At 41.3% G+C, this 71,183-nt stretch overlaps 4 protein-coding genes across 8 annotated transcripts; 3 read left to right on the forward strand and 1 right to left on the reverse strand.

Annotated features, from left to right (window-relative positions):
* The first annotated feature begins 5,481 nt into the window (after nt 1-5,481).
* On the forward strand, nt 5,482-9,557 carry penka (proenkephalin a). The gene is made up of 3 exons (XM_062987861.1): nt 5,482-5,704; nt 6,873-7,016; nt 8,979-9,557. Exons 2-3 carry the CDS (start codon nt 6,876-6,878, stop codon nt 9,456-9,458), a joined length of 621 nt encoding a protein of 206 aa, XP_062843931.1. The 5' UTR covers nt 5,482-5,704; nt 6,873-6,875; the 3' UTR covers nt 9,459-9,557.
* Nucleotides 9,558-11,458: 1,901 nt separating this feature from the next.
* On the forward strand, nt 11,459-21,767 carry sdr16c5a (short chain dehydrogenase/reductase family 16C, member 5a). Of its 2 annotated transcripts, none has more exons than XM_062987967.1 (7): nt 11,459-11,487; nt 13,794-14,135; nt 14,588-14,719; nt 15,312-15,411; nt 16,966-17,110; nt 17,912-18,037; nt 19,875-21,767. In XM_062987967.1, the coding sequence occupies exons 2-7, from the start codon at nt 13,815-13,817 to the stop codon at nt 19,969-19,971; spliced, it is 921 nt and encodes a 306-aa protein (XP_062844037.1). In that variant the 5' UTR covers nt 11,459-11,487; nt 13,794-13,814; the 3' UTR covers nt 19,972-21,767. The 2 variants fall into 2 exon arrangements, with proteins under 2 accessions (XP_062844037.1, XP_062844036.1); XM_062987966.1 differs by lacking the exon at nt 11,459-11,487 and adding an exon at nt 12,473-12,725.
* A 1,019-nt stretch (nt 21,768-22,786) lies between these two features.
* slc44a5a (solute carrier family 44 member 5a) lies at nt 22,787-42,313 on the forward strand. 3 transcript variants are annotated; one of them, XM_062987318.1, is made up of 22 exons: nt 22,787-22,867; nt 27,909-27,957; nt 29,296-29,369; nt 30,100-30,184; nt 32,786-32,870; nt 32,948-33,076; nt 33,253-33,313; nt 33,392-33,515; nt 34,091-34,174; nt 34,288-34,400; nt 35,193-35,324; nt 35,911-36,010; nt 36,088-36,180; nt 36,785-36,872; nt 37,599-37,861; nt 38,297-38,391; nt 38,823-38,926; nt 39,313-39,386; nt 39,458-39,528; nt 39,845-39,933; nt 40,606-40,690; nt 41,291-42,313. In XM_062987318.1, exons 1-22 carry the CDS (start codon nt 22,831-22,833, stop codon nt 41,410-41,412), a joined length of 2,157 nt encoding a protein of 718 aa, XP_062843388.1. In that variant the 5' UTR covers nt 22,787-22,830; the 3' UTR covers nt 41,413-42,313. The 3 variants fall into 3 exon arrangements, with proteins under 3 accessions (XP_062843388.1, XP_062843389.1, XP_062843390.1); XM_062987319.1 differs by lacking the exon at nt 40,606-40,690; XM_062987320.1 differs by lacking the exons at nt 22,787-22,867; nt 27,909-27,957; nt 29,296-29,369; nt 30,100-30,184 and adding an exon at nt 31,549-31,581.
* A 4,815-nt stretch (nt 42,314-47,128) lies between these two features.
* On the reverse strand, nt 47,129-58,292 carry lhx8a (LIM homeobox 8a). 2 transcript variants are annotated; one of them, XM_062987843.1, is made up of 8 exons: nt 58,239-58,292; nt 54,234-54,380; nt 52,227-52,348; nt 50,101-50,321; nt 49,877-49,980; nt 49,681-49,776; nt 47,957-48,140; nt 47,129-47,456 (listed from the first exon to the last, which is right to left on the reverse strand). In XM_062987843.1, the coding sequence occupies exons 1-8, from the start codon at nt 58,290-58,292 to the stop codon at nt 47,380-47,382; spliced, it is 1,005 nt and encodes a 334-aa protein (XP_062843913.1). In that variant the 3' UTR covers nt 47,129-47,379. The 2 variants fall into 2 exon arrangements, with proteins under 2 accessions (XP_062843913.1, XP_062843912.1); XM_062987842.1 differs by having other exon boundaries at nt 58,221-58,292.
* Between the last annotated feature and the right edge of the window lie 12,891 nt (nt 58,293-71,183).

Here is a 71,183-nt window from a genome sequence, read left to right on the forward strand (position 1 = left end):
CAGTGGGTGCAATTCACTGGGCGAAAGGGAGGAAACACTTTGGACAGGTCGACAGTCCATTACAGGGCAAACACACACACACACACACACACATATCAATTAACCTGACTGCACATTTTTGGACTGTGAGGGAAACCGGAGCACCCGGAGGAAACCCACACAGACATGAGGAGAACATGCAAACTCCACACACTCCACCTGGGAATCGAACCCAGGACCTTCTTCCTGTGAGGCGACACCGTGAGCCACCGTGCCCAAAAGCTCAAAGTGTATATTTGCTCTTATATTATTGATTTATTACATTTATTATTACAAACTTTAAAGGGGCATCCTAATACTTTTGGTGTAGTTTCAGACCTCAGGTGACGATCCTCAGTGATTGTAGCGCGTGTGTTCTGCACATCGACCTTAATAAACATTCGCCGCTTCCTTTCATCATAAAACTTCGTCTTGTTTGTTTTTAACAGCCTCTCTGACGGGTGCACGTCATCACGGCTCGTTAAGCGTCGCGACCGAATCGCTCGTCCGAGGCGTTTTATGTAAATACACCGTAAATTAGACATTCAAATTAATTCCGGGATTAAAAGCGCAGGCTGGATGCTCGGTCCGGTGTAATTTGTTGTAATCACGGACGCGCTTGGTTCGAGGGGCGCTAAGGGGATCCGAACGTTCCGGAGACGCCGTGAAAAACACATCCAGCGTTCCTAAAAGCCATAACGGCGACGCCCGGCCAATAAATCTCGTTTAACTCTGATGACATTTACTGCGAAGGAATGGCTAATCAGGACGCGTAGAGCACTAGCATTATCTCCACTACAGTTTCATTAGGATGTTCTTTCTGTCCCTGGGTTTTCTGGGTAATTGATGGAAAGGGGCGCTCGTGCCCAAAGGCATGTCTCCTGCCTAATTTAAAGACTGGGGAGAAACAACACCCCTTCCACTCCCCACGATGCTTTAAATGGATCGATCAATTATAACGAGACTCTGTAGTGCAGATCGTAATGAACCCTGCACGCCCGCCTCCCATCTAAAACCTGATCGTACTCACAGAAGCAGCTTTTTTGTTTAGTCCATCCATCCAAATCATGTGTATGATCACCTTTCGGGTACTGAAAAGCGCGGTGGCTCACAGCAAGAAGGTCCTGGGGTCGATTCCCAGGTGGAGCGGTCCGGGTCCTTTCTGTGTGGAGTTTGCATGTTCTCCCCGTGTCTGTGTGGGTTTCCTCCGGGAGTTCCGGTTTCCTCCCACAGTACAAAGACGTGCAAGTGAGGTGAACAGGAGATCTAAAAACTATGGTAAAAAGTATTGGGACGCCCCGTCTAGTTTTTGAATTCATGTGTTTCAGCAACAGCAATTGCTATCAGATGTTGGGCTAGACTCTAGCCCACTACTGCTGAGATCTGAGGATCAGGGGTTCGAATCTCAGTGGTGCTATCAGCCAGATGGCATCTGCATGGACATGAAATGGTGACGTCCCCAAAGCCTTGCCACTGGAAGGCGCGCTCAGTTTGTCAGTGCACTGTTTTTCTCAGTGCAGGTCCCAAGCCCGGACAGAAACAAAGGGGTGGCATCAGGAAGGGCTTCTGAGGATCCAGGGTTCGAATCTCAGCGGTGCTATTGGCCAGATGGCGTCTGCATAGACACGAAAGGGTGACGTCTCAATAGCCTTGCTAATGGGATGCACCCTTAGTTTGTCAGTGCGCTCTTTCTCTCAGTGCAGGTCCCAAGCCCTGGTACAAACAGAAGGGTGGCATCAGGAAAGGCACCCGGCTCTAAAACTGTGCCAAGTCTGATATAAAGACCAGATCCGCTGTGCCTGGATTTAACGAGATGACGTTCTGGATCAGATCATCGGAAAATATTATTTCCGTGTGCGCACGAGCGCGTGGAACGTATCGACCACATCAAACAACCCGAGCGCGAGAGTAAAACAAAACCCCGGCGAGGCGTCCGTGTGTGATTAGGAGAATTTAATTAACCCTCCTCGTCGCTCCAGAGCCCGAGTTCCTCTGTAATAACCAGGCTGATGTATCTTCCTCCTCTCCGCAGGAAATTGAATATGAGAGCTGATTAAAGCTGTGCTTACTCAGAACGTGGACTCCGCTCCCGTTTAATTGCGTCCCGATTACGTCGGGGCGTTATCTCGAGATCTCGCGACCCGGACGCTCTTGTCTGATTGAGAAGTGATAGCTGTGACCCGTCAAAGCTGCAGTTTTAATGTGGAAAAGGGACGAGCGGCGGTGGTTTATTTCCTCCTGCTGTTGACATAAAGCTCATAAAATAAAAGCTTATAAAAAATAACAAATAAATAACAATAATCTCCATCTGCTGAGCAGTGAATGAAGCCAGACTACCACCGTAGACGATCCTGCTGCTGTGGAAGATGTAGAAATGTAACTCTATTGGTACAAGAAAGCAAAGTATCTAAAGATGTTAGCTACACTGTGTGGCCAAAATTATTTGGACGCCTGACCGTGAGTTTGTCGGACGTCCCAATAAAAAAAAAAAAAACTGTATTAAAACAGAACAACGCCTATAAGATCTTTCCAGCTATAACAGCAGACGCTCTTCTGAGAAGCTTCTCACAAGACTTTGAAGTGTGTCTGTGTATGGGAATTTGTGCCCATTCAGACTGATTTCCAGTTCATACCAAAGCTGTTCAGCTGTCTGTAAACTGAACTTGCATTATGCACAGGAACAGGAGAGGACCTTCCCTTCCCCATACCTGCTCTGGGGGGGTCCTGACCATTGAAGAACAGCATGAAAGGGGGCTAACAAAGCATGTAGAGAAACAGATGGACTACAGTCAGTAATTGTAGAACTACAAAGTGCTTCTATATGGTAAGTGGAGCTGATAACATGGACAGTGAGTGTAGAAACAAGGAGGTGGTTTTAATGTTATGGCTGATCGGTGTATATTAGGCAGTGAAAGAGATGCTGCCACTGTTGGGCCTCTCAATCACTTGCACTGTATACAGTCACAGTTGTAAGTCACTTTGGATAAAAGCGTCCGCTAAATGTTATAAATGTAAATGCAATAAATAAAAAAGTGTCCCAATACTTTTGACCATATAGTGTACACTGATTCCTGTGATTAATATCTCATTACCCATTTCTTTTTTTTGTCCTCACGCTCTACAGCTTTAATTCTCCCTCCTAAATAAATCAGACGTCTCGGTTATCATACCAGACGAGACCGAGGACGAGAGCGTCTCACATTTTGTCCGGATCGTGTTTTTTTATTCCGTACGCACCTCTGCGATTTGCTCCCCGGAACATTACGAGCCCGGATTTAATGAGATGATTTCTTCTCTGGTGTAATCGGGACACTTACGGGACTTCACTTACAATTTTGTGGCTGTTTAGAAATGGATCCAGATGTGCGCTGTGATAATGGAGCGTAAATAATGAATGAGCCACTCATGAGAAACCATCCCATAATGAAATGTACTTCACTGATGATGGACTGAAGGAAGGAGAGAACCTGGACGCTGCTTCTCAGTGGCCACGATGATGAACGATATCGGTCGTGCCCACAGACCGCTTCTTTTCACCTGTCAGGGGCGGGGTCGTGCGCTTTCGAATCATCCAGCTTCTGTTAAGCTTCAGGAACGTTCATTCCTTCATGCTTTATAGGAACTGTTGTGGCACATGGAACACAGTGCACAGTTCCCATAGCTCAGCGGTTAGGGTGCTGGATTAGCAATCAGAAGACTGCTGGTTCAAGCCCCATCACTGCCACCAAGTTGCCACTGTTGGACCCCTAAGCAAGGCCCTTAACCCTCAATTACACAAATTGTATTCAGTCACAAGTGTAAGTTGCTTCGAATAAAAATTAAAATGTCTTCTAAATGACACAAATGTAAATAGAAATCAGAAGGTTGCAGGTTCAAGCCCAAATCATGAGCAAGGCCTTTAACTTGGTCACAATTGTAAGTTGCTTTGGATAAAAATGTCCTTTAAATGACACAAATGTAAATGTGACATAAATTTATTAGGCAGTGGAAGCGATAGAAATTGAAAGGTTGCTGGTTCAAACCCCAAATCTGCCAGGCTGCCACTGCTGGGCCCTTAACTCTCAATCGCTTGCACTGTATACAGTCACAGTTCTAAGTTGGATAGATTCGTCCAACTTCTGTTAAGCTACAGGAACGTTCAATCCTTCATGCTGACCCTAATCATGATGCACTCTTCACCATGCTTCACAGCTAAAACATGCTGGTCAGGTTGGTGTGCAGATCCTTGTTTCTTTTTTGTAATATGCCTGAAAGTTTGCAGCAAAGTATTAGCTAAAGATCAGTGGGTTCCTTCCTATTCATTCTTGTTTTTGTTTACCCTAAATTAACACTAGTGTGGTGTTTGTGTATTTGACCCAATACCTGCTTTGATGGCCACCTCACCGCTGGCTCACTGTGTCGTGCTGAGTGTGTTTCAGCCCCCAGCTAAAGACATGACCATGAAGAAAAGCCAAAAAGGATGAAAGCTCAAGCACCACCCACGCCAGCTACTCGATCCACCAGCCAGTGGCAACCCAAGCTCTCTACAACGACCAAGCACAGGGAAGTCTATAAAAATAGTAGCAGCTAGAATAAGAAATAGGTGAACTGCCACTCCAACGCCTGGTGCTACCTACAGATGCACCTCCAGGATGGTTAGATAAAAGGATAAACGTCATCTTTTACTGACCTTACAGATTGTGAGGGTGGCGAAAACACAAATTGGGCAACTGCAGTGAGTAAATGCTTAATGAGGTGCAGAGACTGCCAGTTAAAGAAAGCAGCACCGTTAGTCATAGGTGGCTCCATGCTTCTAGTGCATAACGGCACGGCAGTTGAGCATAATACTGTGACCCGTACCCTCTGCCTATCTGTTACAGCTTGTTTCAGCATGTAGAAAGCCGCTGATGTTGCTTGCGAGGCGACACTTAAGGCCAAATTTGCATAAAAATACTACAAAAAAAGTATGTATGTATATATAATAGAATTTGTTTATTGTTTAATACTCTTTTTGCCCTCTACACTTCAGTTCCCCCCTCAGCCCTCGTACCAGGTATGTGTGTTTAAATTGTAAGCACAGTTAATCAGGGTTGAGTAACGTACCATCCTAAATGCCCCCTCTGTTATTGGTAACAGCTTTAATAAGACAGCCAGACGCCCCTGAGTTATTTTATATCATTAATTTTATGCCTGCTAGGAATGGGTGAATCATTTGAAGGGGTGTCCACATACTTTTGGTCATATAGTGTAACATGGTTAACATAAATTTATGTACAATTGATGGAAACCAAACCCAATTCTCACTGTGCAGCTAATTAGCTTCTGATGAAAATGCGTCATTATTTGAGCGTGGTCGGTGTGTGTGTGTGTGTGTGTGTGTGTGTGTGTGTGTGTGTGTGTACACGTTAGGTGGTGTGTGGTGTGTGTGTGTGTGTGTGGGGGGGTGGAGTTCCCATTTTAAAGCCTCTGTATCTGTGATGTTCTCTCAGACTGCTGCAGGAGTTCAGACCAGAACCTCGGCACTGCTGACCACACTGCACTGACTCTGTGTGTGTGTGTGAGTGGGTGAGTGTGTGTGTGTGTGTGTGAGCAGGTTCCTCGTTCAACCTCGACCCCTCGGACTTTTCTTCACTCCAGATCATCCTGGGAGCTGAAAATTCATCCATTCATCACGTCCAGGTTCGGAGGAGCTCTCGAACGACCCCAGGTAACCTGAAGAGAGGAGAGAGGAGACCGAAACCTGCTGCAGAAATTACTAAATTAGAAATAAAAACATAGTTAAGGGGTTTTGGGTTGTAATAGATATAATTATTACTTTTAAAATTAATCTTAGCTTTTCTAAAAGGTTCTTTAAAATGTTAAAGTGTTCTTACATAGAACCTTTAGTGTTAATAGGGTGGAAAAATGTTTTAGAGGGAAAAAATGTGTTTATTCATTTAGATTTGTTGCTTTTGTGCAGCGCTGTACAGTTATGATTCAAACAACAAAAAATTACTTTTATTTAAAAATAATTATATATTAGAGGACTTTAGAAGCAAAGTCCTCTAATTTCTTATTTCTTATTGTTTACCTTTATAATTTAATGATTCTTATTCAACAGGAAACTTTATTTGCTTTTGGTGCAGAGTTAGTCAATCACGATTCAAATAATAAAAATTCACATTTATCTTCTGTTTTAAAAATAATTATATATTAGAAGCAGCCAATTTAGAAACAACATTTTCTTATTTAACTTTATAATTTATTTATTTCAAATCAACAGAAAACTGATTTTTTTTGTTGTTTGTTTATTTTATTTTATTTATTTATTTATTTATTATAATTTTTTGCTTTTAGTGCAGCGCTGGACAATCACGATTCAAATAATAAAAATTTACATTAATATTATGTTTTTAAAATAATTTTATCATTAGAAGAAGCCAATTTAAAAGCAATATTTTCTTATTTAACTTTATAATTTAAAGATTCCTAATCAACAGGAAACTGATTTTTTTTTCCAGTTTTGTGTTGCGACTGAAATGAACGATTGTTTTTCAGAATGATTTTGTCAGCTTACGCTTTATTTGGCATTATAATTTTTAAATTGATTTAATACAGTTTGAATCACAGAAAGATTTGTAATGACCTAAATTATTAGTTTGATGTTTGAGGCCAAAAACAAAAGTTCAGTTCAAAAAATAAAAAGTGATTTTGCAAACTCACACATTAGGACGGTTTTAGTAGCTCCAGTTCTCCTGACTGCAGGTCTTTGGACTTCAAATGAATAGTGTTTGAATAAACTGCGATCAGAACTTGATCAGAATCGTGTAGTTAAAGTATAAAACTAAAAGATTTTTGGGTGGTGATCATGTGTCTGACCTGGTTTTGTCCTGTAGCTCATGGCGGTGATGATGGTGACCCTGTGGTGGGTGCTGGTCCTGGGCGGATGCTTGGCGGTGACGGTGCGAGCCGAGTGCACCAGAGAGTGCGCGTTCTGTCTGTATGGACTAGCGGGACAGCAAGCGGAGAGCAGCACCAGGGTACGAGTGCAATCACACACCCCTGATTTACCGACATTACACTTGCCCTTAAAACAGAGGGGCTGCTAATCCACCCTCCGCATGATTTGGGAAGGTGGGAGGGCATCAAAGTAAATAGGACTAAATTAACATCCCACAGTGTCTCTGTTACATTTATATATTTCCTGTATACCAAACATATCAAACCGTGTCTTTATGGACCTCAAATTGTGCACAGAGGCATTAGAGGAAAGGGCTTTGGCACAAATTTGGAAGCCATTAATTACTCCTGTTAGCGACGGGTATGGCTGGAACACCTGAACTCGATTATTTGAAGGCTCGTACAGTTCGTGTTAAAGCACTGTGTAAAATATGGAGGATTTAAAAGTGAAGCGTCGTACTAAAACAGGGCCGGATCGAGCAGACGGCAGCCACGAGCGCTCAGTTCTTTATTGTTAAGTGCTTTTCGAGGCAGTGGGGGTATTAGGCAGATGTTGTTTCCTGTGGGTGCCGTTCGCTACAAGTCCTTCACTTTGTCTTTATTATCCAAACTGTTAGTGCAGATGTTATTGCCTTCAGTAATGTTACTAATGCCTCGTCCTTCTGCTCCGCTCGTGTTGAGCCCCTGTTGGGTTACAGCGGGGTATCGGGAGCGGGCGGCTCTTATCTTTATGATGGGCGCTCGTGAGATATAAACCAAAATCTGTGAAGTTTATGGACCTTCGTGTGACTTCAGATTTACAAGTAATGAATTGATCGAGCATTCAGGCTCCATGTGGCATCTGGAGGAGAAACCACATCTTCAACAGGACTTCAACAAGTACAGAGGCCTTGCTTTAATCAGTGGGACTGACCAGTACAGAGGTGATTCCTTAAGTACTGGGACTGACCAGTAGAGAGGGAATTCCCCAATTACTGGGACTGACCAGTACAGAGGCCATTCTTCATTTACTGGGATTGACCAAAACAGAATCCACACCTTAAGTACCAGGAAGCCATGCTTATTTACTTGGACTGACCAGTACAGAGGCAAATCCTTATTTACTGGGATTGACAAGTAGAGGGGCCATTCCTCATTTACTGGGATTGACCAGTACAGAGGTGATTTCTCATTTACTGGGGTTGACCAGTACATAAGCCAAGCTTTATTTATTGGGACTGACTGGTACAGAGGCCATTCCTCATTTACTGGGATTGACAGGTAGAAAGGCCATTCCTCATTCACTGGGACTGACCAGTACAGAATCAGCATCTCATTTATTCAGACTGACCAGTACAGAGGCAAATCCTCATTTACTGGGACTGACAAAAGCAGAATCTGCTCTTCAAGTACTGGCACATTCCCCATTTACTCAGACTGACCAGGTCAGAATCCAAACCTCATGTAATGGGATTGACAAGTACAGAGGCCATTCCTCATTTACTGGGACTGACCAGCACAGAATCCACACTTTAAGTACCAGGACTGACAGGTATGGTGTCTGTGTCTCATTCAGTTAGCTTGAATCGCTAAAATTTAACTGGGATCAAGGTTGACTGGTCAGGGCGTCACCGCTGTAACCAAAACTGTCTGATAGGGCCAGTGATAGCTCAGTGGTTAAAGTACTGGACTAGTAAACAGAAGGTTGCCGGTTCAAGCCCCGCCACCACCTAGTTGCCACTGTTGGGTCCCTGAGCAAGGCCCTTAACCCTCAATTGCTCATTGTGTAAGTCGCTTTGGATAAAAACGTCTGCTAAATGCTGAAAATGTAAATGATACAAAGAGCCCCATTATTACTGTCCCCCTCCCCGTACAGACCACAGACCATTTCCAGTCGCTGTAGATATCTCAGCAGGTCGTCATGCCTACCGTGAATTCACTGCTATGATTGAAGCCCAAATCAATAATCTTTGCACCCTTAATACAAAGGTTTGAAGTCTTTTTGGAGGGGTGAATTTAGGAGTGGAAAATGCTCCTGATCAGCTTTTCTTGTTTCTCTTTAGCTCTGCACACTGGAGTGTGGAAGCGACGTGAACCTGAGGGATCTGGAGCTCTGCAAAAACGCTCTGTCATCCGAAGACAACCTGGTCGCCGTCGGTAATCCGGAAGCAGAACCTGTGAATCCTGAGCATCTCCTCGCTAAAAAATACGGCGGCTTTATGAAGCGCTATGGCGGGTTCATGATGAAAAAGTCTTCAGACGACCTGGAAGATGCAAGCAAGTATGACGCCTACTCCAAGAACAAGGAGGCTGACGGAGAGCTGGAGAAGCTGGACATCCTAAAGGAGATCCTAATGGTGGACGCAGGCCCCAGCGAGGTGGGTAGAGAACTCCAGAAGCGGTATGGCGGATTCATGCCAAGAGTGGGCAGGCCGCAGTGGGTCGAGGGACCTAAATCCTACGGCCTACACAAACGCTGGAGGGAGGGAACGGAGAGTGTGCTGCCCCAAACGCAAAAGAGATACGGCGGCTTCATGGATTAGAACTGGACGCTCATCCTCGTGAAACGATCCCGACTGTGTGCGCATCTTGTGACCTTCTTGATTTATTTGTTGTAAATGAATAAATACGTGCTGTTGCTTGTTCTGCCTGCTTTAATGATGGGAGATTCGCAAGTGATTCTTTGAACGACTCTTAAGTTAATCAAAAGCGGAATCGATTCACAGGCACAAACAAATTGAATCGTTTACAATCAAAAGTTTACATACACATGCATTTCAATCATAATTTTAATAATTCCCACAACTGCTTATTTTTCTGTGACTGAATTATTGCAACATTTACAAGTTCATGAATTTGAATCTGTGTGAGTTTGTTTTGGGTTTTCTGAAAATCTGATGGTTAAAAATATACAAACAGTAGAAGAGGAGGTTTGTGGATGTGGTGATAGAGAACATGCAGGTAAGTGGTGTAACAGAGGAGGAAGTTCAGACGAATAATTTGAATAACAATAAGAATCATTCCAAACCACACACTCCAGTCTAAACAGTACGTGTAATTAGTGCCAATCGATGTGATGATGTGTGAAACTCTTTGGGTCTTATTTATGGATGTAACTCAACACAAAACACATTAGCTAATTGTGAAGTCGTGCCAAGTGATGTGTGGAAAAAAACATGTTAAATGCAGTAAAAATTATATTTGCAAGGCATAAACTGTGTGTGTTTTTGCTGATCACTAATAGGATCACAGAGCAGAACTGGACATGTTGACAGTATGGTAACCATTACAGAAAGATCATTATAACTGTGCTGTCAACACTAATAATCTTAAATTGCTTAAGCAAAACTGATATATAAATATCATTTTAGAGAAATTAGTATTTTGGAGGAGAGAAATTTTAACAAACTTATAACAAACCAATAAAAATTAGCCTATAGGTCTAGAAAATCTCATTCATTTCCATGCAACCTTTTAAAATGCATCTTACAATGCATTACGCTAGCCCACTACCTCCAGGTTCCAGGGTTTGAATCCCCAGCATTGCTATCAATCGAGCGTCTACATGCAGACATGATTGGCTGCATCGTGTGGTGGGGCTGACGAGGCAGGCGATGGATTGGCATTGTGTACGGTTTAGAAATCCCAGCCGAATGCATTTTTAACTTCTAAAAAGAGAACATGTTGGACTAGTAGGCCTTGTTCGTGACTGATGTACCAATACATCCTTTTAGAACATCAAGTTCTTTTAAAGAAAAATCTTGCTGCTCAGATCTTCTACTCCAGTGTCATTTGCTGAGTATGAGAATAGAAGTCCTTCAAAACCCAAGTGCGCACTGGGGAGAACTCATTACACACAGTCAGAGTAAAACTTCCAATTTATTCTATGAAACGAGCTAGTATTTGTTGGTAGTTGGTGTAGTACATGAGAAATGTGAGCCTATTTCTAAACTTGGTTAAATTGTAATAGTAGGGCTTAAAGAAAACTATTTATGAGGATAGCCGAGAGCCAAATGGTTAGGGTACTGGGTTGGTGGGGACATAAAACCTGTTTACACAGGTGCTGTGGTTAACAGCTGCCACAGTAAAGACAAGTGACCAAAAGTTTATGAACATCTTCATATTCTATCTATCAATCTTCAACTAGTAGTCCTTGTTCATGACTGATGTTTCCATACATCCCAAATGTGTTCATTGGGATTGAGGTTTCTTTACACCAAACACGTCAAACCACTGTTAGCCACAAAGCCTAGAATTCATTTTATATAACTAATTTTGTATACGTTAGGTTAATTAATCTATTTAAATGGGACGTCCATATACTTTTGGCTATGTAGTATGCTTGAAAAGACCAAAACAAAGTCAAACGGTAAATCGACTGTACTGTTGAACGAGAACGATATCCGGGTACTGCCGAGCAGGCAACGCTGAGGTATCGGTGTAGTGCATAAGGTTATAACTTGAGATCGATTTGAGACTCACCCCGGCCGTAAAGTCATGTGACCTACAACCGTTGCGTGAGTGAGGTGAAGTTGCATATCGGCTCAGGACTGTGAGAACCAAAAGCAGCAGGTAAGAGCGAATCAATCAGATTTATTCTTATTTATAATGCTTAATGCGTCATTAAAATCTGAAAATAATTAAAATACAAATATTTTATTGTTAACTTAGAGGTAACTTTGTGTTTAAGAGGACATTCGACCCTACATTCGACTATATTGACAGCATGTTATTTAAAAACGTAACAAATTAAAAAATACTTTTAATAAAATAAAAAGTAATACAAAAAATAATCGTAATTAATTAGTCAATTTATATATATATATATATATATATATATATATATATATATATTTGATAAGGTGTTAAAATATCGCGAGACTTTGTATTGTTTACTGATCAAGTATCGCGATATTTCGGCTCACCTGTGTTTCGTGACTTGTCATGACTTGGGATTTGAACAACATGCTTCATCTCGCGTCAATGAGTTTACCTGGCCAGGTCAGTTGTAATCCAAACACCATTAAAGAAGCTGCAAGAACACAGGTGACACTGTCCACAGCCAAGCGAGTTTGACATTTTGGGCAAATAGGGTGCAGTGCAGAAATCAAACCCCTGCTTTTGCTTTTCTCTGTCCAAGTGTTAATAACATCATCATATTTACATCTGGTATAAATCAGCTGTAATGTTCCTGTGTGGTAGCTCTGCGGTTTATGTACTGGCCTGGTAATGAATGTAAATATTTTGGTGGTTTTAGGATCACGTCTGACTGGGTTTTTTAACAGCCTTGGCACAGAGACAACTGCTCCATGTACTTTCTGATAAGCACAGGGAATTAAAATGACATAGGGTTGTTTTTACTCCGGATATTTTTAGAAAATCTATGATAAAACTATGAAAGAGCACAAATTTGTAAATGTTTTACTGAAGTGTGTGCATTTAGTGATTATTAGGTTTGAATCCCCAGTGGTGCTATCAGCCATCTGTGAGTCTGTGTTTTGGGGGGGTGGTGACTGAAGCTCCCCCTATCTGGGGTGCGTTACTGCCTTGCAGTCAGTGATGGATCCACTGCGCCTCTGACCAGGATAAAACGGTGATAAAACATAAAAAATGAGATATGACATGACTAGATATGACTTGGCTAGTTTTGGGTAAGAGTACAGGTACGGCTGAATTTCGGTAGTGTGTTTAGCTGCGTGGAGAGGTGCAGTTATTGTTTAAAGCGACTGGAAGAACTGGATTTGTTTTGAAGCTAGCTCGTGAGATACAGCAGGTGGAAAGGAAGACACAGTCAGTACACAGTGGAGTCAGTAAGTATTCAGACCCCCTGACTTTCTGCACAATTTATTGTGTTGTGGATTTTATTTTGAACGGATATAGTTGCAGTCACAGGAAGGTTCAAGCTAGTGCTCGGGTTCTCATGTGTCAAAAGGTTTGCGGTAGGGATGTAACGATACACTTTACCCACGATGCAGTGCGATTCACGATACGATTTTTTCCAGATTTTTTAAACTGAAATTGAAGACAAATTATGACAAAGTTTCCTTTTATTATTTCTCTTTAAAAATAAGAAAATCAAATCCTGTTTTTGTGATGATCTTTTATTTATCTAAATAAATGTCCTTTTATTTCTGGGGTAGGTACAAACTATGCAAAACAATTCAGAATTTAGCCCAATTAGGCTGAAAAACCCCGAATCTGGCAACCAGGCGTGACGCCAACCAGGTGAGGTGTATAGCGCCAGCGCCCTCTGCTGTTTAAAGTGAATATCGATTCATTTTACATGTCAAATCGATTTTGTGGTGAATCGTTACATCCCTAATTTGAGGCCCTTGTGCAATTACATCTTAGAGAGCCACAGACTGATCCTTGACTTAAACGTATAGTAAGTTGTGAGTCTCAGGGATAATTAAAGCAAACGAGACGTACCCGACTACAATTTGGAGTTGCACAGCAAAGGTCTGAGGGATTTTGTTGATAATTGGATGGTAAAATGTCAATTATTACCATCAATTGTGCTTTGTGCTTTCAAATCCACACATTCAGGGCATGACTGTAATCTACTGCAGGGACTCGACCATACGCCCTTCAATCTTTGGCAATCATGACTGTATGTAGATGCTCGACCGACTGGGGATTTGAACCTGGATCTCAGCAGTAGTAGGCTAGAGTAATTTACCTCTGCACCACCTGAGTGCTACAGATAAACGTCTGCAAGAGAAATAGTGATTGTAAACATCTTTGATATGTTTTGTTTTGGCGTTGTGGCATCTGTGATGTTGTTTTCGATAACACTCTCACTCTCGTCCTCTGCTGCTTAAACATCAGAACCTTCTCACACTGGCATCAGCGTGTCTGACGTTATCTCCCTCCGCCAGGTCGCCCGGACGCCTCCCGCCATGAATTTCATCCTGGAGACTCTGCGCGTACTGGTCCTCTCTGTCTGCTGTATGCTGGAGGCGTTTGTTAAGTTCTTCTTACCCGCGGGGAGGAAGAGCGTGGCGGGAGAGACGGTGCTGATCACGGGCGCGGGGAGCGGGATCGGTCGCCTCATGGCTCTGGAGTTCGCCGGGATGGACGTCAGACTGGTGCTGTGGGACATTAACCCGGAGGGGGTGAAGGAGACGGCGCGCGCGGTTAAAGAGAGGGGCGCTCGGAGCGTCCACTGCTACCGGGCCGACTGCAGCGACAGGGACGAGGTCTACAGAGTGGCCGAGCAGGTACATCAGGTCCAGATGTGGTCAATGATTGTGATCCGGTCAGTTTTTACACATAACAGTGTCATTTAATCAATTCCCAATCCCCAATTTAGTGAGGCGAGCCCAGTGACAGCGGGTTAAGGACCTTGAACATTTAATTTTCATGTTTTGCCTCCACTTTATCCTGGTCGGGGACGCAGTGGGTCCGCTATGCAGTAACACACCCTGTACAGGACCAATTTCTCAGGCACATCCAATCACGTCTGTATGTAGATGCCTGATCGGCCAGTAGCACCTCTGGGGATTCGAACCCTGGACCCCAGTGCCACCTAAACACCAAACGTGGCTACATTAAAGCTTAATTATGCATTAATTTGTCTAAAATGAATTTTTGATCCATGTTAATTGAAGGTAGTGAGTCCTAAAAATGCTTATTTTTAGTTGATCTGTCTGATATTTATTGCTTTGTGCAGGTGAAACAGGAAGTCGGAGATGTCACAATCCTCATAAACAATGCCGGCATCGTCACCGGCAAGAAGTTCATGGATTCTTCAGATGCCCTTGTAGAAAAGACCCTCAGGGTCAACGCCATGGCTCATTTCTGGGTAATTAGCGCACTATTTAACACAGTGTGTGGTATTTAGGTCAGACAGGGTGTTAAACACAAGTGTAGCCTGTAACCGTTGTCTATAATGAGCGGCGAACACTTGTACCTGGGGGTCTGTGAGTCCAGCACCCTGTAGTTCACGATCACGACTGCTGTTGTTCTGTCGTGCTTCATGGACCTGAAACGAAGGATTTCTGATTTATTGCTCATGCACAGAGACTTAGAAGAAGGAAACTACAACCTTTCCCTTTTCTCTTTCTCAACCCAACTCAACACTTCTGGGATGAATTAAACTCTGACTGTGGGCTAGGTCTTCCCTTCTCTTCCAACATTATTGCCTGACCTCACTCACTCTATTGACTGAATGGGCACAAATTCCCACAGATACACTCCAAAGTATTGTATTGTAGAAAGGCTTCAATAGAAATGCAGATGGATTTAGAACGGGAAGTCTGACAAGCTCATGGTCCGGTGTCCACATACTTTTGGCCATATAGTGTATGTAGAATGGGATTCACCCTAGTAAAGGGGTTTGGAATGTATAATTCCTTACTTGTGTGTGTGTGTGTGTGTGTGTGTGTGTGTTTTAGATGTACAAGGCTTTCCTTCCGGCGATGACAGAGAAGAACCACGGTCACCTGGTGTGCATCGCCAGTTCTGCTGGTCTGATTGGTGTGAATGGACTCGCAGGTAACGCCCACAGCTCCCGTCCTCATATTTACCTGAAGTTTAAAAGGTGAAGTTTATCCTGAAGGCTCGGGGTGAGAGGTACAGACGGCAGAGCCGAAAACAACCTGTTACACAACCATCCTGACTGAGTACACACACACACACAGGTCAGGGAACAGTGGGGTGAAGGTTCAGGGTTCAAAGGTTTAGTGTCTCTACAGATCAGCTCTGACTTAAACAGTGTGATTGACTGGATTGTGTTTATAAATCTAAACCTTTGTATTAATTTTAAAATAGTAATAATAATAATGATGATAATAATATGATAATGATGATAAAAGCAAAAGGAATAATAATAATAAAAAAATATGTTATTATTATTATTATATAATGATACAATAATAATGATAATATAATAATGATGCTTATTATAATAATATAATAATAATAATAGCATGATAATAAGTATGATAATTATAATTATTAATAATAGTAATATTAAAAATAATGAAAATAATATAACAATGCTAATAGTAATACTATAAGTAATAATAATATTATAATATAATAATGATATAATAATAATGGTAATAATAATATAATGACAATAACAGTAATATTAACAATAATTATGATAGTAATAATAATAACAATATGATAATAATAGTAATAATAATAAGATAATCATTTTAATAATTATAATTATAGTTACAATAATAATAATAATAATGTTATTTATATAGCCCCTTTCATACAGCAGCAGCTTTACAGGACAGAAAATGGCACAAATACAACAATTAAAATAAAAGCATAAAACGGCAAGAATTAGATAAAATAAAAAGCATGATTTAAAAATGAATAAATGAATGAATAGACTGTAAATTATCGTGTCACTGACACCCCAGGATTTTAAGTCAGTCCTGCTGTCTGGGAAAATGTCTCGGTGAAAAGTAAGAAAACTTCATGCAGTCGTCTGGACCCCCTCAGGTTCACAGAGTGGGATTTGAACCTGTTCTGTTTCCTGTATTTATGTTATTATGGGGGATTTACCATACACAGAAATACCTGCGTGACACTCTGTGAGTCGTCGATAATGAACTTTTATAGACTGGTAACAGTGTGATCTCTCTGATTGAGCAATAATGGATTGTTGAGATGTTTTAAGGCTCCCCTCCGGTTCACCTCTTCACCTGTTAGAGAACTGGAGCATGATGGGATCACGTGCTGGTTTCATAACACGAAACAAAAATGAGACTTTGCTGCTAGCATGAATAGTTCGTACCTGCAGTTGGTTGCATTCCATAGTAAAGCCGTTTCTTTATGAAGATTTCAGTTTCTGTGTAATAATTGCTCCTATAACTCATCTTTTGACTGAACGGGCACAAATTCCCACAGCCATACTTCAAAGTCTTGTGAGAAGTCTCAAAAGAGCAGCTGTTGTTCTAGCTGAATAGATCACACACACGTCGCTCTGTTTTTGAAATGGGCGTCCGACCAGCTCTTAGTCAGGTGTCCGAATACTTTTGGCCATATAGCATATAGTTTCTCAGTCCCCCTGTGTTTCTCTGGTTCTAGATTACTGTTCGAGTAAATTCGCTGCCGTGGGTTTTGCTGAATCCATGGCTCTGGAGCTAATGGCTTCCGGAAAGGACGGCATCAGGACCACGATAGTGTGTCCGTACTTCATCAACACGGGCATGTTCGACGGCTGCAGCACCAAGTGAGTAATCAGTGAGGAAGAAATGATCCAATAATGATTAATTTTTTTATTTTATTTTTATATCTTCATCATCCTCTTTACGTTGGTCTGGGTCGTGGGCGTAAGACTGGGCGCCAATCCCCAGCCTCGCATGGTCGTCAGACATATCCAATCACGTCTGTGTGTGCGCCCAGTCGGCCGACAGCACTGCAGAGATTCGATCCCTACTAAAATCTCGATCAGACAAGTTTAAATCTCAGCTCTGCTATTGGTCGATCAGATGCCTACAAGCAGACACGATTGCCTGACGTCTGATTGACGTCTGATTTCTCATCGCTGCTGCAATAACGACCTCTGCTGGCAGGTCGATGGCGCTGCACAGACGGTGTACAATGAAGAACGGTGCATGACTCTCCGTGCGCAATACTGATCTCTGTGTGAACCCGCCACAGGCTGGCGAAAAGAAGCGATTGGCACCTGCATATGTGTCAGAGATATATAACCAGGGTAATTGGATATGACTAGATTGAGAGAAAAAGGGAAACATTATTTGAAATAGAATGGGAATGGCTCGGTGAGTGGCACTGTCGCCTCACAGCATGAAGGTCCTGGGTTCGATTCCCAGGTGGAGCGGTCCGGGTCCTTTCTGTGTGGAGTTTGCATGTTCTCCCCGTGTCTGTGTGGGTTTCCTCCGGGAGCTCCGGTTTGCAAGTGAGGTAAACTGGAGACACTAAATTGTCCGTGACTGTGTTTGATACTAAACCTGAACTGATGAATCTTGTGTAACCAGTAACTACCAGTTTGCTGTTTTGTTTTTCTCAGGTGGCCTTATTTGCTTCCCATCTTGGAACCAGAGTACGTAGCAAAGAAGATCATCAACGGCATTCTGACAGACCAGACCTACCTGTTAATGCCGCGCAGCTTGTACTTTTTAGTCTTCCTAAAAAGGTAAGAATGTGTGAAAGCTGGAGAAGAATTGCATGCGTTTAACCTGCAGCGGGGCTTTAAATGTGACTCTATCAGCTTAACCTACATACCAAGAATGTTTCTTTTATGTTTTTGGCTCATCTATAGTTTCTATAGGGTGTGTGTAGTGTCATCACGATACCCAGATTATTGCCTGCAGTACGATAGCAGAGAAAGTAACATGACAGGAAACTTAGCTTAGCAGATGCCTTTATCCAAAACAGTAGAATGACAGTACACTGTCTAAGCAAATAAGGGTCAGTGGCAACCTGGCAGTGGTGGGGCTTGAACCAGTGACCTTTCTATTTCTAGTCCAGTGTTTTAACCTCTAGGCTACAACTGATACCACCGAAAGGTGCTAGAACACCACTGCAGAGTGTTCCCAGCATTCTTAGCAGAGCTACCCACCTGACCGGGCGTCCACACGAACACAATTATCCCTGTTTGAGGGAGGGAAGGTCAGATTGTGTGTATTAGCGTGGCTCTCCATACATGTTACAGCTTTGTGTGAGAACCCAACACTGGCAGGTAATAATAATTATTATAATATAATAATAATATAATAAATAACTAAATATTCATTATTATAATAAATAAATATATAACAATTATTATAATATAATAATAGTATAATAAATATATAACAATATAATAATGGTATAATAAATAAATATATAACAATATAATATAATAATAATATAATAAATAAATATATAATAATATTATATAATAATAATATAATAAATGAATATATAATAATTATTATAATATAATAAATAAATATGTAATAATTATTATAATATAATAAATGAATATAATAATTATTATAATATAATAAATAAATATGTAATAATTATTATAATATAATAAATAATTATATAATTATTATAATATAATAAATAAATATATAATAATTATTATAATATAATAAATAAAAATAATATTTGAATATTCATTCATTCATTCATTGTCTGTTGTACCACTGCTTTGTCCTGGTCAGGGTCACGGTGGGTGCAATTCACTGTGCGATAGGTAGGGAACACCCAGGACAGGTCGCCAGTCCATCACTGGGCAAACACACACTCACCCGTAGGGCACTTTTGTATCTCCCATGTCTTTGGACTGTGGGAGGAAACCCACACAGGCAAAGGGAGAACATGCAAACTCCACACATAAAGGACCCGGACTGCTCCACCTGTAAGGTGACAGTGCTACTCACCGTGCCCCTGTGCCGGCCTATTTAAATATCGTAATTAGAAAACAATGGTGATCATATTTGCATCTTAGAGAATCAGATTACAGCCTACATGCCTTTCATTTTATACCCGACAGTCTAACATAACTTAAATAGTTCACATTGTTTACAGTCAAGCAAGCGTCACATCGCCCTGGATCTGAAGGTGGATGTGTGATACCCTGTACCCGTTGTCTCCGATGTCCCCAACGTCCCCAACGTCCCCTGTGTTATCAGCAATAAAAGGTGCTTTATTAGTGCCACACCTTTTTGTATTGGTTCTTAGATTGCATTCGGTCATTCAGACACATTTGTACCAGCTGTGTTTATACGAACGCCACGTTTACCTACATTTAAGACGTCTCTTCATCTTTGAGGACATTGTTTAATATTCTTATATGAGATCTTCCTGGATATCACCGCCGTTGATGTTCTGCTGACTCGTTACTTCACAAGAACGTGTTTAACAGGTTCCTCTTCGCTGTCATGGTGTCGTCTCGTTATAGCTTCTGTCACGTCGTTACACAATAACCGCCGTACCGAGGCACGTCGTGTCATAATTGTTTGGTTTTGTTTCTTTTACAGTTTCTTGCCTTTTAGGGCAGCGATAATGCTGGGCGTGTACTTCGGAGCGTTTAACTTCATGGACTCTTTCAAAGGACGACCAAAGAAAGACGATTGAGCTCGTAGGTTCGAATCGGCCGCCGAATCGTGATACTTGAAGTTGTTTTTTTACTAAACGCGATGTGGATCTAACCGAGTGTCAAGAAAAAAAGCTCACACATGTTTACAAAGCTTCATTTTAATGTTTTTTTAAATTGTGTGGAAAAAAGGAACCTGAAATCATTGAGTCCAAAATGTAAAAAAGTGTATTTTAAGTAAACATAAAACTTAATAACCTACATGACCATGAGCTTGTTGGACATCTCATACTGGTGGAGACTGGTGGAGGTCACTGGACTCTTTGTAGGTGGTGTTCTTCACCTCTGACATGTCCCGTAATTCTTTATAGCAGGACGCTTGGCTAAATAATAATAATCTGTGCATTGTAATGTCTGTCCGATTGTATTTTGGGACCATTTAATAGGAGAAAATCTCAGTAAAGTTTCCCTGTTTATGTTTTAATTCCACTATATGGACAAAAGTATTGGGACGCCCTCTTTTTATTATACCTTTTTCACCCATGCACTCTGCACAGGTGCCTCTATCCACCAGTCAGGGTCCTTACACAGCGTTTGAAGACCCACCCACATAGTCCGGTCATCCCGCCCTAGCAGAGACGTGTCTGCTGCAGGCACTGTCAATTATGCTCGCTAGATGGCGCCCAGCCGACCGGTGGCAACAACAAGTTTCGAACCGAGGACCAAAGCCTTCACTGAACAGCTTCGGTACGAACCGGAACATCAACTTAACCATACAAATACAGTCTGACTGAACGGGTACAAATTTCCACAGACGTGCTTTAAAGTCTAGTGAGAAGCCTCAAAAGAGCAGATGATGTTATAGCTGACAAGATCACACAGGTTAAGTGTCCGAATACTTTTGTCCGGTCAGTGTATGTTGGATCATGTATGTTGGACTTGAAAAGCTTTGTTTACTTCATGTTTATCAGTATGTGAGTATTAATGCGCATGATCGAAGCCATTTCATCTTTTATACGCTTCAGCTCGTTACCACTAATTGAACTGATCTCGCTTTTACGTCACTCAGGATGTTTGAAGGATTTTTTATGTACGTTAAACTGCTGATTCTGCTCGGCACACTCGAGTGTTTTCACAACTTTTAACACCCACATTTATATCATTCTTGCTTTTATTGTCTTTATATGATTCAGTGGTGGTTCAGTGTTCAACCTTATTTGCTGCTTATGCCTAAACATGATCCAGTCCTGAGTAAACCTGAGCTAATCCTGAGCCAAACCTTCCCTGTATTCTTTTTTTTATTAAATGCTTTTTTAAACACTATTAAAAGCTGTTAAATGTGTTTTCTTGTGAATATTAGCCTGTTAAAATCTATTAAAAGAAAGGTAAGCATTATTATACATTAAATAATGTTCCATTTTAATATTAGCCTGTAAAAATCAAAATAATGCAATGGTGTGTAAACTTTTATCAGTGGGTAAACACTGTGGGACGTGGCGTGGCCGTGGATTTCCTTCCCAGCTTTCTGTATCTTTTATTTCAAATCTGCAGGACTAAAGCTGGTGTCGTGGCGCCCTCTAGTGGGCTTCACAGTAAACTCAGGTCCCTATAATCATTAAGTCACTACACTTGTTTATGTATCGGTCCAGTCCTTCAGGTCATTCTTATTGTCTTATAATGTCATTATATTTTTTTAAAAAGGAGCAGAAATAATTAAACAAATAATGGGGGTTGATGTGAATGGACAAACTAACTCACTTTTTTTTTTCTGTGACTTGTTATTACTGCTGTGAAATAATAAAGACAAGTGAATCAATATTTGCTTGTATTTAACTTTTAGTGTGTCCTGTCTTATACATTTAATAAAAAGGTTTTAAAAAATCGGAATCTTTAAATAACTTAATAACTAATATTATGGACCAAAATAATTTGGGGGATGTGGGGTAGTATCTACCATATAGTTTAATAACTCATAAATTTTTTAAAAAATCCAGCTTTATTCGTTAATCAGGCGGCACGGTGGCTCGGTGGGTAGCACTGTCGCCCCACAACGAGATGGTCCTGGGTTCGATTCCCAGGTGAAGCGGTCTGGGTCCTTTCTATGTGGAGTTTGCATGTTCTCCCCGTGTCAAAATTGCCCATGACTGTGTTTGATATTAAAAACCTGAACTGATGAATCTTGTGTAAGCATTAACTAAAAATCCTAATAAATAAATAAATTATTCATTAATCACCTGCAATCATTTTCAACACACAAAGGTCTCCAAATCCACCGAGCACATGGCTTGTTGATTTATTACTCACTTAATAAGCAGCAGCTTAAAGCACAGTTGGTCGTGTCCGAGGGAGGGATGGTGGGATCGACGTTCTGTTGTGGATTTTCACAAGGGTCATTAATGATGAGTTATCTGGCATCAGTGACCAGCACTGTGTTTGGAAAGGAACAAACTCAACAACGCTGTGCCTTCTGTCTAGCATGGTGGTGATGGTGTTATGATTGTGAAATAATAAAGAAGAAAGACAGTCAGACAGGAGGTTGAATCTTGGATGCAGTTGGGTGTTCCAGCAATACAGTGACCCAAAGCTTGGTTCTGGAACGGGGAAATCAGGTTAACCATGAGTTTTTGGAACAGCCTCTATAAAGACCAGACCTTCACCATGCTGAGAACGGATCGACTTCTTTACCAGTTCAAACATCTAACCAGCTTGAGCAAGAAGCTTGATGACTGTCAAATGGCAAATATCAGGTGTGCTACCTGTATGCATCATTCAGTCACAGAAAACGAACCTGTGCAGAAATGTATGTGCACACAGCCTACATCTGCGTGCGCGTGCGTCCGTGTGCGCGTGCACGTGAGCGCGCGTGTAGGGGTATGTGGAGCTGATCAGCGCGCCCCGAGATGGCGAAGCGAAGCCCGATTCCGTCCGGATGTTACGGTAAGATCGACTTAAAATCCGCACCGTGAACAACCGGGGGTTCAACAGCGGGATGTTTTTATGTGCTTCTGTCGTTAAGGGTTATAAGAATTGAGGGAACACGGTGCATGTTGGGTGTGTGGCTTTAATACAGCGTGCAGGAGTGAAGACTGTGACTGTAGCTTTGCAGAGAGTTGCATTGTTTGCGGTGGATCAGTGGGTGCAATCCAAGGGAACGAGGCTGTCTGATGCATCAGCATATAGCTGAAACTCCATAAAGTATCAATAGATCGATGCAGCCACTTTTGCTCGTGCATTTCACATCCAGTCCCTTTGTTTTTAACACACATTGTAGGACGAATCGTAGCTGTTAGTCGTGTGTTTGTGGACAGTAGTGATTGTGATGCTGCTTTTGTTTATAACGCTTATAACGGCTCATATTTATAAATGCTAAACTTGACAGACACGACTGTGCTTTGTATTACAGTATAAAGCACAGACTGCAGTAGAGAGCTGGACTCCTGAGTCACTAAACTTTATAATCTTGTTGGAGTTGTGAATCTAGCTTTGGTCATGATCTTTGCATTGATAAGCGCAGTTTCTTTAAATACTTTTGAGACTCATAATAGCTATAAGGGCAGTTGTCGCTTAGTGGTTAAGGTACTGAACTAGTAATCAGAAGGTTGCTGGATCAAGCCCCACCACTGCCAGGTTGCCACTGTTGGGCCCTTGAGCAAAATCCTTAATTGCTTAGATTGTATACTGTCACAGTACTTGGATAAAAGCGTCTCCTAAATGCCATTAATATAAATAAGGCATTCCCCAAACTCTTGCCTTTTCCTTAAAGGCTTCCCTTAAACAACATTTGTCCCAGATGATAATCCCTCCTCCACCACGCTTCACAGGTGGCACAATGTGACTAATAGTATCTGAAGACAATACTAAGAATAATTTAATATAAAGTGTGTGAATGTACGTTTTTCTTTAGGCGGCACCACAGAGGATCTGTTCCTCACACCGAACTTGGCACAGTTTTTACATCGGATGCCCTTCCTGATACAACCCTCCTATTTCTATCCGGGCTTGGGACCAGCTTTAAGAGTGCACTGACAAACTGAGTGCACCTCCCAATAGCTAGGCTATTTTAGACCCTGACCCTGACCCTGTCTATTTAGATGCCTGACTAGACAATGGCACTGTTGAGATTCGAACCCTGTCTCAGCAGTAGTAGAGCGTCTAAATAATCTGCCTTATAAGTTCGATGTCTTATTAGAATCCTCTCTACTGAGGCAGCTGATCAGGTAGGCAGTAGTCAGCAAGGCAGCTCACACGGTTTTCAGACTGACCCATAATCCTAGAATGCCTTCATGCAGAATTCAGTCCTTACTAGAGGAATGTGGGTTGGATGTATTTTCAATCTGGGCTGCAGTCCTGAAGGGTGTTTTCTTTCTGTGCTTCTTCTGCTGGATGAATATTTCAGGCGCTGGTCATTGTTAATACATATCACGCTTCTTTTAGAGTCTGACCGAGCTGATACGCTCTCGTGCTCGGAGTAGGAGTGTATTATTATAATTATTCTCAACCTTCAGCTCTAACTGGAGAGGTGGTGAGGGGGGGTCTGTGCCCGAGCACTTAATTAACTTGGCAGAGGAAGTCAGTGTTATGGCACCTTTATTCACAGAGAGGCCGGCGGGGTTAAATAGATTCTTAACATCGGCTTCATCTTATGTCACTGCTGGAGGAACTGAGTGGGTACAATAAAAGCTGGCAGAGTCGTAATGAGCCATGAGCTCCCCGACTCTCCAAACATGGAGCAGTGGGATCATACAGCTTTGGAAATATGTGAGACCAATAACACAGCACGCTGGAAATGTGGAAAAAGTGGGCACCAACAAAACCCCAGGGACACCAGGAACATAGAACCCTTTGGGTATAATTCATTGGGAATGTAGAGCACAAGAAAGATTGGGCCTTCCATACATAGAACCTTGAGAACATAGGGCATCAATGGGAACATGGGATCTTGGGAACATGGGACAATAGAAACATGGAATCTTAGAAACATGTGATCCTGGGAACATGGGACAATAGGAACGGGATCTTGGGAACACAGGACAATAGGAACATGGGATCTTGGGAACACAGGACAGTAGGAACATGTGATCTTGGGAACACAGGACAGTAGGAACATGTGATCTTGGGAACATGGGACAATGGGAACATGTGATCTTGGGAACATGAGGCAATGGGAACATGTGATCTTGGGAACATGAGACAATGGGAACATGTGATCTTGGGAACATGAGACAATGGGAACATGTGATCTTGGGAACATGGGACCCTGGGAACATGGGACAATAGGAACATGTGATCTTGGGAACATGGGACAATGGGAACATGTGATCTTGGTAACATGGGACAATAGGAACATGTGATCCTGGGAACATGGGACAATAGGAACATGGGATCTTGGGAGCATGTTATCTTGGGAACATGGGACACTTAAATCATGCAGCTTTGGAAATATTGGAGTCCAGTAACACAGGACACCGGAAATGTAAAACACACAACAACACAGGGCACCAGGAACATAGAACCTTTTGGGAGCGTGTGGCAGGGGGGCATCAGGGTCTCCAGCAGTGCAAGACTAACTGGCTACGATAAACTGGGAGAAAAAGCAAAAATTTAATAATAATAAAGTAAACAAAAAAACAATAAACACCAGGAGTAAACCCAAAATACACTATAGCAAATGTGTACAAACAAAACTGCTCTGTCCAGGGTGTGTCCATCCCCGGTGTGTCCAGCCTGGTGTTTCTGGGTGGCGCAGGACCCTCCTCAACCCTAACCGGGACGAATCAGATATTAAACAGGAGGATCAGTCGTGCTTCAGTAGCGTCAGATCAAAGCGATGATGAGGGATGGGCGCTTTACCCTCGGAGCCTCGTTAACTGAGGAGCGCTGGGACTTCAGGGAAGATCTGAAGTGAGCTCGTTAACGTACGGCTTCATACGAGGCTCCCGAAAAAGAGTTGGACGAGCCTCTCGCCTCTGTTTCTGCTTTTGATTTATGTGGATGAGGCTGTAGTTGCCATGGTTATGTGTTTTTAAGTGCACATTTTATTGCTTTACCCTGGTCAGGGTCACTGTGGGTCTGTTTTCCCTGGAATCACTGGGTGCGGTGAATAGCAGTCCACCCCCTCATGATCCGTCATAGCTAATCACATCTGTGTACAAAAGCTTTCATGTTTGGGTCCCAACTACAGCATCCTCCTCCAAGAGAGCCTCATATCATATATTGTGTATCACAGATGGTCATGGTGATCACAAATCCCTGCAGTGCTGGTGTTTGGTTCGCAGCAGGTACATTTATAATCAGTTCAGCATAAAAGGTTCTCTTCATCTGCGCTGCTTTCATCCAGGAAGAAACCTGGCCTTGTGTCAGTTTGATATCCTTCCAACTTTGCAGAAACAGTTTAGGTAAGGCCCCTTCCTGCTCCAGCATCTAAAAAGACATTAAAGAAACCTCAGTGTCCTGCACAGAGCCCTGAACAGCTCAACAGCTCTGGGATGAACCGGAACACCAACATCGGTGCCCAGCCATACAAAGCTATACAAATTCCCACAGACATACTTCAAAGTCTTGTGAGAAGCCTCCTCAGGATAGCTGAAAAGATCACAGGTTTCAGGTGTCCAAATACTTTTGGCCATATAGTGTAGCAGCACAGACCTACTTTTTAATTTTATATAGTACTGAATAATATAAGTGTGTGTGTGTGTGTGTTAGCCTTTCAGCACAATCGAGAACATGATGAACTACCAGCCCAGTTTCACTGTGGTGGTTTGAAGGTGGTGGCGTCTATTATTCCAGTTTTTTTCTTGTGTTGTGTTTTGAACATTAATCCCTGCATCTCTGAATTCCTGGAGTCTCTCAGCAGGATGAGGGTTTTTGTGGTGTGTATGTGTTTTTTCTATAGCGCTCAGGTTGGTGGATGATTGAGCACTTCATCATATCCACACCAGAGCTTTTCCAATCATTCTGCTCACCGAGCCGCAGCCGTCGCCTTCCATTCATCAGCGCGTCACCTACGCTGTCGTTCACACACAGATGTGTGTATCGCACCGTGTACACTGTACACACACCACCAGCGCTCAGCAGGAGAGCGTGTGGGAGTATTTACTTTATTTTTTTTTACCGTTATTTAATCCTTACTGACTTTGAAGCATGTCTGTGGGAATTTGTGCCCCTTCAGCCAGAAGAGAAGTTCCGGTTCATTCCTGAGCTGTTGAGTGGGGCTGAGGTCAGGACTCATTTAACTCTGGCCCCCCTCTAGGCTCACTGAGGTCCCCTAGGGGTTGACGAGCACTGTTTTAGTGCATGTCTTTATTGAGCTCCAGATTTCCATTTGCAGCATTTAGCAGACGCCTGTAATCCAAAGCAACTTACAATCATGACAAAATACAGAAGGCACAGGTAGTTGTAGCCTAGTGGTTAAGGTATTGGACTAATAATCGAAGGGTCACTGGTTCAAGCCCCACCACTGCCAGGTTGCCACTGTTAAGGTGGCCCTTAACCCGTAATGGCTTGGACAATATGCTGTCATAGTACATAGTACTTTAGTCCACTAAATGCTGAAAAGGAAAATGTAAATGTAAAATACAATTTGAGCAATTGAGGGTTAAGGGCCTTGCTCAGGAGCCCAACAGTGGCACCTTATTGGCATTTGGGCTTGAACCAGCAACCTTCTAAAATAAAGTACTAATCCAGGACCTTAACAGCTGAGCTACCACTGCTCCAGATACAACCTTCCCATTTATTTATCATTGAGATCCTACACGTGCACTCATTTACACACACACTCATTTACCCACACAGGGACGGATATTTTTAATAGCTATACAATAATTAAAGTGTGGGAGAGGTTCTACACCTAATTCAGCCAATAATTCATCCCTAATGCATCCACCAGGATCTTCATTTGTGTGATTGCTGCAGATTAAAAGGCATGATTGTGCACTGACGTGCTATTAAATTAAATATCTGTATGTTTGTGTATTTTTAGGTGAACCACGCAAGTACGACCCGACATTCAGAGGACCGGTCCATAACAGGTAAAAATAACACTTTACTTTTTTATCATCCTGAAGTTTAAGGAAGCCAAAGGATGTTTTCAATCCACATCAGACACGTCAAACTCAAGGCCTGCGGGCCAGAGGTACGATTATGAAGCACACCATTGATTCTACAAGTACCAGAATGCAATGCAACAGCGAGCAAAGCCCAGCTGCACTTTTCCCTCAATCTATAGCATATTACGCGAGGTCAGAAGTGTCAGTGCTGAGTTAATATTATCGATCTACAGCCGATCCACCAGGCCGCTGTTGTTCTGACTTTGTTCTGAGCTCTGCTGATGAGCTCAGATCTGCTTACTGTGTAAACTTAAGCCCTGAAAATCCCTCCGTGCTGCTGGACTCTATTTATAGCCGCACATGGAGGAAGATGTCGAGCTCGACCTCCTTTAATTAGGATTTAATCGCTATCTTTGTTATGCCAGGGCTCAGAGTGTCTATTAAAATGTTTTGTAAACGCCCTGCAGAGCTGCGGGGTCGTGAAACTATTTGCCCCTCCGTGATTCGTTCTGTTTTTGGATATTTTCGTCCCACGAGGGGTTCAGATTTTCAAACTGAATCTAAAGGAAGACAAAGATGAGATGATTCTAATGTTCTAATCATAAGACCAGTGTTTTGGAGAGCAGGTTTTTGTTATATTTGTATTACGGGATGGTGGGAGTGTGTGATGTTGGTGCGAGGATGCTTTACTACCTCAGGTTAGCTCATACTGTTGAAATCTGTGGCACCACTGTTAGAATCTCTGCTGTGCTATCGGCCGGTCAGGCGTCTGCGTGGACATGATTGACTAATGTCCGGGAATGTGCCTGTTCCCAAAACGGCCTAGCCATTGTCAGTGCGCTCTCATTGCTGGTACCAAGCCTGGACGAAAATAGGGGGATTGCCAGGAAGGAAGGAACTGATTTCTGTGGGGCTTGAACCAACAACCTTCTGATTACTACAATTATCGGTGAGCACAAAGTTCAGGATCTCTTTCCACTCTTGGCCAAGAGACCACTGTTCCACGTACTGTCACCTCATGCTGGGAGGAAGTTTTTTCCGAATGGTCGCAATCAAAGCACCGCCAAAAAACAGATTCACCATAAATTGGGTGCAGTCAAGCAAGCTTTGTATCACCATGGAAACGGATCAAACGTCTTTAAGGTCAGTTCTACACAGGAGGGTCAGTTCAGAAGCCTGAGGTCCTCAGATCTACGTCGTCTATGAAGAACCTGAATTTGAGCAGAAACTCAAAACATTTGTGATCGTATCCTGTTGTTCAGTAAATAATAAAGACACGTCTCACTTATTTTATTCTGTTTTCTGCTTTTGTTCATGCAGAGGCTGTACGGATGTGCTGTGCTGCGTTCTCTTCACCGCTGTTATTTTCGGTTACGTTGCCCTTGGCACAGTGGGTGAGTCGCTGTTTTTATCCACGTTCCATCAAGTACAAACTCATAAACTCACAATGACTCGGGAAAATTAACCTTATTTGTTATATTTCTTTGTTCAAAATAATAGAATGATTGATTCTCATCCACACGCTTTATCGGCTTCTCATCGGCTTTAAACTCAAGTGAAGTGAGATGCTAACAGATAAAATGTGGACACGCATCCAGATTCGACCATGTGCAGCTTAGAGATGGCATCATGGTTCTACCCGCACCTCAGTAATATCGTATTATATTTCGATACGATTTCATTCGCGGCCAGAAGCGAAGTAGAGTCGTGACGGCCGGCAGAACAGCGGCTAATGGGCCGACGGTAATTGAGTTCCATTGTGTCCGTCGTCAGCAGCCCAGAATGACGACACACACACCACTTCAGTCTTCTTAGGAAAATAAAACCAGCCATGACATCATTCTTCACACACACACACACACACACACTCGTGTCTGTTACAGAGGAAAAACATCTGATTTATTTAGTATTAATTGTGGCCGTGTACAATCCAAGCAACTGGAACTGAAGCCAGGAGGTGGTGGGGCTCGAACTCCTGATCTCAGTAGTGCAGTACAAGATCACTGAACGATCCGTGTCCACATACCTTTGGTCTTGTCGTGACTGTTGAATATGGTTAATTAGATGATTGATTAAAATGTCGCTACTGTAAAGCTAATGTCTGTGTTGGCTGGTTGTTTGTAGCTTGGATTCACGGCGACCCCAGGAAAGTCATCCATCCCACCGACAGCACAGGACACTTCTGTGGACAAAAGAACACAACCAACATGTGAGTAGAAACTCCAGCATCCAATCACAGACACCCATCAGACACGGGTGTAGGTGTTGCTAAGCGCTCGGAAGCCAGCGGTTCATTTTTCATAGCGCATCTTGTTTTTAATTATTCATGTGTGGTGCAGTCGAGCATTCTTCTTCAAAGGTGCATAAAACTACTCAAAATTCAAAGTGTGCAAACACGTCATGGTCTGATGTTCTCCTTTTTGGCATCTGATGTTCTTCTATTTTGGGGTCTGATGTTCTCCTTTTTGGGATCTAATATCCTCCTTTTTGGGATCTAATGTTCTCCTTTTTGGGATCTAATGTCCTCCTTTTTGGGATCTAATGTCCTCCTTTTTGGGATCTAATGTCCTCCTTTTTGGGACCTAATGTCCTCCTTTTTGGGGTCTGATGTTCTCCATTTTGGGGTCTGATGTTCTCCTTTTTGGGATCTAATATCCTCCTTTTTGGGATCTAATGTTCTCCTTTTTGGGACCTAATATCCTCCTTTTTGGGATCTAATGTCCTCCTTTTTGGGATCTAATGTTCTCCTTTTTGGGATCTAATGTCCTCCTTTTTGGGATCTAATGTCCTCCTTTTTGGGATCTAATATCCTCCTTTTTGGGACCTAATATCCTCCTTTTTGGGGTCTGATGTTCTCCATTTTGGGGTCTGATGTTCTCCTTTTTGGGATCTAATGTTCTCCTTTTTGGGATCTAATATCCTCCTTTTTGGGATCTAATGTTCTCCTTTTTGGGATCTAATATCCTCCTTTTTGGGATCTAATGTCCTCCTTTTTGGGACCTAATGTCCTCCTTTTTGGGATCTAATGTCCTCCTTTTTGGGATCTAATATCCTCCTTTTTGGGACCTAATATCCTCCTTTTTGGGATCTAATGTCCTCCTTTTTGGGATCTAATGTCCTCCTTTTTGGGATCTGATGTTCTCCATTTTGGGGTCTGATGTTCTCCATTTTGGGGTCTGATGTTCTCCATTTTGGGGTCTGATGTTCTCATTTTTGGGAGTCTGATGTCCTTCTTTTTGATGCCCTTCTTTTTGGGGTCTGATGTTCTCCTTTTTGGGGGGTCTGATGCCCTCCTTTTTGGGGGTCTGATGTTCTCCTTTTTGGAGGTCTGATGTTCTCCTTTTTGGGGGTCTGATGTCCTTTTTGAGGTCTAATGGCCTCTTTTGGGGTCTGATGTCGTTTTAGAGGTCTGTTGTTCTTTTTGGTGTCTGATGTTCTCCTTTTTTGGGGGTCTCATGTCCTCCTTTTTGTGGTCTGATGTTCTCCATTTGGGGGTCTGATGTCCTCCTTTTTGGGGGTCTGATGTCCTGCTTTTTGGGGTCTGATGTTCTCCTTTTTGGGGTCTGATGTTCTCATTTTTGGGGACCAGATGTTCTCCTTTTTGAGGTTTGATGCCCTCCTTTTTGGGGTCTGATGTTCTTGTTCTTGGGGGTCTTATGTGCTTCTTTTTGGGGTCTGTCCTTTTTGAGGTCTAATGGCCTCTTTTTGGGGTCTTATGCGCTCTTTTTGGGGTCTTATGTGCTCCTATTTGGGGTCTGATGTCCTTTTTGGGGTCTGATGTCTTTTTTGGGGTCTTATGTGCTTCGTTTTGGGGTTATGGAGGTGGCCACTCTAGTATGAATGCATCAGCTTTTATCTGCTTGTTGTTGTACATTCCTGTGTGATTTATTGAGTTGATTTTTTAGCTTTTATAGATTTTTAGTTTAGCAGTGAGCTGTTTGTTATGCTAAGCTTCTGATTAGCAGCATGCTAGCTTGCTGTGAATTATAAGGATTTGTTTGTAAAGCTGAGGAAGACTGATAAGAGTGTTTGTTGTGCTCGGTCATGGAGGAAAGGTGTGTTTAGGGATGAAGATCAGACTGTCTGATTAGTGCAGTTTGTAACAGAATTAAAGGATTAAACACATCAAGCTTCCACAGTGACCTGAAATGAATTCAGTCCTCGATTTATCAAACTCAAAGTCAAGTTTGCTGCGTCGCCATGGCGGGACTATTAATTAATCAGAATCATATTTTATTATGATTTATTTTGATTGAATGTGAAATAATAAATAATTATTTGTGTTGTAATTAACGATTGTAGAAAAACAGTGAAATGGAAGCGCGTCGCCTCACGTTGAGACCTGAAGCGTTATGAGTAAATGATGGGACTTTACTGACACCTGCTGGCCAAGCGTGCGCACTGCACCCTAGATATTTTAGTATACTGACAAAAGTATTTGGACACCTGATCGTGAGCTTGTTGAACCTCCTATTTAAAAAAACAAACGACCTCTAGGTGATCTTTTCAGCTATAATGACTTCTAGCTAGCCACACTTCTGAGAAGGCTTCTCACAAGACCTGGAAGTACGTCTGTGTATGGGAATTTATGCCCATTCAGTAAAAGGATGGCAGCATTTGTATGGCTGGGTACTGATGTTGGCGTTCCAGTTCATTCCAGAGCTGTTGAATGGGGCTGAGGTCAGGGCTCTGTGCAGGACACTGTAATTTCTTTAAACTGTGCCTTTCTTCATGCACAGGGGCCCAAATGTTGAATTGGTGTCCCAATACTTTTGAATATTGAGTGTCTAGTGTCTTTTTCTCTCCACAGGAACAAACCCATCCTGTTCTACTTTAACATCCTGAAATGTGCAAGTCCTGCGGTTCTTATAAACCTGCAATGTCCAACCACTCAGGTTCCTACACACCTTCACGTTAGTCTCTGTTAAGTTTAAGTTCAGGATTTACTCCGTTTTACTACCTGCCGTTACAGATGTGTGTTTCGGAGTGTCCGGACCACTTCGCCACCTACGCGGACGTGCAGCTCCAGTACGCCTTCGACAGGAGTCACTGGGAGTATTACAGGCAGTTCTGCAAACCGGGCTTCAACAACCCAAAGAAGGTAATCGGCGTACCCGCTGTATTTACTGAAAACTGATGCTATTATGGTGTAGACATGAAAAATATGTAAGGAACTAAATTAAGAGGTAAACTTTTGGCTCTAGTGTCCTCTGGCACCTCTGGTAAACAATAAAAAAGTGATGGGACACTTTTTCCCTTTTTCTCTTAATTTTTCAGCCCATAGCACATGTCCTGCGTGATGAAGACTGTCCGTCAGTGATCGTGCCCAGCAAGCCACGTAGGTCCACCTCTTAGAAAACACAGAACTCTGAACTCTAGACTCTACTGATTCTTAATCCTGGTGCGTTTACTTCAGTCCTGCAGAGATGCTTCCCTGATTTTATGACCAGGAACGGAACCCTGACGGTCGCAAACAGAACTGCGTTTAAGGACTCGCTGGATGCTGCACGCAGCGTAACGGAACTCCGAGATGCAGCCAAGTGAGTTCACATCCGCACACGCGTTATATTCAGACCGGATTGCTGTTTGCAGGTCATCTGTAGTCATGTAGGTGTGTCATTTAGCATCCCATCAAATGCCCAAAGTAACGTAACTTGTGGGACTTAATGTGGTTCAGGGGCTCCTTTTCTGTTCTGGCCATCTCGTACGCCTGCTCAGTGGTCATCATCTTCTCACAGTACTCACCAGCACATTGTTCAGTATTTGATGCCGTACTTCTCTAATATAATGACTCTACTTGTGCCAATCTTCTACCCTCCACCATCAGCTCCAGAGCTTCTTTGGTGTTTGATATCAGCTTAGATTTTGCTGCGTTTCTCAGCGTGTTTTACGACACACCCGCTCCTCCTGTAGTTCCTCTGGTGGTGCGAGCAGCAGCATCATTAACCGCCTCTGCAGCCAGTAAACACCAGCTGATGTGGATCCTGCAATAACTCAGATCTATTAAAGCTGAAGGTTTCTGATTATAGATGAGGACAGATGTTGGTAGTAACTGCAGGGCTTTATTATACAGGGTTTTTATGGATGGTGACGTCTGTTTTTCTCTCTTTTGCAGTGTTATAACAGGAATGCTGGAGGCTAAGCAGCTGGGTATGAAGATAGTGGAGGACTACGCCAGTTCCTGGGCCTGGATTGTAATGTAAGCTGTGTTTTTTATTTTAAACATGACGTGTACATACGATATACTGTGATTACTGCTGTTCTTACAGTTTATTAAGTGCATGTGTGTGTGTGTGTGTGTGTGTGTGACAGAGGACTGGTCATAGCGATGGTCATCAGTCTGATCTTTATTCTTCTCCTGCGCTTCACCGCCGGCTTCCTGCTCTGGTTCATCATTATTGCCGTCGTCCTGCTCATCACCTACGGTGAGTCTGGTGGAGTTTATTTATTAGGATGAACTGTTTCATCCTGGTACCCAGGATGCCAAGGGCAGAAAATCACCCAGGATAAGGTGCCAGTCTATTGTGGGGCAACAAACACACATTCAATTTCATTATTCAGAGTAAGCAGGTCCACATATTATTAAAGAAAACACATTAAATGAAGATGTTTAAATCTAATCTGAATGTTTTTCTATAGATTATTTACACAGACTTTACATAATTAGATATGTCCAATTCCCCTTTCACTGTACAGTTGACCTTTGTCTCATGTACTGTATCCATGTTAGCCAAGGAAGACCATCAGGGATTGTGTATAAGGTGCAGGTCGACAGTGCAGTAAGGGGAATTAGACATGTTTAAATTAGAGTCAGGCATTATACAAGCACCCATGTAGCCGAGTGGGTTAGGGCCTTGATTAGGGGCCCAGAAGTGCCTGCTTGACAATCAACCGAGCGACCACCACCCCAAATATGTACTGAAATGTGTTTTTGCCGTTTATGTTACTGTTTTCCTCCCAATCGAATGGAAATTCTGTAATATAATCCAGTCCGCTGACTGTCCTGGCCTGTTTGGACACCCTGCCAGGTCAATAGCACCGCCTGGGATCTGAACTTAAGAGCATTTGAACAAGAATTGATTAAATTATTTATTGTGGTTGGTTTGGATGGTGAAGCACAAATTTCTTCAGCTTTCCTGAATCTAACAGGTCTGTAAGGTTTCAACATTCTGAGTATATTTGTGTGTGTGTGTGTGTGTGTCTGTGTGTGTGTGTAGGAATCTGGCACTGTTACTGGGAGTTTACCCTTTTGGAAGAAGCTCCTGGATCAAACGTCTCGCTCTCAGATGTCGGTTTTCAGGCGGATCTTCACGTTTACCTGAAGCTCAGTCAGACGTGGCTCATCTTCCGTAAGTCTACAGACTAAATAATAATAATAAATCATAACCTTCTGTAGTCTAGTGTTGGTTCTTCTTATAAGGAGCAATTTTTGGGAAAACAACATCTTCCAAACTTTAGCGGGGAAAAAACAGCTTCAAAACAATTCTTATTGAAGTGAAAACAGCAATAAAGCAGCTGCCTGGATTGCAGTGGTAAAGTGTGCTATCTCACTATTGCTGAGATCTGGGGATCCAGGGTTTGAATCTTGAATCCCTTAGGTTTGAAAAACCCTGGACTAGAAGACCCATGAGGGACGACAACACATAGAACTAAGTAATCCGCTGTTGAATTTAAAAGACAGTTTACACCGTTCCTACTGTTCTTCTACTGGTTCCTTTGTTTATATAGGAAAGCATTTTGGTACATATATAAATGTGATGTGAGGTCCTACACTATATGTCAAAATTTATTTATATTTAGTCTTAGAAAAGAACCAATTTACAACTTTCATGTGGGAACTGGTGGTAGAAAATCGTGTAAGAAAAATGATATATATTTGTTTATGCAGACAAAGTTCTTTTTTGTAATGATATGTGTTGTGTGTTCCTGTCTCAGTGGTGTCCCTGGTATTGACTGAAATAATCGTAGTTCTGACGCTGATCGTTCTGAGGAAGCGAGTACGCATCGCCATCGGCCTGCTGAAAGAGGGGAGCAGGTAAAATAATTGCATTTAGTGTTGTGAACTCATACCTGACGGTATCGTCCTGAACTCTGTTGCTCTTGTGTCTGCAGGGCCGTCAGCTACGTCACGTGCGCTTTATTCTACCCGGTCGTGACCTTCGTTCTGCTGGCTGCGTGCATCTCGTACTGGGCTGTTACGGCTGTGTATCCTCACCGTAGTCATAAAAATACACACATCGTGCTGTTTTATCATTATTCTCACTTTCTTTCGGCAGATTCGCTTCCATACAGCTGGAATTGTATCATACGACACCCGGAGGTTGAAATAAAAGTGTATTTTTATGTTTTTATGACGTTTTAGTTGTGTAAAGCTGCATGGACACATGCTCATAAGCTTGCTGGACGTCATATTCATGCCCAGGCTTTTTAATGAGGACTTGGCGGTTCAAACATATGGGTTTAAATCTCATTAGATCCACCGACTTGGCCAAGCATCCTCACAAATAATTGTACATATTTGATACAGGCTACAAAATGCAGTAGGTGTTGAAGGACTCGGACTCTTGGTTTCAATCCTGTCTGACTGGCCGCTCATAATTTATTCATGTAAATAATAAATGCACAGAAACTGCAAAAGTAGAGTATGGTGTTCCACAAGGGTCAGTATTGGGACCTATTCTATTCCAGATGACACACAGTTGTATATATCAGCCAAACCAAACCATATTTGCATGGTTAGTAAGATTGAGGATCATGTGAAGGAGATAAAAGATTTACAGTTTACAGGTCGTATCTTAATTAAAGTCAGATTTCTGGCGTCCTCCGGTGAAGCTGTGTACAAAGTTATGTCGGCACGGCCCAGCTGCAGGTACGCCAACCACACCTGCCATCCAGAGGTAAGTCAAAGGTCTTTCATTTACTGAATTAACGTCTCGAGTCTGGCGTCTAACAGACTCTGTGATCTGTGTCTGAGGGAGGACAGGCTGGATGGACTATCACCTCACCTCCCACTGTTTGTTTAAAACGCTGGCAATAGTGGCGGAGGAATACAGAGAACATATTGTGGTTCTCCGTACGTGTTGAGGCTCTCTATAAGAATCTGTCTCCTCCTGACTGGTGAAAAGAAGTGGCCAGCAAGCTCACAGATCTCCAGCCTGCCACCCTCTTTGGCCGCTGTGGGTGTTAAGTAGGTCTGAATTGGGAACATGTTTCTAGCACTGCTTTATCCCGGTCAGGGCTGCAGTGCATCCATTACCTCCAGAATCACTGGACGCAATGCAGCTACACACCCCATAGGGATGCCAGTCCATCATGGGACTCCGCCCTTTTTTTCAACTTTTTTCAAACACAGCCAGTTGTAGACGCCTGACTGGCCGATAGCATCGCTGGGGATTCGAACCCCAGGGTTTTTGACACTTACAGTACTGCGACAGTATACAATCCAAACAATTGAGGGTTAAGGGCCTTGCTCGAGGGCCCAACAGTGACAACCTGGCAGTGGTGGTGCTTAAACCAGCAACCTTTTAATTACTAGTCCAGTCATTTACAGCTGTGCCACTCGAGCATCCATGCTGTATTGTGCTTTGTAATAAACGTGTGTGAGTGTGTGTGTTTACCGCCAGACCTTTAACAGGACCAACATCACTCAGAAGTGCCCGGGTGCCCAGTGTCTCTTCGCCTGGTACGGAGGCGAGAGCGTTTACCATCGCCACGTCTTCCTCCTGCAGCTCTGTAATCTGCTGGTCTTCCTGTGGTTGGTTAATTTCACCATGGCGTTGGGTCAGTGTACGCTCGCCGGGGCCTTCGCCTCGTACTACTGGGCCAGGAGGAAACCTGCCGATATCCCAGCATGCCCTGTTTTCTCATCCTTTTTCCGGGCTGTACGGTAAAACGCTAATCTACCGCTCCTACACACGATATGACCAGAAGTATTTGGACGCCTGACCATGAGCTTGTCGGACATCCCTTTTCAAAAACAGATGGTTTAAAATTTATAAGAGGTGTCCAAATACTTTTGTGTATTTAATGGTTTTGCAGGGGTGTCAATACCCCCCCCCCCCCCCCCCCCTCCCACCACCACCACCACACACCCAGACACACACCCATTTCCAATTAATATTGAGTAACATTAGTACTCCTACACTTCATTTTTACTCCTGGCAAAAACGCACCAGGTACAAGTCAGGAATCTCACTTTCACGTGTCCACAGTCAGACGGGCTTTATGGGTTTAGACGCTGCTCCAAACGTCTATTTAGCATGACAGTGACAGTGGTACCATGTGCTCCTGGGTCCAAAATCCCTTTGTGTTTTGATTGCAGGTATCACACGGGGTCTCTCGCTTTCGGGTCGCTGATCTTAGCCGTCGTACAGGTCATCAGGATAATCCTGGAATATCTGGACCACAGACTTAAAGGTAGGTGGTGTAGATAAAAAAAACAAACATAGTCCGGTGGTCAGTGCCAGCATCAGTGGTCAGTGTCATCTGAGTGTCTTCTGACTGAGACTGTAGGTCAGTTAGCAGCTCGGCCTTGACTTAACATGAGTGGAATCGTTTGTAGTCCGGTTGGGGTGATTTTAGATCAGCTGGTTAGCAGTGTGAGGGCACTGTGAGGTCAGCAGAACCGAGCAGTCGGTTTGTCTGGTGGTCAGCATTACAAAATCGCTTGAACGTACGTCCGTGCCTCTGGTTTGACTTTATCCTCTGTACTTGAAGACACGCTGCTGAAAGTCCTCTGTCTTTGCTGGATCAGTAGAATTTAATTGGGTACAGGCGGGTGACGAAATGATGGAGACGCTGCTGAAAAGTGTGTGTGTGTGTGTGTGTGTGTGTGTGTGTGTGTGTAGGATCTCATAACGTCCTCGCACGGTTCCTGCTCTGCTGCCTGAAATGCTGTTTTTGGTGCCTGGAGCGCTTCATCCGCTTCATGAACAGAAACGCCTACATCATGGTAAGAATCACAGCACCCTCGCATTCACGTTTACCTTCGTCTGTCGCTTTAAATGTCATTATATGGTCTAAAGTATTCGGACACCTGACTCTGAGCTTCAGAAACAAGTGGTGTTAAAATAGAGCGACCTTTTCTGCTATAACAAAGTCAGTTTGCAGTATGTATATGAGAATTTGTGCCCATTCACTTCCAAAGGTGACAGCATTTGTATGGCTGGGTGCTCAACTGGATTTCTGGCATTTCAGCTATAACACTGGGCCGTTTTGAAGAATTTGAAGCTTGTCTGTGGGAATTTGTGGCTGAACACATGAATTAAATAATTAGAAGGGGTGTCCCAATACTTTTGACATGAAAATAAAAAGCCTTTAATGTATTATTTCCCCCAGATTGCGATCTACGGGAAGAGCTTCTGCACTTCGGCTCGCGAGGCTTTCTTCCTCCTGATGAGGAACGTAGTGAGGTACGGACGTTCTCGCAGTGACCACATCCAGACCTGGTCATCACACGCTCAGGTTCGATTCTCTCTTACAGAGTCACGGTCGTGGACAGGGTTACGGATTTGCTGCTCCTCTTGGGGAAACTCCTGGTGACGGGAAGTGTAGGTGGGTACCGATTCACTCCAGCTCTTCATGTATAAGATCCTGTACTGGTACAGAAGTAGGGTTTGGGATATTGGAAAGGGAAAGAGGTCAGATATAGAGCTACATAGCCACAGATCGGTCATGCTGACCCCTGTCCATCACCAAAAGCAGCTACTATGGACATGCAAGCATCAGAACTGTTGCCGTCGTACGAATTTGATTGCAAGGTAGAAATGTGGTTTTTTGGTCTGTAGTGTAAACCTGGCTGTAGCTTCCCGGCTCTAGGGGGCGGTATTGTGCTGAGCTGAGTCTCACTGATGTGCTCTGTGTTTTGCAGGTCTTCTCGCTTTCTTTTTCTTCACACACAGAATCCCCTTCATTCAGGAAGAACCTCCAGTCCTGAATAACTACTGGGTTCCTCTGCTGGTAAGGAAACACTGAGCGCTTGTTCCACCATCAGGGTTCCGGTTCCGATGCTGGTGCCAAAATCCAGAACGGTTCGGCACTTTTCCACCGGTAGGGAAAAACTGATCACATTCTGGCCTGGTTACCCCATAATACGCCATGATCTGGTACCAGTGAACCTGTGAGGCTGGAAGACAATGTTCCTAGATGTTCCTAGATCTAAAACAACAAGAAACGAAGAAACAGTGCAGCCGTGTGAACCTGATGTGTGTGACTACACAAAATATTCATAAAATAAATGCCACTGAGGTCACATGATTTGACACTTACAGATATCGGTGCAACACGCTGTGTAATAATCGTACACGATCATAACAGATGAAGCAACCGAAGTGCTCGGCTTTTGTCCTGCACGTAACCTTCGTCTGTGACCGTCGATCCCAGATGCTGAAACTGTCGATTCTGGACTGTCAGATCTGCATGTTTGTGTTTATATAGTGTCTTCTGATGTTTTTTTGGGGGTGATGGAACGCCCACATTTACACCCGTAATCTCTGGACTCTCAAAGCAGTGGAAACGTGGGTCCATTCTTAAAATCTTTGCTAGTTCACAGGAACCGGAACCAGAACCAGAACTTTGTCGGTGGAACAGAGGTACCTGTACGTTCAACAGCGTTCTGTCTCTGACTTTCAGACGGTGGTGTTCGGGTCCTACCTCATCGCTCACGGTTTCTTCAGCGTCTATGCCATGTGTGTGGATACCCTCTTCCTGTGTTTCTGTAAGTGACCCCACACTGGCACCGTTACTGACCACAACGTCTCATCCAGCTCAGTCTGTAGGTGGCGTGAGATCAAGATGAGAGCAGGAACCATGCAGGGGCTAAATCCACCTGAACTAAATCCTCATTCTTTTAAAGACTAAGAGCGCATGATTAGTGAAATCAGATCTACACTATAGGGCTATAGATACTATAAGTATCCGGACGCCTGACTGTAAGCTTGCCGGACGTCCCAAATGCTATTGAAATGTAGGATGTCTGTGAGAATTTGTGCCTATTCAGTCTAAAGTCGACTGCATTTGAATTTATATGACTGGGTGCTGATTGATCAGTTGGTGTTCTGGTTCATGAAGCTTTTCTTCATGTCTTGCTTTGCTAGAACAGGAAAGGGCCTTCCCTAAACTGCTGCTGCAAAGTTAGAAGCATATTTACGTTATATTATAATTGTTTTATTACACCTGTTAGCAACTGCTGCGGCTGAAAAACTCTAATTCATTTATTAGAAGAGGGTGTCCAGATACTTTTGTCCATCTAGTAAAATCTGACCTACGTTTTAATTAATTGCATTTTTTTGCTCGTTTGTGTCTCTGTTGGATCCAGGTGAGGATCTGGAGCGGAATGACGGCACCCCTGCAAAACCGTTCCTCACGTCCGGCGGGTTGCACAGAATTCTGGGAGGTGTTGAGCGCAGCCCCAAAAGAACACGGACTCATACAGAATAGCTTTGCCGTTTCTGGACGATGGTGCATGCTTTAGGGTCGTGTACTGTAGCTCGAGCTGCACTTTAACTGTGAGAACCTCCACCAGGGCAGAACGAAGGTGCTACGCTCTCCTGACCTCCTACGAGAAACGTTCAGCCAACGTTTTCTCCTCTTGCTGCCTTATTCTGATGCGTCTGGACGTTTATGGAATAAAAAATGGACCAGGACATGTTTCAGCTTCCCTGACCTCTGCTACAGTCAGTAATTGTTTGGTTCTGTTCATTACAGAATCACACGCTGTGTTTTTATGCACGGTAGCACAAAGGTCTTACCAAAATAACCACAATAACCTTTATATTATTTTATTTTAATATTGTTTTAATAGTGAACATTATTTAACCAGAGTTTGTCTGACGTCCCGTTTCTTAAAATAGAAGGCTTCTCTCAAGACTTTCAACCATATCTGTGGGAATCTGTGCTTGTTCAGTATGGATGGGCACTGATGTCGGTAGAGATACCTCAGCTGGAGCTTTTTTTGACTTTTGATCACTTTTTCCACCTAAATTGACATCCTAGTGGAGCAATTCTTGAGTTATATTATTTGTTTATATTAATAATGGAACTCTTGGTGTTCAGTTGTTGTTATCTATGTTGTTATCTATCTATGTTCACTTTTGTTTGGTTGAAAGCCCAAGTTCTTCCTTTTTTTATGGCTTTTTAAGCTTAATGTCACAGTCTCACAGGAGGATGTTAAAGCCATTCAATCCATTTCTACTAGAAGGTGGAGGTTTTCAGTGCTACAACTTTTATTGTTGAATAAAATCTCATTTGTATGATTGTAAACAGGGATTTACTGCATTTGTATATTTTGTACTTAAAGAAAAACTTTTGTCAAGGTTTTTTCTAATAAAAATGGCAAAATAAAAACCAAATAATGATATTAAAGTATTGCATTTTATTCGTATATTCATAAACATTCACAACATATTTATCTACAGTTCAGGGGGCCAAATGGAGCCTGCAGACATTTGACTGGTTCTCAGCTTGCTTCTCGTTGCATTTGATCAATTTTAACTTTAATGTTTTGTTTACTTGTCCTGGTTATTTGAGATGGTGAAGTTGACGTGTTGACATTTTTGTTATAATTCTGGACACCCTAAACAATGTGTCTCATTCACAGGTTTGGACGTCAAGTTAATATTTAGTAGGTCAATATTTTTGAGGCTAATTTAAAGGCACTAGTTCCATTTCATTGCTGAATTAACTATATAAACGCATTTTTAAAAAGCATCAAATATGCAAAGGTTAATATAATAAATATACAGTATTTTACCTCACCATATCCTAAATGCAATAAATAATCTGTATCATTTAGTAATATTTACTTTTAAACACCAACAGAACCAATGTGACCAAAGTGGGTTGTATGAGACTGTAATATAAATCAACATTTCAGTTGTTTGCACCAACCAGACTTAAATCTGGAACAAATACTTTATGTTAAAATCTCCAGTATTATAAAAACATCAGGGTGTGGAACAACATTCAACCTGAACTGCAAAACCCTGCAGACTCGGTTCATCTTCCTGTCTGTTCATTCGGACTCAGACAAAATCTGTCATCATTAATAACCTGTAAATTGGAAGCTGTTCATTTCTTTAATGGTATAATTATTTCCCTCGGCTGTGTAAATATCATCAAGGTGCAGAAAAAAATATCGTACAAGAACCAACACGATGGATCAGACTGGCTAGATTTCTACAGAGCTGTTTAATAATAAGAGGGATTTAATCTAGACACAGCTTAATAATGATTATAGTATTATAGCTGTTATACCACTTAAATACAGTATTTAGTGCAAATCAAAGATTAACCCTTTGCTAAAGTGCTTAACTACACAGAGTCTGGACAACCAGAACACTGGTTTTTGGTCATTTTCCACCTTTTTCACCCCCTAAATTTAGTCATTTTGATTCGACATGAGGTTGAGACTGTGCAGTCTGATATATACAGTAGTGTTCAAAAAAATAGCAGTCCAACACCATTAACCTGATAAATCACTTTTTAGTAGAAGTGATATTTCTACATAGCAAAAAATTGACTTGAAAGTGTAGTAGAGTAATGAAAACAAAACAAACCCAACAATTATGACATGCATCCCACTCATTCTGAGTAATCGAAGCATTGATTGAAAGGGGCTTGTTCAAAATAATAGCAGTGAGGAGTTCAATTGGTGAAGTCATTCATTCTGCAGAAGAACGGGTGTCAGTTTTGGCCCTTATTTAATGTAGGAGGGGGGCAAATGTTGCACAGGTTGGTCATAGCACATTTCCTTTTGAAATACTGGGGAAAATGAGTTGTTCCAGACATTGTTCTGATGAACAGCGTACTTTGATTAAAAAGTTGATTGTAGAGAGAAAAAACATACAGAGAAGTGCAGCAAATTATTGGCTGCTCAGCTAAAATGATCTCAAATGCCTTGAAGTGACAACCAACACCTGAAAGATACGGAAGGAAGCATGGAACTACTGTTCAATCGGATCGAAGATTAGCCAAAATAGCAAATACTCAGTCAATGATCACCTCCAGAAAGATCAAGGAACATCTAAATTTACCAGTGAGTACAGAAGATGATTAAGTGAAGCCGATTTACCAGCAAGAACTCCTGCAAAGTCCCGTTGTTAAGAAAAAGACGTTTCCTGAATGGGTTAACATTTGCCAAGGAACACATTGACTGGTCCAAAGAGAAATGGCTGAACAGTTTGTGGACTGGTGAAAGCAAAATTGTTCTATTTGGGTCTAGTGGCCGTAGACAGTATGTCAGACGCACTGAATTCAAGCCAAAGTTCACTGTGAAGACAGTAAAGCATGGTGGTACAAAATGATGATATGGGGTTGTTTATCATACCATGGTGTTGCGTCTATCACATACGAGGGATCATGGATCAGTTTAAATATATCAGAATACTTGAGGAGATCATGTTGCCCTATGTTGAAGAAGAAATGTCCTTAAAATGGGTGTTTCAACATGACAATGACCCAAAACATCTTGGTTACAGACAAACAAGATTGAGGTAATAGAGTGGCCAGCACAATCCCCTGACCTCAATCCCAGAGAGAACTTGTGGGCTGATAGCTGAAACGTGTTTTTTTTTTAGGCAAAACCCAAAATTGCAGAAGAACTGTAGAATGTAGTGTAATCATCCTGGACTGGAATACCTGTTCAGAGGTGCCAGAAGTTGGTCGACTCCATGCAACACAGATCTCGGAAACAATTGTTCTGCCACTAAATATTAGTTCAGTAATTTAAAGTAAAGTGAAACCTCAAACATTTTTTCATGTTATAGATAAATTTTTTAAGTTTTTAAAGAAAAATGCTGCACTGCTATTTTTTTGAACAGCCTAATACAACCCCTGGCAAAAATTATGGAATCACCACTCTTGGAAGATGTTCTTTCAATTGCTTAATTTTGTAGAAAAAAAATAAATCACAGACATGCCACAAAACTATCATTTCTCAAACTGTCAACCCTCTGGCATTAAGAAACAATAAAAAAAGAAACAAATATAATAGTTGTGGTCAGTCACAATTGCTTTTTTTTAGATCAAGTAGAGGAAAAAAATATGGAATCACTCAAATCTGAGGAAAAAATTATGGAATCATTAGAAAACACTGCACCATTATTACTTTGTTGCACCACCTCTGGCTTTTATAATGGTTTAAACTCTCTGAGGCATGGAGTTAACTAATGACAAACAGTATTCTTCATCAATCTGCCTTCAACTGTCTCTTGCTGTTGCCAGATCAGCTTTGCAGGTTGGAACCTTGTCATTGACCATTTTCTTCAATTTCCACCAGAGATTTTCAAATGGATTGAGATCCGGACTATTTGCAGGCCATGCCATTGACATTATATGTTTTCTTGAAGGAAAGTTTTCACGTCCTTTGCCCTATGGCAAGATGCATTATCATCTTGAAAAATGAAGTCATCATCACCAAACATCCTTTCAACTGATGGAATAAGAAAAGCGTCCAAAATTTCAATGTGGACTTTGGCATTTATTGAAGACCATCTCCCCTGTGCCTTTACCCGACATGCAGGCCCATATCATCAACAACTGTGGAAATTAACATGTTTTCTTTAGGCAGTTATCTTCATAAATTTCATTGGACAGACACCAAACAAAAGTTCCAGCATCATCACCTTGCCCAATGCAGATTCGCGATTCATCACTGAAGATCACTTTTATCCAGTCACCCACAGTCCACGATTGCTTTTCTTTAGCCTACTTTAACCTTGTTCTTTTCTTTTTAGGTGTTAATGATGGCTTTTGTTTGGCTTTTCTGTATGTAAATCCCATTTCTTTTAGGTGATTTCTTACAGTTCAGTCACAGACATTGACTCCACTTTCCGGCCACTTGTTTCTCATTTGTTTTGTTGTGCATTTTCTGTTTTCAAGACATATTGCTTTGTTTTCTATCTTGATGCTTTGATGTCTTACTTGGTCTACCAGTATGCTTCCCTTTTACAACCTTCCCATTTTGTTTGTACTTGGTCCAGATTTTAAACACAGCTTACTGGGAACAACCAACATCTTTTGCGACATTCCACAATTATTTATCTTCTTGAAGGAGTTTTATAATCCTCTCATTTGTTTCAACTGACATATCTTGTGTTGGAACCATGATTCATGACAATCTGCTTTGTGCAACAGCTCTCCGAGGTGTAAGCACTCTTTTTAAACTGAAGAATAATTAGCAAATCTAATCTGCTGCAGATGTTTTGTTTTTAAACTGCAAATTACAGTGTGATTCCATAATTTTTTCCTCAGATTTGAGTGATTCCATATTTTTTTCCTCAACTTGATCTAAAAAAAGCAATTGTGACTGACCACAACTATTATATTTGTTTCTTTTTTTTATTGTTTCTTAATGCCAGAAGGTTGACATTTTGAAAAATGATAGTTTTGTGGCATGTCTGTGATTTATTTTTTTTCTACAAAATTAAACAATTGACAGAACATCTTCCAAGAGTGGTGATTCCATAATTTTTGCCAGGGGTTGTATTCATTTTTCTTAATTTTCTGTAAAGGATTAACACAAACTGACTAAATTTTGTTAATGTTTTGATTTAGAATTGAAAGTGAAGTATTTTCAGTGCATTTGCATTTATGGAAATAAAAGTTATTATAATGATTTTGTGCTTTATTCGCTTTTTTAAAATCACTGCTATTTTTTTGAACACCACTGTACATTAGAGTTCCCTCGACTGACGGACTGGACAAAACCAAAGCACTGGACAGAAAAGACCAAAGCAGACGAGTTTCCTTTTAACGTTGTTTGTTGGATTTTAACACCATGTTTATTATATTTGTGTCTTTTATAGCTTGATCTGTATTATGTTTGAATCTGATTGTTATATTTTGGTTGATTTGATCTGCAACATCTCCTACATAGTGGTCTGTTGGGGGAGCAAGAGCAATGCAGGGATGCTCAGCTCCTTAGTAAACCTATCTATAGACTGAACACTGGACTAACACAAATGTGTCTTTCAAACAATGAAATAGATCAGTTACTCGATTGCATGGGCAACTAACAATTTTATTTATTTATTTATTTTTCCGTTCAGCTTTAAATTGTTTAGTTTCATTCACAAAACAAAAGCGCAGCCATGTACTGACAAAACCGAGAACTAAAAAACTTCCATCATAAATTTATTTTAAAACAAAGTGCTCAGTCACATACAAGAAATAAATTAAACATGACGTATTCGACCGTTATATAGATATTATATATATTAAACAAAAACTTCAGCCAGTCACAATTACACTGAACCTCTTTTTTCTTGGACCGTCGCAAGATCCCTGCAGAACGAACAATCCTTCAGTAAACACCCATCAGGACCAGCATGGGTGTGGGTGTGCGTGCAAGACCCAACAGAGAGATGAAAAAGTTCCTCACGATTTCCTGTACACTGACTGTTTCTCTCAGGCATGGCTGATGGGTAGCTGTGTCATTGTATGAGGCAAGAGAGGCTGGAACACCAACGAGGATGGAGACTGAACTGCAATTAAAAAAGCAAAGAAAAGTTAAAGGTGCACCAAGAAATTTCATCCATACATAATCACGCACCCCCTCCAACACACCTGACAGTCACAATAAGCCCTTCCCTAAATCATCACTTCCGCTGTTGGTGCCTCGACCAGCCAGCAGAGGTCACATGTGCAGCATCAGTGAAGGACCCAATCAATCCCTCCCTCCACCTTCAGGCACAGCCAACTCAAATGCTCCATATCTCAGCAGTGGTGGGTTAGCGCATTAACTAATTAAGTCTTAACTGTAGGTCTTCGTGACCCACAGACAAGTGATCTATTACTGTGCAATTGTTTAGCAGCTTGGATTTAATGTCATACATAAATATGTTTTACATTTATGACTGGTGATTGGAATGTGGCAGGAGTCACCAAGTCGAGTTTCTTCCCCCATTATCAAGTGAAAGTGAGTACATTTAGTGTCTAGTGCAACATCTAGAATATAACACTTGATTATTTTCCTTCAACCTACCATCCATGTACGAGTGCAGAGTGGTGAGCAGGGGCGTGTCCATTGGAGTGAACGCCGTGTACTGCAGCTCCTCCATCAGCGGCGGGGAGAGTCGGCCGGGCTGCAGAGAGGATAACGGTGCCGTGGACGTGTGGTTGGGACTCACATGCTTCTTATGACGAGCCCGACAGTTCTGGAACCAAACCTGGTAGAATCGGAGGTTAGAAGAGACCCGTGTTACAGGAACAGTGGAAAAAATTTAAGATTTAATAAACACAAGAACAGACAGATCAAGTTTGTTGTTTTACAGGTATCTTATGGAACCAAAAAATATGTGACGCCCTTCCTATGAGTTATTGTGTTAAAGCCACAACCATGGATGGTGTGTGTATAACATACACTCAATTTCTATTTTCAGTTTATTTATTTTTAACGTCACATTTACACATATAAGTTACATACATGACAGAACAGATTACAGTTCTTTGCTTATGTTGGTGCATTCGATTTCACAGAGTGTCTCCAATTGGGCATCGTTTTGGTAGATGATTGGCGTCGTCTCTCTCTTTGCTACTTTGGGCATTCAGTTAATGTGATTAATGGTGATTGGAATTTGGCAGGAGTCACAAAGTCGAGTTTTTTCCCCACATTATCAAGAGAGAATGAGTAAGTCGGGTGTGTCCAGTAGAACACCTAGAATATAATACTCGATCTTTGTGTCTTTTTTGGGTAGTTCTTCTGCCAGACCTTGACATCTGGGCATATCTTACAAAGGTTTTTAATGGGTACAGAGATCCATTCTGCCTGCTAGATGTTAAATAAGTGTGCAGTTTGTCACAAATGAGTTCCGCAAACGAGTTGGTTGGACAAATGACAACAATGAGTTGATATAAATGAAAGACAGCAAGAGTAAAATACCTACAGGAATATACAGTATAAGAGTGGAAATTAAATAAAGATTAAAAGTAATGAAGGATTGTGTGGGAAGCCTTAAAAGCTACATTTAGTTGATCTATGGGATGTGAGTTGAAGATAATCCACAATGTTTCCTCAGGTGTGCTGGTCTGTCTGGAGATCCCACTGACCTCTTACATCACTTAGAATTGACCTGCTTATCTAGCAGTCATGGATGAAGCCTTGTGACTCTTGTGCACAGGTTCTGTAGAGTCTGATTTCCTGGAAACCATAAGTAAACCCTTAAACTTGTGCTGTGTACTGGTTTTTAGTGATCACAAGTTCAGCTTGGTACGCTCTTCTTGTGGTCAAGGGTGAAATCAGTGGTCAGACTCAAGCCATTTAAAATCCAGCCTCACACCAAGGTCTCAGAGGTTCTCCTTGGTCATCCTGTGATGGTTGAGACCGACTGAGTTCGTACAGAATCAGAAACATGACTCTGAAGTTGATCACTGATCCTGGATGGACCGTATGATGCTCAACTGATGGAGTTTCTGTTCCGTAGAAGGCAGAGAATGCAGATCGGTCAAGAAGAGTCCAGATGTGTTTTACAGATGGAATTCCATCAATACAGGCAAATAAAAGCAATACTAAGAAATGTATCTATAAGGTAAATGTGGCACTGGGTAACCTTATAAACCCTGTTCTAAAGTTCTAAACATGATCTTAGTGGCCATTTAAGACCAAACATGACCTACAAATTGTACTTTCTATACATTAAAAAGAGACCATATATTAAAGAAAAGAAAGGACTGCAATCTGATCCTTAAGAATTAAACTGCATGCTGTACCTGAATCACCCTGCGGCTGAGCCCAGTCCTTTCAGCGAGCTTCTGTAGGGTCTGTGCGTCTGGATTGTTGTCCTGAGCAAACTGAGCCTGCATCACCTTAAAAACACAAAAGATAATAAACAAGATTCAGCAAACAGGAACTGATATTAAAATAAAAATAAGAAATGATCCAGTAATCCAGCAAATCTGAAAGAACCTGTAGCTGGTCAGCCGTGAAACTCGTCCGTGCCCTTTTGGCTGGTTTGGGTTGGTTTACTTCTTGTTCTGAGGGCACTGCACCTTCCACGTTTACTCCTTTTCCTGAGGGACAAGATGTGTAAATGGTGAGAATTATCTAATATATAATAACCACGACTAGTACCAGTCATGTCAAGGAGGCACCTAAATCATTAACATGTTCCACCACAGTGAGGTTCTCACCATTCTCCATGGCACGTTTCAGGTTATCCAGCATGCGATCGTAGTGCACCCTACACAGCACTCTCTCATCCACCAGAGCAAATTCTTCTCCTGTGGAGAGCTGGCGTTTACACGAGAAGCAGGCAAAGCACGCCAGGTGATACGTGTTTCCTTTGGCTCGACGAACCCAGTCGTTTGAGTGAATATTCCTGCCGCAGTGAGCACAGCGCGTCCCGTATTTCCTATAGAAGAGATTACAGATTAAATTAATTAATGTGTTCGTTATTTTAGGAGCTGCTGATGCCCCGGGTGTCTCCCCAGGCCTATTTACGAGATCTGTTTGTGTAATGATCAGCTTCAGTGTTGAAATTTTAGTGTTTTTACTCCTTATGTACTACCTGTAGTTATGCTACTAGGCAAAGCGTTATCATACTGCATTTTATTTTTCTTCCATTTTTATTCTAAATATCACAGACTGGTCATTGTGAAATCATTGACTAGTTTTCTTAACAAACCCGAGAAGCTTAAAACTGCACATATTTTAATTTTATATAATTTGGTTCCACAGCAATATTGAAGTTTTGTTAGCAAAACCACAGTGCATATGTGCATCATTAAAATGTCACTATTTTTTAAAGCACAAGTGTTAAAACTATCAAAACAGGTTTACAATTAGATCATAAGCAGTCTTATAAAAAAAAAAAAAGAGAACTTAAGTGATCTAAAACTGCAAAAGAAGTTTTGTATTAAGACCCAACAGCAGCAACAGTTAAACATGACTGTTGTGCACATAACAGCACACAAAAAGCATTAAATTAAGGACAAGTAAAAATTCTGACCCAAGTCTGTTTGCTTTTATAAAGTGATGTTTTCATATGTGTGACATTCACAGAGGAATCAGTTCTGTGCTTGTTTTGTTGGTCTTGTATTATACACCGATCAGGCATAACATTATGACCACCTTCCTACTATTGTGTCCCCCTTATGCTGCCAAAACAGCCCTGCAACTGCAATGCACTGTGTATTCTGACACCTTTCTATCAGAACCAGCATTACAGGAGCTCATCTGTTGGATCGGACTACACGGGCCAGCCTTCGCTCCCCACATTCGTTGATGAGCCTTGGCTCTCCATGACCCTTGGCTGTCCATGACCCTTGGCTGTCCATGACCCTGTCGTTTGTTAGATACTGACCACTGCAGACTGCGGCATTTTGGAGATGCTCTTACCCAGTCGTCTAGCCATCACAATTTGGCCCTCGTCAAACTAGCTCAAATTCTCACACATGATCATTTTTCCTGCTTCTAACATCAACTTTGAGGATAAAATGTTCACTTGCTGCCTAATATACCCCCCCCCCCCCCCACCCCCCACTAACAGGTGCAGTGATGAAGAGATAATCAGTGTTATTCACTTCACCTGTCAGTGCTCATAATGTTATGCCTGCTCGGTGAATATATTATTGAAGGATTTGAGAATTATTTCTGTATTGTTTTGGGTGAGGATTTGCTTTTCTGGCCTCAGCATTATGCAAATTAATTATTGCCACAAACCTGCAGAATTATTCACTTGCAGAAACATAAAAGTAGAGAAAAATAAATATCCTTAAGTGCATGGACACCACTGATCATTTAACAGCATTAATGCTCACCAACACACAAACCAACCAAGAGTCAACAAACCTAAACAATGCAATATTAAATATTGTTCATACTGAATGACTGAGATAATAAACCTGGTGCTAAACAAGTAAAAACAAAGAAGAAAAGCAATAAAACACAAGGACAGTTTATCAACCATGTAAGAGTAATTCTTAATACACAGAGCTGAACTGTAACATGAAGCCATGCCGAAAAAACACAGGTAGACAAAACAAATACAACTAAAAACGTTTTGCTCTAAGCTTCTGTTCGCCACCAAAACGAACAATTGCAGAAGTCATTAACAGTTTGTTTAAACTTTAGTTGCATTGAAACAACAAATCGATCGAATTGGACAGAATGATGTTCTGAGCTGATCACCGTGAGCTCAAGCAAAAAGCAAAACAAGTCATGCAACGAATAAAAACGCGTCCATATACATATGAAACATTATTATCTGTACAAGCACAAAAAACAGCTAATAATAATAATAAACATGAATAAATACCTGAAATAATCTAGTTTGCAGAAAATCTCTTTCTCTTTGATGTAGCAGCTGATGTGCCGACCGAGTGACGTCTGACACACGCTGCACGAGAGGCAGCGCACGTGCCAGCACATTTCATTTACCTGTACAAACGATACCGGACAGGTGAGAGAACTGAGCATGCGCAGAGCAATCAATCTGATCGCTGCAAGAATAAAATCCTATTTTTGGCAATCGAGCAAAGCGTTTAGCTGCATGAAGTTATGTGATGATGACAAAGTAAAACAAGAGTCGGACTGAAAATTCTGCATTTTGTTTGATATAGTTGTGATTTTTATTTATACATTAAATTAAAACAATACAACACACTTGTGTATTAGTGTGTTGCAATAATTATATTGAAGTATTCTATCTAGGATTTTTCCTGCTTATGCAGATTTGAGGTCGACCACAAATCTGCGTTTAAATACATTTAAATTTCACACACACACACACACTTAAGCCTACATTTTCAGTATAGGCCTACAGATAGACACAACCTCCAGTACAAAACACTTAATAAGAAATCTTTTACTATTTTAGTGTATTTAACAGCACCGTGCATCTGAAATTATTGATATTAGAAAATATAAAATAAAAGCCAGTAGTAGCTCATTAGTTTAGGGGCCTACTGGACTAATAATCGGAACGTCGCTGGTGCAGGTCAATGTTGGGCCAAAACCTTGAATTTACCTTAATCTTAAAAAAGTTAACATTAAGCAGATCACAACACAATAGAAGCTTTTGTTTAATTTTTGGCAACTATTTTAAAGTAATCTATTAGCAAATATTCACATATTAACTCAAGCACTACATGACCGACACACTTTATCTTGAATTCAAATTGTGAATTTTAATAACCCTCTGAGTTCACAATTTATTTATTTTTACATTTGTTGCCATTTCAAAAAAGCTTAAATAAATAGATAAAATTGGCGATCTTATTGTTGTACAATCTGAGCTGCAGCTTGTTATCTAATAATAATTTAATTTTTTTTTTACTTTACCTTTTAAACAGAGAATAAAACTTTTTGTTTGTTTGTTTTACCCTTTTGCTGGTGAGACTGACTGAATTAAAAAACTTCAATGCGTTATCATAAAACCATACATAAACAAACAAATCTGCACATTTTTCCATTTCACTAGAGAATCGATTAATCATGACCAGGCATAAATCTTAACACAAGTCAGGCTGATGGAAACTTATTTTCCTGGTGACCATTCATTAGAATGTCTTAACTTAATCTGTTTTGGCTAAATGTGTGTTACTGTAGGGGTGAAATATGTTGTATTTAATCTAATGAGCACAGACATTCTACAGTATTTTTGCAAAAGTTGCTAATGACAAAAATTCAATGTTTATCAGGTAAAAACAGCAGAGTTTAAACAACCAAGCATCAAGTAGAAACCAAACACTAATAAGCTGCATCCCCTGGTCCTGAAGTTGTCAGTTTTAAGAGCAGCCAAAAGGTAATAAAATAAAACTTGAATGTTATATTAGCCTACAAATTCCTTCAGTACAGGTACTTGGTTTAATCCATATTAAACAACAAAAAGCAGCATTAAGCAAAAATGTACAATTGCATTATCAAACTACAACCTTCTTATGTTTAATATTACTAAATTAAATCCATCATATTTCTTTTAACCAACATGGACACTCCCTTTAACCTGTAGATAAAATGAACGAAGTGTTTTAAGTGTTTAACCTTATATTTATTTTCTTGTACATAATCCTTATTTTCAACAGATGAAATTAAAATAAAACCAGACTAATTAAACTGCACAAAAATAAAGCGGCTTTGTGTTTGTGTAGCCATCAAGCTAAATGGTTAGTTTGTATTAGCACGCCAAACCAAACCAAGTCAACTTTTTGGTGTAGTTCCCCTCATAACACTCACAGTATTTTATTTAATACTGGAACAATAATGAACACTTGGTGTCTGAATTACTTGGTGTCTCAATTACTTGGTGTCTGAAGTGGCTTACCTTGAGCAGGTATTTGTCTACTATTTGCATTCCGCAACTGGTGCAGATGGTTTTCTCAGCCATGGCATGTGGTGAAGAAGCTGTTGGAGATGAGGACGAGGACGATAAACATGACACTTCTTCCTCCAAAAGCTCTTGTGTTGAGCTCTGAATTCAAGAAAAAGAAGAAGAAAATGTGTTTCAAAAAGATACAGGTTTGCAAAACGTGCTGAGCGACACCAAACCAAACCAAAGCAAAGCAAAGCGACGTGTTTTGACAGTTTGGCGTCTCCAACCAATAAAAGTCCTTAAAATAAACGCATAAAGCCAAAGCACATTTAAGGCTTTTAGATTAAAGTATAAATTAGAATATATATATAGATGTACCAGTGTGTTTGAGTCCTGCGTGTGCAGGAGTGTGTGTGCTTTGCAGTCCTGGTGCATCGTACCGAGCTGCAGCAGAAGCCGTGAGCCGCCCTTTTAACCTCTGCGGCCGCCCCGCACTTACCGGAGAGCCGCACACATGCCAAACCCCCCGAATTATCCAAACAAGACGAGCCACTTGAGGTAATAGCTGTCAGCCCCTCTCTTCGTCGGACGATTTTAGACAAAACGGCTTTCAATTGTGTGCGCAGTCATTAAATCTCTCCGCAAACTGAACCCGTCTGAAATGGTGCGACCCTCATTCCGCCCCACCATCATCAAACTATTCCAGTACAGCGTGGACCATCCAGCACATCATTCTCTTCTGGGTTCAGCTAAGACATAATGGCATGCTTCCAGCTTACTTCTCAAACACTGTAATGACCCAAGATGCTGATTTTTTTTAAAAGCAAGACAGACTGGACCCCTCACACTGAATCACTGCGTCTATATCATTTCCAACTTCCAAAAAAATATGACATAAACTAAAGGGTCTACATTATTACTAAAATGCAGTCTGGGGTAAATAATCGAGTTTTCATGCTGTTAAAGCGAGAACGATTACAAATGAACGAAGTACAAATGAGTTAGCACATCCTCTACAGCCGACAAATTTAATTATGTGGGTGTTCATTTGGCGATTATAATAAATTACAAAAACCCAAGCTTTTTACAGTATGTTAACATCTGCAAATAATCAGTCATTGTGCATTAACATGTAGAATCTGGATTCTTGATAAAGATGTAAACTTTGTTTACACTGAACTTTTCTCCCCAAAATAATTCTAGTACTATTATTATTATTATAATTATTATTTTTTGTATTTAAAACGAGCTAAATGTGACTTCACCTTTAAGCACTCCTGCAAATGTTAATCTTTTAAAAGAAATTGGTTCCTTAGTGATTGTTTTTCTCTTCTTTTTTAGCTTCACAGTTGTAGTTAAAATAAACACTAACATAAATACACTGGAGTGTTTATTAAATTAACTTGGTCTGTTTGTAGGAATTAATTTTACAAGGACAAAACACTTCTGGTAATTTGGTCAATTTAATATTTAATTCATTTTGAAACTCAGACTTTCCAATCATCTTTTTTTTAGAATCAAATCCTGATGATTTTTCTGGATGGAAGTGTAAACCTGATATGTAGAAGATTGTAGAAAAACAAACTACACTGTTCTCTTATAAAACAAAAAAAAACATTTCTGCTAACCACCTTATATATTTGATTATTTGATTGTAAAGGGTTGTTTGCACCTTAAACAAAATCCAAATGTTTAAAGCCTTTTATTATTTAAAGGAGATTAGTCTCAATAATTTACTGACTATAGATATCAGGTCTACTGTTTTATATAAAATGGACAAATAAAATAAAATTTATATAAATCTATATTTTAGAGCATTATTTAGATTGTGGGGTATTTTTATCTGTTTGTGACAATAATTCTTAATTTGACTCATTTGTGGACATTAGCTGTTAACTGAAAGCCACACTTTATATTGAATCAAATGAGATGATGTGATATAATGTATTTATTTTATTAATTTGCTAAATTAAAATCAATTCAATTTAATGAATTTGTAGTGCAGCAATAGGGGGATTTTGCTGTTTACTTTACAACCATACATATTTAAGGTATTAGGACCTTGGGACAAGGTCTACTGAAACTCTCTTAGGAGACATGAAGAAACAGATTGTATTATACTCTTACAAAAGGTTAAAGGGTCTTTAAAGGTGGAAGCATTTTTAAAGGGCTGTTTGAAGCATTTGTTGTATGTATAGATTTAAAAGGCAGAAGATAGAAGGCTGGTTACATTCTTAAATGGTTATTCAAAATCCTGCCATCCTGCCTTGATTTCCATTCTTGTATGATTTCTAAGTTTAACCTTAAAAGTTTCCAAAGAGAAATCTATTTAGCCTATTTTGGATGCATGATGTTATCTGTTTTGACTGACTATGAAGAATGGAGCCTAGTCTCAAACAACAGTTTGCTTCATTACTTTTATTAAAAATAAATAATTAAAGGGTTCTTCATGCTTTTGATTCATCTGGACTGACTAACACTAAGCGCTCACACAGCTTTGAGATTTTGCTGTTAAACTAAATTCAGCTAAACATCAAGTTTCCACAAACAAGACTTAGACCCTAGACCACAGCATCCTTCAGAGAAAGCAGCATTGTGGCTCTTTGAGGAGGTTCATGGTTCCAGGCAGCAAACTTATTACTTTAATAACCCTCGGAAAAAAAAGTCAGAGATTTCTCCACTCTGACTCCTTGAGGGTTCTGGTTGACTAGTCAATTTAATTTGGTTCTGTTTGGAAGCTTTTCTAAACAGTTTCTCTCAGACAAAACTATTTTTCTCAGAGGGACGAATGTTAATTAGAAAAAGAAGGAAGAGAGGCCTGTATTGTTCTTTATATTATTACTGAGCACTATAGAACTGCTTCCATATTTACACATATTCAAGTTAAGTCCTTGTTCAAGTTGAAACCTTTGGCATACTGAACATCTTACCATGTTACAATTCATCATACAAATCAACTAATGATCAATCAGTCTAAAGGTTCCTGGTGAGCCAAAGAGTGCTTGTATGGTATCATTCAATGTTAATTTGGCAATTTTATAATAGTCCCACAGTTCCCTGAATTGTCACCACTAACTAACCCCACATGTAGATAATAATGATGGGAAATGGTTTACCAACATAAAAATGATTAAGCAATTCCATTTAAAATGTATTTTGGGGCACCAGCATTGTCCTGCTTTGGCAAAACCTGTTTTGACACGTTTAGAACTGCAAAGACATGTTTCAGTTATGTTGATGCATATGATACACAACATTTGTTTCTGTTATTCTGTATAAAATGTTCTTTTTGGTTTGGTTTGGACACAAACATGTTTTAGTATTTTACTCAAGTATTTAAGGACTGTTTGCATTGACAGCCTGGCAACAATCATATTTAAGAATATAGTTCTTAATCCAAACTCATATAAAATTGTCATCATAAGGAATGATGTAGATTCTAGTTATTTTTTCTGCAGGTTGACTTAATAAAGTTGGAAGTGAAAGCAGGCTGCAGCACCTGAAGCTGATTATGAAATTAATACAGCAGCAAGGTTTCAGTTTGTAGTAAGAAAATGAAATTAATTCTGATTATAAAACAAAGCAGGAACGCATGTACTGATTTTAGCATGTATTGTTTCATCTAGCAAAGAATCTATTTTATAATATCTGTATCTAATATATATATATATATATATATATATATATATATATATATATAAATATATAAATAAATGCACATTAGGTGGATTTATTCTGGTTGTACTGACAAAACTGCAAACAAAACAGAACCACAAAAAACGTCATGTCACATAAAGTAGCAGCAAATAAGACGCGCAAAATTATCACTTCTATTTAAAAGTGCGACTTGGTTTAAAAACAGCCAAACTACGAACCTGTAACAAATAGTGCGCTGTGCTTTAGCTGTGATTTCATGCAACAAAGACAAGAAAGCGTCAAACAGGAGAACAGAAATCTAAACTTGACATTTCTGTCCAGACTGTGGTGTTCGGTACTCACTTTGGTCTCTGTGACCGCTTTGAGTTCCTCCACGGCGGGGCAGTTGAGGGTCTGCTCATCCTTCCAGTACATGCTGTTTTGCGGTGTGTAGAATCAGACCGTGTCCTGTTTCAGTGGAACATTACTGCAGGTATTCCATTACTGTCTCTGCACTGAGATTTAACGCCAACTTTAGTTTGGGAGGAACTTTTTGGGTGCGCTTTTCCTCCTCATGGCCGCACCTCCTTCACACAGTAACGCACGCCTATCATTCACAGCGAATCAAGCAGCTGAACGTTCATCATATTTACAATTTAGTTTTATTTAAAAACAGAGAATTGGTTGATTTATGGGGTTTTTTGATCACTTTCCAAGTTTGCCACATTAATAGATAAGAATGCAAAAGCTCCCAATTTGCCAGACCTACCTACACTCCAAATAACTATTTATTTCTTAAGTTAATTAAGTTAATTAATTTTTTTGATAAAAATCTATTAAAGTGCTGCTCCCAAATTTTTGGCATCTTAAGCTTCTAAAATAAAGCACCACTATATAACTACAATCCGAATTATTAACTATAATAATAAGAGCTGTATATATGTAATATAAGCTGGTGTGAGTGGTGCAGAGACGGTCGCGGGTTTGGATCTGGAGTTGGTGGTAATTACAGCTGCACCTGTTTTACCTTCGTTAAATAAAATACGGATCAGTTGGTGCCATCTGAGAGATTTTATTTCTCCCCTTCAGCAGCTGAATTTGTTTAGTGCTGAGTGCGGGTGGGGGGAAAAAATCTGGTTCTTTACATGTTGGACGCGAATTTTACATTTAAATAATTTTACAATCATTTTTTTTATTCTGATTTTCTACCAGAAGACCAATTGAATAATAAAAAATTCATTAGTGTACATGTTTGGTGTAAAATAGCATAAACATTTATTTTAATACACTTGGATTTATTAGTTTAATATTAAACGCGCATTTGTCTTTATTTATTTAAAGAAGCATTTCTAAAAATGTGCGTTTATAGGCTGAAGGGTCATTTTAGTCATTGTACCGTTTTGATTAAGTACAACCTACCCTATCGTGCACATCTTATTTTAATTTGTTTATTAATTAATTTGCTTATTTGTGTTTCCTTTTAATTATTAATAATTAATCGACCAAAAAATCAAGCTGCATGTATGACCTTGTGTTTAATAATTTAGTTTAATAATAATTTAAAACATTATTATTATTATTATTATTATTATTATTATTATTATTATTATTAAATATCAAACCAGATTTAACACAGCTTAATTCAGGTCTGACTTTTTAATAATATATTCTAATGAATTCTAAAAAGTATTTATTTCATTTAATATCATATAAACCTATTTTGCTTATAGACCCAAACAATCCCAAACATTTGTCTCCCATCATTTATATCAGTAAAACTGGAATATTTACTTAAATGTATGTATTTATTTAGTGTATTGTCTATAATAAATTAAATTAACACAATATTTACATGTACATTTTAGTTTTATTTTACTAAAAAGAAAAGCTTTGTTTTTTAGTTGGATTTTTTCCTTCTGTGGTTTGGCTGCAGCTCTGACTGAATCTAATTTTTAATGGGTTTCCATGCTGAACTTTTTCCTGTTTTAAAACCCACCGGCTGGTTTACATGCACCTTAATGCTGCATTTTAATAATAAAAAAAGAACCACTGTATCTAAGGGTGTGTCCATCAAACCTGAGGGTGAAATGGTAAGTGGTGCACATGGACTCATAAACAGCAGTGGTATTGTCTGGGGATGTGGACTGGAGAGAGAAATGACATCACAGAGGAAACTCCAGGTTTTTGTGTGGTCTCCTCAGGTTTCATACTGCAGCTTTGTGCTCGTCTGTCAGATTTCTGAAGATAAATGCTAACTGGTGATGTTACATTACATCACACATTAATAGAGAAAGACTGGCCGAGACATTGTGCTGCATTACAACCTGTAGGATCTCATTTATATCATCTGCCAGACTTACATGGACATGTTATGGAACTCCACCACACACATGTACACAATTCTTCATATTCATTTCATATAAAATCTAGAGGTTCTCAGGTTGGGCAAAACTATGGGCGTACCAGCCTCCACTCTTCTAAAGCTTGGAGAAACATGACTAGACATTCATTTTCATTTAACCTGAAGAGAATTTGTGACATTAAGCACAAATAATAGATAATGATGCAATTCAGCATTCCATGTTTTTTTTAATACTTATTAAACGTTGGGATCTCCTAAAGTTCTTCCAACACCAATCCAATTTTAAACATGGGGCCTTGTGATGCTGAAACAATGGTATTTAAATGGTATTCCCTAAATTCTTGCCATGAATTTGGATGCCAACTTTTAGAAAAATCCAATCCATGAAGCTTCTGATCAACAGTTTTTGAGGTGATGCTTCCATTGGCGACTTTGGGAATCATGGTTTCTACTCTACAAACCTCAGCACTTGATGGTCTGTATTGTGAGCTTATGTGGCTCAACATATGAACTGTTGAAGTTCCTAGATGTTCTCAGACAGCAAATTACATCTGTGTAGATGCCCGGCCAGCTGATAGCAGCTCTGAGATTTGAACCAGGATCTCAGCGTTGATGGACTAGCATAACAAACTTATACGCCACCCAAAAATCCATTAATATGTTTGATAGTTGAATGAATCTTGACTTACTAACCAATTACTTTATTAAAAATAAGAATATGAAAGGTAGACAGATGAAAATCACTACACTTTTTCCACACCTGATTTGTTGCGGCACAATGCCTCCTCCACTGACTACATAGTTCTACATCTCAACATGTGCAGAAGACCATGTTTTTGTGACAGTAGGAGTCACTGTTGCAGAGGCAAGGAAGTTAATCCCCATCTGTCCTCTCCTCTACTAGACATGACCAACTGTGTCGGAATGTTGAAATTTTCCTCACCATTTGTAATAGTTTCTGCCCACATTAAAACATTAGATGATAAGAAAGTTTGTCTTCAATAGCTGATGATGCCAATTTAATTAGGTACAAATGTCTCAACGTATTTAACAAAAATCATAAAGAAAAAGTACCTTCCATCATGCAGATTCTATTGTTTTGCAGCGAGGACAGTGAGCCACTCTGCGACTTTCTTTTTTTTTCCCCGTCAGACTTCCATTCATGAGGTTTTGGATGGCTGGAAGTGGGGGGTAGGTGGGTAGATGGGGGGATTGTAGTGCATGTAACTCAACCCTGAGGGTCTGGGAGGTGAGGGGTCTCTTAGCTTTGCCACTCCACTAAATGGGTTCCGACAGGTCGATCTGTGGAGCTTGTGGTCATGTTTCCTGACGCTCGCATTAAAGCTGGAGGCCAGAAGAAAAGAAAACCCTGGATAAATAGATGCACCAGCAGGCAGAAGGGCTCCACACACTGGTGTACCAGTTACAGGGAATAGTTTGTGATCTCAAAGGAAGTAAACTGATAAGTGTATTAAGTACTCACTAAGTAAAATGCGGTCTCACTTCAATGAATTCATTAGAAGGGATTTGAACCTTTTGGCATACAACTCCTATAAAAGTCAGATGGTGCAATTAATGAGGCAAGACTGATGGTGTGGGTTGTAGATGTGCCCTGTCTTGAGTCTTCTCTTTTTAGGAAAGGATCAGTTCATGTACCCCATGTCAAGCAGAGTCCAAACAGAGATTATAAAAGGCCAGTCTTTATTATTTTGAGGAAACTATGGGCTCATGATGTCTGTTAAAATAGCACCCCAATGTCTCTTCAGTATATAGTGTCTGACCACCCTCCCCACTTCACCACCCCACTGCCGCCCACTAAAAATAATAATAATAATAATAATAGAGGAGCCCAAAAGAAAAGCTGGAACAGACGACAATAGCATCTAAAAACCTGTTTGTTGGTCAATAACTCAGATGATTTAAACTTCTGACCGTATGCGCAGCACCCTCGATGCTCACCTGAAGAAGATTTAAAACTTTAGTCAGGTGCCGTTGCGTGTCAAGGGGCCGCGGAGGCTAGACGCCGTCAACATCTTTGTGGAAGAGGAAATGGAGTCGATGACAGACCCTCACAGACCCTCCTGTCTTCTGACGGCCGCTATCATACGAGCTAAAGGAAACAGATTCCTCTGACGTGGAAGTCGTACCCAAAACACAAACAACTGCTTTTGAATTCTCCTTCACTAATACGGGCTTTTGTTTGGCGCCGCTGAGAGGTTGGCCCGAAAGTGACCGGCCTTTACTTCCGCACGGTTTCTCAGATGACGTCGGTTGGTTTGGACTGCTAATAGCCGCCATCTCTATTTATAAATCTCACTTCATCTTTGGACCTGATAAAGTGTTATTATTGTGCAGCTGTCAGATCTTCACCAAGTTCTGGTCTTTCTTCTTGACCCGACGACTGATACGTGATCCAGTGCCAGTGGGACTCTCCTGACCAGAGGATGCCGTCTAGACTTAAGTGATATTGACTTAACCCCAAACCCATTCTGTGATGATCTCTGACCTGCTCACATGGACCTGCACCACTCGTTTTTTCCACTTTCTCTTCTGAGTTTTCTCCCTCTGGTTGAACGGACGATGCCCAAAGGAAACGAGATGTGAGCAATACCTTCAGGTTCCTTTCATCTTCTCAACCATGGGTCACTAGATGGGGGTAAAAAATCTGTATGTTCTTCCACTGGAGTAAAAACACACACTGATGAATCAAACTCTGCAATTAAAAAGATCAATTCTAGTGTTATATATTCTATATTCTAATGGACGCAGTCAAACCAGCCCAATTTATATGAGCACAGAGAAGTCACTAACTGTAGTCAATGATAAATCGACCACTAAACTAATCTGTGTGTAAACTTTGTGGCCCAAAAGTATGTAGGCACCTGAGCTTCAGCTTTTTGACCATCTCATTTTAAAACAATTGGAATTCATTTTGAGCTGTTCATCTAATTTTTCAGCTTTAACAGTCTCCACTCTGATTAGGCCTTTCCCAAATTTTGAAGTGTGTGTGTGTGTGAATTTGTACCCTGTCCAAAAGAGTAAAAAGAGTATTTGTAAGACCTCCCAATTCATCCCAAAAGTGTTCAGTGGGGTTTAGCACCAATGCGGCACCACACCAAATACATGAAACCTTGTCTTTATAAGCCTCATATGTGCACAGCGGCGCCCCTGGAGCAGAGTGGCTTAAGGGCCTCGCTCAAGGACCCAAAATTGGCTTCATGGCTGGGATTTGAACTTTTAACCTTTCAATTGATATACCTACTTGGCTCCCACTGTCCCACATATACACTGTCCCTAAAAACATGAACTCAAAAGTTAGAAGAGGTAGCCCAATAGAAAACCCACAATAAACATAAAAGAACTTAAAATCATGAAGGTTTTTAGGACAGACGTGTGTTCCATTCACGTAAAGACAATAAAACAGTTTCAGGAATTATTAAAATCCCCAGAATGACGAGTGTATGGAGATGTTTCACTTTGATGATAGTTACCTGTAATTCAAACACACAAATCAATCAGCAAAAACTCCTAAAACTCCTCAGGCCTGTCTGTGACCTTCAGGAAACTTTTTTTTAAAAGCCAAAACAAATATTCAGACTGGATTTACCACAAAAGCGCTACAACACGCCAAAGCAAACAGCAAAGATACACACTGTTGATTCTCAGTTTGCTCCAGTCGGCCTTTTCATTACGTGTAAACAGATGAGAGAAGAAATCCTGGAGAGGAGTGACGTCTGCACGTTACCTGTGTTCTCCCGTCCCAAACTCAAAAGTGTGAACACGTCGCGAGTGAACGGACCTGAAAAGACGACCATCCGGGCGTGGAGCGGCAGGAATCTCTTCTATAGTTCCAGTCATGGCAGGACTCAGAGGGGACCGCTAAACGCCCACACCTGTCCCAAAATCCAAGCTGAAGACACAAACACACCCACACACACCTGCTAACCAAAGCCATTCTCGCTCGATTCACTGCTGTTGAGAAATGCTGGATCAGAATTACTGTGGACACCTGGTCTTTTCACGCGTATTCAAATGCGCCCCGGCTTCGCTGGATTGAAATCTGATAGCTGTATTATGAGTGATATGCAAACCAGGTCGTAACTCATCAAACCTTTCCAGTTTTTATGCAAACGATGGTTTGGGTTACGCACGGCTTGGCCGTTTCGTCAAAGATTTTGACGTAATGTGCTGGGTGCTTGGTTGAAGGAAAGTGTTAAAACTGTAACATTCTCATGAAGTCCATCATTATTAGCACCATTAAATCCTTACACTGGATACCAGTATCTCAGAAAATGGACTTTAAGGTACTCTCACTGGTCTAAAAATCTCTTAATGGTGTCGGAGCAGCATATTTACCAGATACACTCCAGAGATGAGTCAAGTACAAATCTCAGATCACTAGAAATTAGTCAGCTAGTCCAGACTAAGGTGAAGACCAAACATGGACGAGTAGAACTTAGCTACCGCGCTGCTCTTAAATGAAACCTGTCGACAGACTAAAAACATCCCTATTTAAGCAACTTACTGTCTCATTTTGCCACTTAATTATCCTTTTTTATTATTTTATTACATTTTTTAACCAAGCTGCAATATACAGTAAAACCTGCATTGCCTTTATTTACAAATCTTCCAGATGTGCTTCACTCCTGACGTATTGACATTTCTTTCATTTTTAACGCCCCCCCATCAGCTGTGACGGCTCACTCTCAGAGACCCTTGACTTCATGCAGGGTTTAAGCGATTAAGATCAAGACCTTTTACTGAGCGCAGGCCATTTTTAATCCCCCCTACTTACAAGTAACAGTCATAAGAAAGGCTCTTCAGAGCAGGGAAACCAATCTCTCAGGGATGAGAACGATCCGGCCTACCGCGCCGAGTCTCGGCCTGGCCCTGCTCGCCGGGCCTCTAATTATTTCATCGTGTAGCAGGAAATCCTACCAGGTCTACATAAACAGAGCTGAAAGTGGGGTTCCTCTGTACCAGAGTACAAGTGACATCTGACAAGTGAGCGCCCCTTCCATCCCTGAAGCGTGCCCTTAAACCCCAGAACATCACCTTTCCCCCTTTTTCTGTCAGAGGTTAAGATACTCCAGGCTTTTGTGATGCCGAGTGCGGTCGCTAATGACCCACGCCAGGCTGACTTAACCCTGGAAAATCAGCTGTCCAGCTTAACTGAGTCAAAATCCTCCATCCTGACGTTCATTCATTCATTCGTTTTCATTTTTTATAGCTGATTTATCCAGGTAACGGTCGCAGTGTGTCAGGATTCATCTGAATCACAGGATTCAGTCCATCTTGGGTCCTTGACCATCGCCACTTGGTCTTATCAGACCATATCACATTTTCCCCCACATGCTTTTAACAGACCTCATGTAGATTTTTCGTGTATTGAGGATAGAATAGATAGGTCAGCGTGTTTGTCTGGGCAGATACTCTAACAAACCACGTGATCACCAAGATCCAAGAGAACCATAATAATCGATAATCAATGAAACCTCCAGAGAAACGTAAGACCCCACTGATAGGCAGAGAGGGATTAATCAGAAAGAAGTGGGCTGCCACCTACGCCAGCTACTCGATTCACCAGTGAGAGACCAAAGCTCTGGAATAACAACAACAAAAAATCCACTACTGTCAAGTTGCCACTGAGCGAGGCCCTTAATGCTTGACTGCTTTGGATAAAAGCAAATCCTAACTTCCATAAATGTAAACAAAAGCAGGTGGAGAGAAGAGCCGAGGAAGAATTGGGCAATGAGACCGGTATTTATAGGAACCTACTGGCTGCAGCGAATTAACACTGAATGAGGTACAAAGACTGCTGAATACAGTAACCAACGCTGTCAGTCATCTGGACCTAGAACATCTCTTTCTTGGCGATCGTGTGGATTGTAGGAGTCTCCACTGAGACAAACACGCTGGTCTATCTCTTCTATCTTCCCTCCTCTCCGGGCTGCAGCTTATGGTGGCGAGAAAAACATCCAAGATTGACTACATTTTGTAAAAATCTACATCAGGTCAGTCAAAAACATCTGAGGAAATGAGTTCTGGTCTGATGAGACCAAGTGGCGATGTCCGAGGTGCAGATCTGCACCTTAATGCCCTCTGTGGCTCATAATGGCATGGATGGTGGGCATGATACTGTAACCCACGCTTCCTGATGGTCTATATGGCACTCTGGGGCCCATCTGCAGCTCTGTAGCTTTTGTCACCTTTACCAGAATTTGAACTCAGTGTGTGAAATATAAATACAAATATTAATTTGATGTTTGTATTACTCGTACCAGCACAACACTTGTTGTACCCCATTATAATGAAATGTCTCCCACTTTATATCTGTTGAGAGGATGTACAATGATAGCAGGGCTGATATTTTTAGCATGTATACAGTCGGCGAGGTGTGTGCGAGTACCTGGCTGATTGGGTCTACACACGAACCAGCTTTGCTTACACACGCTGCATTCTGACGTGATGAATAATGTTAAAAAGTCGAGATGCTAAGCGCTCTGCCATCCCACAAACACCGCGCAGACGTATACGCTGCGACTGTGAACTGTTCGAAATATTTACCTCCTTTATCATCAACCGCCATCTGTCAAAATAGTTTTCGGCGCGGACGACATGCCTCGGCCTGATCCGGAGACGCCGCTGCTGCTCCAGCTGCTGTCTGAATATAATGGGTCGCTCATTATACTCTTACCTGCAGTACACACACACTGATACACTACATGACCAAAAGTATTCGGACACCTGACCATGAGCTTGTCGGATGTGATATTTTCAGCTATAACAACAGCCGCTCTTCTGAGAAGGTTTTTTACAATTTACCTCAGTTGATGTTCCGGTTCATTCCAGAGCTGTTCAGTGGGGCTAAGGTAAGGGTTCTCATGTAGTCATGTATACTTCTGGGTAAAAAAAGCAAAGCTCTTGACATCCCATTCCAAAACCATGGGCATTAATACTAAATAAACTGTGCCCCTTTCGCTGCGCCCCTTTAATAGTAAAGGAATACAGAAGGGGTGATATGACGAATTCACTGCCGGTCAGTGAAAAGAAGCAGTTGTTTGCATGTAGTTGGGAGCTGTGCTAATATGTGGCCCTGCTGCAATGAAAATTTTAAGCTGCCGCTCAGGTGGCGCACCAGAGATGACATCTCAAGCTCACAAGTTCAAATCTCAGCTCTGCTCCTGGCAGGCCGGGTGCCTATACGGACAGTGACTGGCTCATCCCCGAGGGTATTCCTCATAACTGCTGAAATTACGACCTCTGCTGGCTGATCGATGGTGCTGTGACTCTTCGTGCACGATACAGATCCCCATATGAACCCTCCTCATGCAGGTCAAAAGAAGTCATTGGTAGTGTGCACACGTCAGAAAGGGCGTGTATTAGTTATGTCTAGAACTGGAAATGATTTGGACAGTGCTCACTAGCATCACACATTAAAAGTGTGAAGATATGAGACATATTCAGGTCAGACAGAATGTATTTGTTGTTGTAACTAATGAAGCTTCTCTATCACGTGAGCTCAAAGCAGCCACAACATGGCAAGAGGATTCAGTGTGCAGATTTAAGATTACACACACACACACACAAACACACACACACACACACACAGCCCATATTTACAGACGGCGTGGAGATAGAGCTGCTGAGTCAGGGACTATATTCTGTCTGTACCTGCATGTACAGGCTGTGATGACAGATCTGCACATGATGCTTCTGTTCGGATCCGCCGCTTTTAAACTTGCAACATCGTCCGATTACGTGAAGTCTTTTAACGCTCAACTGACCCTCAAACATTCACTATCTGTCCTCAGTAAACAGTTTCATTGTTCCTACTGTGCATCAAATAAATAAGTATTAATGAATGAGTATAAATAAGTATTAATACATGAGTATTAATAAATGCTTTTCTTATTTAATACACATATAATTAGACCTGGGTGGCATGGTGGCTCGGTGAGTAGCACTGCCACCTCACAGCAAGAAAGTCTGGGTCCTTTCTGTGTGGAGTTTGCATGTTCTCCCTGTTTCTGTGTGGGTTTCCTCCGGGAACTCCGGTTTCCTCCCACAGTCCAAAAACATGCAGTCAGGTTAATTGGAGACACTGAATTGCCCTATAGGTGAATGTGTGTGTGTGTGTGTGTGTGTGTATTTGTGCCTGTCCAGGGTGTTACTGTGTGCCTTGCGCCCATTGAAAAGCTGGGATAGGCTCCAGCACCTCCCTGATTGGATAAGCGGTTGAGAAAGTGCGTGAGTGAGAATAAATAATTAGACCTGACAGCAATGGGTGTACTGAAAACACCCAATCTCAGTAATTAGGAGCGCCCACATACTTTTGGCCATATAGTTTGCGTTAACCCGGATTTTGGAACCTGTAATGTGGCAAAATTCCCATCTCAGCTTTATGCCAATTTCTGTGCCCATCTCGTTGTGTTCAGCCAATCAGATGTGAGATTTTGATACACCGTAATCAAACCCAAATAAACATCAACTACATGGCCACAAGTATGTCCAAAAAAAAGCAGGCGGAGTCAAACACTCACACGAGTGATGAGCAAAACTGAATAACAGCGCTGTGTGTGTGTGTGTGTGCGTGTGTGTGTGTGTGTGTGTATTTAAGGGCTTACAGGTTAAGCCAAGTGTGTCAGTGTATTCACAGCGTAGCAAGATAAACCCACTGAGATACCGAACTGGCAGACGGTGCTTTATTTTTGCACCTCACACACACCTGTCAGGGAATTCAGTGAGGCGTCGGTGCACCACTCAGATCCAGCAGCCCTGACCACCATCCAACTCCAGCACGACTCCAGCACGCTTCTTCACACCAGCCTTGAATTAGATATAACGACAGAAGAAAGAGAGAGTGAGTGAGTGAGAGAGAGAGAGAGAGAGAGAGAGAGAGAGAGAGAGAGAGAGAGAGAGAGAGAGAGAGAGAGAGAGAGAGAGAGAGAGAGAGAGAGAGAGAGAATGTTATACTACACCCACAGAGCACAATTACTCTCTCTTGGACTCCTGGCCTTGGATGGCCCGTTAAATGCAATTATTAATATCAAAACTGTTTTATTCATTCATTGTCTGTTTAACCAGTGGTTTATCCTGGTCAGGGTCACGATGGGTCAGATTAATTAAGCAAAATGTAGGAAACACTGGGAAGGTCACCAGTCCATCACAGAGCAAACACACACACACACACACACACACACACACACTCTCACACTTAGGGCAATAAACATGCAAACGTCACAGAGAAAGGGGAATCGAACCCAGGTTCTTCTTGCTGTGAGGTGTCAGTGCTGACTGATGCACCTGCAACTTAAGCACCCACCTTTTGGCCTATTTGGAACTTTGTTAGTTGCTTCATGTTGCTTTTAGATCAAATATATTAAGGTGGTAATAATTAAAGCTCTCTTGCTGAGAGATTCTGTTTACTGATAAATCAGATAAACCTAAACTACTGTGTTTTCATCTGCCGTTTCTGTTTTTTTTGTCTACCACATATATACCATATATCACCCAGGACAGTAACACAAACGTGACTGAATGAAATTTCCTTATTATTATCGTGGCCGAAGCATTTTAATACATTTAAACCAAATAACCTACACTGACTCAGAGAGACCAGTTCAGTTCAACGTTCCCAGCATGATGTAAGTCATGCGAGATCACTCGCTCACGGCTCCGATTCATCGTCGGCTCGTCAGATCCCACGAGGGTCCGGCTGTTTCCCACCCAGCGTGGGTCCCATTCCTCCGAGAGTCGCCTCAATCAGAGATCCACGCTCCTCCGTGAGGGTGGCCCCTGCCATCCGCCCTCTGATTGTCCCGGAACGAAGAGTCGTGTCAGGGGGTCTCATCAAACAAATAATGGCCCCAAATTGACAATCAGAGTGAGCTCTTGCAGGTGATTAGGGATGAGAGAGGGGGCGAGCATCGATTCTCCAATATGATCACAGGCCACCAGCGGGCGACGCACGGAGGAGCGGCACCACAGGACTGACGAATCCAGACACCAATCCAGAGTGCTGTTTTTTATCTGCAACTTTTACCAATTGGAGGAACGATTGTGATGTGATTGTAATTTCATGTTTGTTTCTTGCCTCCTGTTGAACCCTCGTATCTCTGATTTGACCACTTTTATCTACATTAAAGTAAAAAATACACAAATAAAAGAAAACACAAGAAAAGTTTTGGTGACTTATAAAAATTACTTATTCAGGTAACAAGCAAAAGTTTAAACACAAAGTTGTTGCTGTTGGCATGGAAAAAAAACTGTAAAGTGATTTATCAAGTATTTTGGTCCATCTTAGTTGAGCTTTCTGGCATTTTGGCGAATGGTGGAAGACTTTCAGGCATCACATTCAAAACTTGCTCATATTTATAAAATCCAATTACATTTTACAGACAAAACATTAAAAGTCACTTAAAAGTTTGACGTTACTAAGAGTTAATACAGAGAAACATGGTGCTTGGGTGGTGCAGTGGTGAAACACGCTGGTGGACCGGTGCTGACTCAAGCTCGCGAGTTCAAACCTCAGCTCTGCTAACAGCCGACCGGGCACCTACTCGGATGTTGATTGGCTGGTCCGTAAGAGATAAGGCCATAGCGATTCATCATAACTGCTGCAATTATGACCTCTGCTGGCTAATCGATGGCACCTTTACAATAAGACGGGGGATAATGGAGATTAGCGCGTGACTCTCCGTGCACTATACGGATCTCACAGTTCATCAGGAGTGAAGCCCTGCAGCAGTAGAGAGGAAACGAAATGCAATCGGGGAATTGGATACGACTAGATTGGGAGGAAAATTGGGGTAAAAGATAGAAAAAATACAGAGGAACTTGCTTAGGGGACCCAACTGAGGCAGCTTGGCATTGGGAGGGCTTCAACTCTCAAATTTACAATAAATAATATCATAACTCGGCTGTTACTAACCTTGGAGGCCCCATGTGAGTTCACGTGAGAC

The sequence above is a fragment of the Trichomycterus rosablanca genome, chromosome 25 (assembly GCF_030014385.1).
Source record: "Trichomycterus rosablanca isolate fTriRos1 chromosome 25, fTriRos1.hap1, whole genome shotgun sequence".
NCBI classification, from domain to species: Eukaryota; Metazoa; Chordata; class Actinopteri; order Siluriformes; family Trichomycteridae; genus Trichomycterus; species Trichomycterus rosablanca.

Bases quoted from the DNA above. Each gene is read 5' to 3' on its own strand.
- slc44a5a (XM_062987318.1), top strand. From the start codon at position 22,831: ATGGCGAAGCGAAGCCCGATTCCGTCCGGATGTTACG. The intron at 22,868-27,908 runs GTAAGATCGACT...GTGTATTTTTAG, and splicing joins GATTCCGTCCGGATGTTACG to GTGAACCACGCAAGTACGAC. The intron at 30,185-32,785 runs GTGAGTAGAAAC...TTCTCTCCACAG, and splicing joins CAAAAGAACACAACCAACAT to GAACAAACCCATCCTGTTCT.
- sdr16c5a (XM_062987967.1), top strand. From the start codon at position 13,815: ATGAATTTCATCCTGGAGACTCTGCGCGTACTGGTCCTCTCTGTCTGC. The intron at 17,111-17,911 runs GTGAGTAATCAG...TGTTTTTCTCAG, and splicing joins TTCGACGGCTGCAGCACCAA to GTGGCCTTATTTGCTTCCCA. The intron at 18,038-19,874 runs GTAAGAATGTGT...TTTCTTTTACAG, and splicing joins TTTTTAGTCTTCCTAAAAAG to TTTCTTGCCTTTTAGGGCAG.
- lhx8a (XM_062987842.1), bottom strand. From the start codon at position 58,292: ATGTACTGGAAGGATGAGCAGACCCTCAACTGCCCCGCCGTGGAGGAA. The intron at 49,981-50,100 runs GTGAGAACCTCA...CTTGTCCCTCAG, and splicing joins GAAACGTGCCATGGAGAATG to GAAAAGGAGTAAACGTGGAA. The intron at 49,777-49,876 runs GTTCTTTCAGAT...TGTGTTTTTAAG, and splicing joins TCACGGCTGACCAGCTACAG to GTGATGCAGGCTCAGTTTGC.
- penka (XM_062987861.1), top strand. From the start codon at position 6,876: ATGGCGGTGATGATGGTGACCCTGTGGTGGGTGCTGGTCCTGGGCGGA. The intron at 7,017-8,978 runs GTACGAGTGCAA...GTTTCTCTTTAG, and splicing joins AAGCGGAGAGCAGCACCAGG to CTCTGCACACTGGAGTGTGG.